The sequence below is a fragment of the Loxodonta africana genome, chromosome 7 (assembly GCF_030014295.1).
Source record: "Loxodonta africana isolate mLoxAfr1 chromosome 7, mLoxAfr1.hap2, whole genome shotgun sequence".
NCBI lineage: Eukaryota > Metazoa > Chordata > Mammalia > Proboscidea > Elephantidae > Loxodonta > Loxodonta africana.
Window position 1 is genome coordinate 108,070,984 of NC_087348.1, and position 72,089 is coordinate 108,143,072.

At 40.5% G+C, this 72,089-nt stretch overlaps 3 protein-coding genes and 1 pseudogene across 3 annotated transcripts; 2 read left to right on the top strand and 2 right to left on the bottom strand.

The window, feature by feature from the left end:
• Window positions 1-11,085: 11,085 nt before the first annotated feature.
• On the bottom strand, window positions 11,086-22,282 carry LOC135232186 (tripartite motif-containing protein 43-like). Its single transcript, XM_064289521.1, has 5 exons — window positions 21,884-22,282; window positions 19,909-20,139; window positions 19,034-19,056; window positions 15,968-16,065; window positions 11,086-14,642 (listed from the first exon to the last, which is right to left on the bottom strand). The coding sequence occupies exons 1-5, from the start codon at window positions 22,280-22,282 to the stop codon at window positions 14,149-14,151; spliced, it is 1,245 nt and encodes a 414-aa protein (XP_064145591.1). The 3' UTR covers window positions 11,086-14,148.
• A 1,253-nt stretch (window positions 22,283-23,535) lies between these two features.
• Window positions 23,536-35,042, top strand: UBTFL1 (upstream binding transcription factor like 1). The gene is made up of 2 exons (XM_064289522.1): window positions 23,536-23,592; window positions 33,813-35,042. Exons 1-2 carry the CDS (start codon window positions 23,536-23,538, stop codon window positions 35,040-35,042), a joined length of 1,287 nt encoding a protein of 428 aa, XP_064145592.1.
• A 4,347-nt stretch (window positions 35,043-39,389) lies between these two features.
• LOC100667286 (G-patch domain and KOW motifs-containing protein-like) lies at window positions 39,390-44,255 on the bottom strand (annotated as a pseudogene).
• A 1,511-nt stretch (window positions 44,256-45,766) lies between these two features.
• LOC100667569 (tripartite motif-containing protein 43-like) lies at window positions 45,767-52,895 on the top strand. The gene is made up of 6 exons (XM_064288817.1): window positions 45,767-46,171; window positions 46,837-46,932; window positions 48,299-48,529; window positions 49,210-49,232; window positions 49,781-49,878; window positions 52,285-52,895. The coding sequence occupies exons 1-6, from the start codon at window positions 45,767-45,769 to the stop codon at window positions 52,776-52,778; spliced, it is 1,347 nt and encodes a 448-aa protein (XP_064144887.1). The 3' UTR covers window positions 52,779-52,895.
• The last annotated feature ends 19,194 nt before the right edge of the window (window positions 52,896-72,089 follow it).

A 72,089-nucleotide genomic window follows, 5' to 3' on the forward strand; every position in this document is an offset into this window, starting at 1 on the left:
TGTAAATTCAATATCTATCCCCTCTAGGAAATACTTAATCATTATGTATTGGCTCTTGAACTTTTTCACAGTGGAGAGATACTGCAGAGTTTCTCTTCCTAAAAGAAACAATCTGTACCAATTTCTTGCTTCCTGGCCTCTTCATGTCTCAGACTCCCCGTTTTTCCTCGTCTGGTAATTTCTTTTCTTCTCATTTTATTTTTAAATTTTATACTTTTGAACCAGCCCATGTAATCTCCTCCTCACATTCCTCCCTAAAAAACCAAACCCATTGCCTTCAGTCCATTCCCACTCATAGTGACCACTATAGGACAGAGTAGAACTGCCCCACAGGGTTTCCAAGGTTGTAATCTTTATGGGAGCAGATTGCCACATCTTTCCAACCCACACCTTTTGGTTGGCAGCCGAGTACTGCTAACAGTGGTTGCACTGTGGCACTAGGGTTTCTTTTCCACCCTATAAAGCTCTGAATTTTGTGGGAAACAGAAACTGGCACAAAGACTGGAAGGGAAGGACCTTATCACTGAAGACCCCTGCTGCACACTGTGCTGTGTCCTTAGCTCACACTGCCTGTATGCCCTCACCACCCCTGCAGGATGGCTTTTACTGTCTTGTTTTTCTTCGAGCAATTTAAGGATGGGGGGAAGTCTTTCTATCAGGACCCCCTCCCCTCAACCATAGTAAAATGCAGAAACTTGAATCTACTCCATATCATCCTGACTCTCTAACTTGTTTCTATAAAGATACCCATTGTCTCCATTTATTGTCTTAGCTGGAACCACTGAAACCCTACTCCTGACCTGCTCTGTTTATACTCAGCCAGTATTGACTCATCCTCTACAGTTGGCTTCTCTCATTGCTGAATTGAATGACCACTTTTTGGACAAATTCTGTCGGTCCGGTAATGTGTTTGTGGAGGCTATACAAAGAATCAGACATGCTGCAGGCCACAAAGCATCTAACAAGTGCCTGAATTGTTACAAATCAGTTGGATGGGGACTAGAATATTGTATCGCCAAAGTTATGTGAACCCAGAGAAGGTCTGGCAACACACCTCTCCACATTCAAAGCTCTCCACCCCTCTTCTACCCTACTCAGGCTTAGCTTCTCCTCCTCACACAGTTGCTCTCTGAATCCCAGCTTGTTTCCAATGAGTGTTTCCTCCTAACACAGAGGGCTGAAGAAAAGATTGCAGTAGGGAGACAGTGTCCCTTCGTTTCTGGGGACAGCCATACCTGGCAGCTGGGGAGAAGGATAAGTGTCTGACAGCCCAGGCTCCTCACTCTCTGGGGTCCCTATTTTGGCAAAGTCCCTGGATAATAGCACTAATTCTAGACTCCTGCAAGGAATGTTTTCTTAAATTCTTACTTATTCTTAAAAAGTGCATTAATACAAGTAGGTATTTCTAGGACATCCACAATATAGTCTCCCTCCCTCCCTCCCATTTTTCCATGCTCTTTCCCTCACAGTCACTGTTTAAAACCTTTCTCCAGTACATTCTGCTTCCTGGAGCCTCCAGAGTGTCCGCGAGATAATTCCTGCAAAACCTAGAAATTCTGACTGATTAAAATAACTCAACCAGATGAGTGTACAGACCCTGCTAACTGACCACTACACAGTGCCCACGCTCTTCCCATGCAACAGAATTAAAGCCAACCCCCAGCACCTCAGTTTCACAGGCATTTCTGACTATTGGCTGCAGGGCTCCAATATGCGAATAATTAATTCGACGTATGTTTTGGGGCCCTTTTCACCTCCAATTTTTGGTCTCTTCTCTCTAGGAAGGATCAGCCCTGCAGAAAGACTACCAGAAACCAGGGTGCCACCTTTTTCACCCCCTGGGATTCTCATTCCCACCTTTCCTGCCCCAGCTGCTCCAGCGTGCTTTAGAAGAGCAGGTGCAGGCGCCCAGTCTCTCGGGGAAAGGGGAGCCACGACACCGCCCCTTTGCCGCCGCACTTACCACCCAGCACCTTTTGACCGCGCCTGGTCTCCCTCCGCGCGTTCCCCGCGGGAGGCGCTGGGTGAAGCAGCCCACCTGGGCCTCAGGGTCGTAGGAGCGAGCTCTGGAGGTGGGCACGGGGGACTGTTAAGGTTTAGGCTCCAGGGCAGCCACGGGCCTGAGCAGGGAGCGCCTGGATCTCGGCCACAAAACTCCGCCGGGTCCCCGTCTGACCCAGGGTCCCCGCAGGTTTCCCGCATCTGAGTCCAGACACAGACGCCGCCGGCAGGTCACGTACCTGTGCGAACACCCGGACCACCACCTTCCAGCACCACTATTTCCTTCAAGAGCCTCCAGGCCCCCTTGGCACCGCCAGTCGCTCCGGACAGGGCTGTAAATTCCTAGAGAACCGCTCATTTCACGCCCTAAAGTCTCCCCGGGAGACCTTCCTGGCCGAGGGACGCTAAGGCCTTTCCTTGGACCCTCCTGAGATCAAGTCCTTGAGAGTGAGGAGCCCGCACCGAACCCCACGTTCCTGAGAGCCTGAGTCTGAAGCGTCGCCGTCCTGGAGAACCCCTTCATTGTCCCCAGGCTGGGACCACAGATAATGCCTTCCCACTGCTGCCCTGCTGCCTAGATGAAAACGCGCGATTTCTCCAGAGGCGGAGCTTGGTTCAAGCTGGCGAGAAGGTCTTCTGTACCTACCTAGCCTGGGAGCTCGTTTTGTTGGTGCTGGAGCCATCTAGGGTAGCTGGATGCTGGGGCCAGGGGCTGAACCTAACCTCCTTGAACTTGGCTGCCCTCTGCCCTGGACAAGGAAGGCGGGATCTCTGAGTCAGAGTCCAGCGGTGAGTGTTCACTGCCTGATCTGAGGACCAGCTTTACCCTTCCATACTCTCTTTTTCCATAGCTCAACTTAAACTTTTACTAATTTGTTTAATTTTTGGTAAAATAACTTCATAAAGATAAACGATAATCAATATGATTTACATTTTCAAAAGATAACAAAAATAGTTAAAAAGTGCAATTTATCTATATTTAAAAAAATAAAAACATATAAATTGCAAACAATAAATAAATTTTTGACATTGATTACAGGAGTAAAAATTCCTGAAAGAGGAGACTAGAATTGTTTTGAGACAGAAGAACTTTATTTCTGTTCTTTTCCTTCTCTTTTTGAGAAAACATGATATGCAGAAATAAGCTTGTGTACGTCCAGCGTCAGTGCTCTCAGTGGCAAAGTCGAATTCCTTTTTCTGGTCAAGGTTTTGATGCCTAAGAAAAACTACCTAAAGTATTTTCAGGTTCATTGCTTTTGTTATTGTGTGCCCTTGAGTCCATTATGACCCTGATTAAATATCCTCAAAAAAAGAGGTAACTTCGTGCACAAGAACTAAATACTATTGCTAATAACTGAATCGAGGCAAATCCATGTCATTTTTAACTGAGAGATGACTTCTATACTATCTGCAAACAGTACACATAGCCTTCAAAACTCTCACCATCAATGGACACCTAAAACTTACAGCCTTTCCGTAACCTCAAGTGTTCTATCTTAGGCGAGAGTGGCAAAACCAAAAAACCAAACCCACTGCTGTCAAGTCAATTCCGACTCATAGTGACCCTGTAGGGCAGAGTAGAGCTGCCGGCTAGAGCTTCCAAGGAGCGCCTGGCAGATTCCAGCTGCCGACCTCTTGGTTAGCAGCCATAACGCTTAACCACTAGCCACCAGGGTTTCCAGGAGACACTGGCAGGAGCCCTGAATACTGCACTGTAGCAGGTGACACTATTGATAATGGGCCATAGACCCCTGTCAGTCCTCTGGGGATTTGATGTGGCTGCTTTGGGGCTGGAGCCCTGGTGGAGAAGTGGTTAAGAGCTAAAGCTGCTAAGCAAAAGGTGGACAGTTGGAATCTACCAGCCTTTCCTTGGGAACTCTATGCGGCAGTTCTTCTCTGCCCTATAGGGTTGCTATGAGTAGGAATCCACTCGACAGCAATGGGGTTTGTTTTTTGTCCTTGTTTATTTATTTATTTGCTTTGAGCCAAAATAAAAGTTCTAGTTTTTTTTTTCTGGGAACACAATCTGTGGGCGGTGAGCTAAGGTGCCAGGTCTCTCACTCTTGGCTCTTGCCTTCTGCAGCAATCAGGAAAGGAACATGAACTGCCAGCTACAGAGAGCTGCCCTGTGTATGTGCAGAGGGGCACACTGGGAAACACTTGGGTGGGGGTTGCTTCCTGCCGCCAACACACGCACATGCAGGGATCTGGTTTCTTTTCTAAGGGCTTCTCCACTGTTCCCTATTCAGTCCTGCTTCCTGTCTCCTCTGGCATTGCTGAATGAGGCCATGCTGTATCCTCCTGCTGGATGCTAGTGGATATAGCAACATTCTCCAGGTCCCCATTTTGTAAGGACATTGTTCTCATAATTTTCCAGGAACATTTATAAGAGATGCAGATACCCTGTAGGTGGTGCCACACTGGTTCCCGGTGGTGAGGGCTCCAGGAGTCCTGGAACCCAGCATTGCCCCTGAGTCTGAGTCATATTCATCCCACTAGGCTCCTCATCCAGGGGATGATTTAGGACCCAGGATTAGGTGAGTCATCAACCACTCCAGCTAGCGCAAGACTACACTGTATCACCACAGTCCAGAGGAACCCATCAAAATTTTATACCCACATACCCTTTAATGCAGCGTATCATCTAGTTCAGTGTCCATTAAAGATGAGACTTGTAGGTTATAAAGGAAGGATGATTAAAAAAGAAAAATAAAATCTTTTTAGAAAGCTCAAGGATGGAAGCCAGTCTGTGGTGGGCAGAAGGGAGTGGCGGGAATTGCAACCCCTTTTGCCCATCCAGGCAGGGGCCTATTTATAGAAAATAGCACCCATGGCAGTTTGAAATTGCTGAGTGATCTTTCACAGCTGGGGCTGGAAACGGCAATGGCCAATAGGAGCTGCTCATTAGTGCCCCTCCTCAAGCAGCACCCAGGTCATGTGCTCTTCCTATCATACCTTAGTTACCCCTCAGCATCCAGGTGTAGTGCTCGGTTGCAGGATGAGGTGGTGGCTATTGTGCACCCAACCTCACACCCCCATGGTTTTCAAGACCCAAGCACTAAAGGAATGTTTGGGGGCCCAGGGAGCCTCACCTTGTGCCATCCCCTTCACCATCCCTGAGTAGATCAGGGAATGAGTCTTCATGATAGGCATTCTCCAAGTGAGGTCCTAAGATCCCCGGAAGTACATACAATCAGAATTATTTTTATCCTAATACTTGGGCATTATTTGCCTTTTTGACTTTTATTCCCTCGTGAAAGTAGGGTAAACATATACAGGGTTACATGACATAAGATGTCATAAAAGACTGGATAGACAAACAGATACGAGAATCTGGAGGTATTGTATTAAGCCTGACATTAAAGGGATTTGTTAAAAAGTTAAAAAATAAAAAAAAGCTGCTCATCTGATTAATATATTTATTGTTATGGTTTTAAAATATATGCTTATTTAAAAAAAATATTGTTACATATTGTAGTTTTACAAACGTTATTCTCAATGATTTAATAAAAAGTGTTTCATTTTTTCAGTTTTTGTTTCTAATACGGCAAACATTGACATTAAAAACCCTTTGGCTTAAAAGTTCCTTGGGTTCTCAATAATTTTTTATCAGCTTAATTGAGGTAAAATGTACATACCATGAAATTCACCAACTCAGTTTCTACAGTTTGATTATTTTTAATAAGTTCCTGTTAAATGTATTTGTACAGCCATCACAACATCTGTTTTTATAACACTTCCTTCCCTCCCTTCCTGCCCTTCTGCAGTCTATCCCTACTCTTACCCCCAGGAAACCACTGATCTTTCTCAGTAGTTTTGTCCTTTTTTAGAAACATCATAAACGTGTAATTATAGAATATATAACCCTTTTGTGTCTGGTTACTTTCATTTAACGTAATATTTTTGAGGCTCAGCCGTTTTTTTCGTGCATATCAGTAGTTTGCTCCTTTGTATTGTTAACTGGTATTTCACAGTATGAATGTATCCCATTTTGTTATCCGTTCACTAACTGATTGATACTGGATTGTTTCCAGTTTGGGGCCTTTATGAATAATGATGTTATGAACATTTTCATGCAAGTTTTTGTGCGGACATATGTTTTCATTTCTCTTGGGTGGATACTTACGGGTAAAAGTTCTGGGTTATTTGGTATATACATTTTTAATTTCTTAGGAACCTACCAAACTGCTTTTTTCTAAGTGGCTGTACCACTTTGTTTTGTTACTAGGAATCTATGAGTGTTCCAGTTCCTCCACATTCTCGTGAAAGCTTGGTATTGTCGGCCATTTTTATGTAAGCCGTCCCATTCTTTAACGTGTAGTGGTATCTCACTGTGGTTTTAATTTGTATATATGTTACTAATGAAGAATGATGTTGAGCATCTTTTATTCCTTGGTTCTTCTCCCTCTAACTACATTTACTTTCAATATTCGATTTAATTTAATATTCAGTATATGTCCTGATTTTCGTCCTTGGATCTTAGTACTCTGAAAAAAAAAAATTGAAATCTAGATCATCAAAAATGATAAAAGGGAATGAATTTAATAAAATACCCAGAAGTTTTGTGAAAATGTGATATTCCTGGCATAGGAAAGCCAGAGAGTTTGCCTAAACTCCAGTCGTACTGACAATACAGCATAACCTAGTTGGTTTATTTCTGGATTATGATGAGGTTTTGATATTAGGTAATTCACTAAAACAATTCCCAATGTTAATATGTTGTTGTTGTTATTAGGTGCCACTGAACTGGTTCTGACTCACAGCAATCCTATGCACAACAGAATGAAACACTGCCCGCACCCGTGCCATCCTCACCATCGTTGTTATGCCTGAGGTCATGGTTGCAGCCACTGTGTCAATTCATTGGTTGAGGGTCTTCCTCTTTTTCACTGACCCTCTACTTTACCAAGCATGATGTCCTTCTTCAGGGACTGGTCTCTCCTGATAACATGTCCACAGTATGCCTGGCTGTACTTCTTCCAAGACAAATTTCTTCATTCTTCTGGTAGTACATGGCATATTCAATATTCTTCACCAGCACCATAATTCAAAGGTGTCAATTCTTCTTTGGTCTTCCTTATTCATTTTCCACATTTCACATGCATATGAGGTGATTCAAAATACCATGGCTTAGGTCAGCTGTACCTTAGTCCTCAAAATGATATCTTTGCTTTTTAAACTTTAAAGAGGCCTTTTGCAGCAGATTTGGCCAATGAAATAAATATATCATTTGATTCCTTCATTGCTGCTTCCGTGGGTGTTGATTGTAGATCCAAGTAGATTGAAGTCCTTGCCAGCTTCAATATTTTCTCCATTTATCATGATGTTGCTTATTAGTCCAGTTGTCAGGATTTTTGTTTTCTTTATGTTGAGATCCAATTCTTACTGAAGACAGAAAGAAGTCTTTGATCTGCATCAGCAAATGCTTCAAGTCCAATTCACTATCAGAAAGCAAGGGGGTATCATCTGCATATTGTAGATTGTTAATGAGTCTTCCTCCAATTCTGATCCTGCATTCTTCTTCATATAGTCCAGTTTCTCAGATTATTTTCTCAGAGTGCAGATTGAATAAGTATGGTGAAAGGATACATCCCTGATGCACAACTTTCCTAACTTTAAACCACGCAGTATCCCCGTGTTCTGTGAGAAAGACTGTCTCTTGGTCTATGTACAGGTTCCTTATGAGCACAATTAAGTGTTCTGGAATTCCCGTTCTTCACAATGTTATCCATAATTTGTTATGATCCACAGAGTCCAATGCCTTTGTATAGTCAATAAAACACAGTTAAACATCTTTCTGGTATTCTACCATTGGTTTATGTAATATTCTCATTTCTCATCTGCATTTCTACAACGGGAGACTAAATAGCCTTTCTTACCTTCAGAACGGACTCTTTCCAATATGACTTCTAGTTGAATATGTTTGAAATACAAAGCTGAACATTATTACCCAGTTACTGTGACTTTTCTCCATCACCGTAGAAATAAAACTCGAATTATTCAATGTGACGTAGAAGTCCCTTTAAGGAGGCATTGATTCTCATTCTAAATGGTCTCTAGCACACTCATTCCCTGTGATCCACTATTACCCTATTGCTTGTAGTTTACCACTTCATGTTTTCTCCGGCCTCATTATTGTACTTGTGAGCCTCTGTCTGGTAAGTCTAGCCCTTCTGGGATAAATGTAGGTGTGCTTTAAAGCTGAGGAACAGCACTATCTCCACTGGGGCCCAAGGACGTGTCAACAGCCCTTTCTTTCTGGGTTTCCCTAGTCCCTGTGAGTTAGCTTTGGATGATATTATTACAGTGTGAACTAGATGCTGCCTTACATGGCTGTTATTGATACTACAGCAGTCATTTCAAAGAACCTATCTTGGTTATCTGTTGTCACTAGGTGTGCCTATCCAGGCTGGGAAATGACAAGTGCAGAGCTCTAGATGACAGTGATACCCAAACTTGTCTACACATTGCAATCATATGGAGAATTTCAAAATGTGCAGATGCCTATGCCCCATCCCTAGGGATCGTACATTAATTGATTTAGGGCGTGGCACTGGCTTTGTAGTGTTTAAAACATTTCAGGGTAATTGCAACATGCAGACGTGGTTCCTGGAAGTCCTGGGCATGTGCTAGGGAGCCATGATTTTTAAGCTAGTTCTGAAAAAGTTCATTTGACACATAGTCATGATACTAAACTGTGGCCCTCTTTTTAGTTTATGAGTGAAAAATAAGGGTCTGAGAGTTGCAGATAAGAAGTAGGGAATTTGTGAGAGAACATTCAACAGCTTGGAAAAACAGGCAGCTGAACATCCATAACCCAGGAGCATCCCTGAGTTGTTTAACTCTATCTGCATATGATAGAATGATTGTCATCCTTCATGTAACAGAGCAGAGAGGCTTCCCCAGGATCACCTGTCTTACCATTTCTCCTTGTCTGGACTTACTAACAAACTACAACAACCCAATGCCAACAGTCTCACATATGCTCTTCCCATAATGTCTGCTACTACAGTTAAGACCTGAGCTCCCCAGCAATATAATCACGGAATCCCGGGGAACTGATATGACACATGGTTTTATGGCTCTTATAAGCCTCGTATTTCTCAAAACCTCAGGTAATATTATGTAAATAAAGCCTCACTATTCACAGATTTGGTGTTGTGAATTCGCTTACTTGCTTAAATTTTCTTGTAACTCCCAAACTCACCGCTCCTTCTAGGTCATTCCCAGACAAACTGTAAGAGCAAATACAAATTAGAAGTAGGAAAGAAAGAGAGCGAGGCTTAATTCACCCTGCTGAGAAAGGGAAAAGACTCCCCGCTCCCTTTTCTTAGAGCATTTACTTTAGAGAGCTTGTAATCAATCAGGATTTTTTTATTTGGAAACTCTGTGGGGCAGTTCTACTCTGTCCTATTGGGTCGCTACGAGTCAGAATCGACTAGACTGCACTGGGTTTGGTTTTGGTTTATTTGAAAAGTAGGTAAAATCTTTTAAAGTCTAAGTAAGCCTCTTGCCAGTTTTACAATCCATGAAGTTCCTAGAGGACCTGGCAGCCATCTCTTGACGCTAGATGTAAAAGAACTTTTCCATATATTTCCAAAATCCATAGGAAAAAAGTGTTAGCTCAGTCCAGACTGGAAATCTTGGTTCTGTAGGACCCCAAGCGTTGCCATCACTTTAAAAACAAATGAAATCTGTAGCTTTCAAAACTCTGAGGCAGTAGCAGCCACTTTACACCTCAGCTGCCACTATTAGATGTTCCTTTCCTATCTGTGATGGACAGTGAGTCTCAAGGGCCGTGGTCCTGTGTGTGTCTGGGAGGAGATGCTGTATTTGGAGCCCCTAAACCAGGAAGAGCTTTTTTTTTTTAATGGAAAATGAGAAGGTGAAAAGTGGGAAGCTAATTCCTCCTGTCTCCCCACCACAGGTTCAGAGGTGGTGGTTAAGGGGCAGTAGAGCTGCCAGGAGCCAGAGCCCAAGTGCTGCTGGGCTACAGCACCCTTATATTGACTCAGCTCAAACTCCCAGCCTCCACTTCTGCTCAGCCAAGGAGGGAGACCGCTCTACTCATGTCAATAGAGCCCAGGAGCAGAGAGGGAATATCAGAGTGGCTGGGCCTCTGCTACGGGTCTGTTTGGTTTATTATGGTTATATTCATTTACAATGTTGCCGAACATTATTAAATCATTAATATATAAAAAAATCTATGGGATGTGTAAATATGTAAACAATGACAACTGTTCTGAAGTTTTTGTATCACACTATTGCTTACCTTTTAAATTTACCACCTATATTTATAACCCTCAATAATACACAGTTTTGTAGATTTTGAACTTTTTAGAAATAACTATTGTGTGTATTCTGCAATTTTCTTTTTTACCTTAACATTGTGTTCCTGAGATGTATCCAGATTGTTCCATGTAGCTGTAGTTTATACATTTTCAGTATACTTGATACTCTTTCAGAGACCTTGGGTGCTGAGGAGGGTTAAGTACTCAAATACTAGCCGAAAGGTTGTCACTTCAAACCCACACGGAGGTGCCTTGGAAGACAAACTTGGGGATCTGCTTCTAAAATGTCACAGCCTTGAAAACCCTACGGAGTAGTTACACTCTGCACACATGTGGCCACCATGCGTGGAAATCAACTTCATAGCAGCTAACAATGACACGTACTCTTTCATAGCTATATACTTGAATATATTTATTTGTTCCACTACTTACGGAGTTGAGATTGATTTCAGGTGTTTCTTTATCATAATTATTTTCGTGATTGTAAACAGGGGGGTTAAAGCCACTTTCGAACCTGACACACACAAGACTTGCTTTAATCTAGACTATTTACCCAGGAATTGCACACAACTTCAGCTTTACTAGAGATTGGTTTCCAACAGTTGTACCACTTTATACTCCCGCAGCACGAGATAATACTTGAGGTTGCTCTATATCATCACCGAAACTTCATATTTTTTAAAAGTATCCATCTGATGGTAGTGATTATAACTTTCATTTTTATTTCTCTCATTACTAAATATTTTTTACATGTGTTTCTGTTCTTCTCTCCTATGAAGCAATTGTCCTGACTTTTCGTTCTTTGGATGGGTGGGAGGTTCAACAAATTTTTCTTGTATATTTGAAAACATTTGTTATATATTCTGGATGCTTATTCTTTGGTGGTTATATGTGTTACAGTATTTTACTCCCAGCTTTTCACTTCCATTATTTTGTCTTTTGATGACTGAAATCCTTAATTTTTGTAGTTAAATTGATCATTATTTCATGTATTTTTGCTTTTTTGTTTCCTCTTTAAGAAATCACACCCTAACATGTGTCTAAAAGTATTCATATATTCAACTTCTTTTAAACGATGAATTTGCCTGTCACATGGAATTTAAACCTTAATGTACTTGAAATTGATTTTTTTTAATATGAGGGAAATATCCCAGCATATGCATAGGGAAGTATATCTCTTTTACATCCATTTGAAATGCCTTTCTGCTCAGTCATAAAGCACGTATCCACACAGCAAGTGAGTCTTACAATTTCTCTTTGAATTTTGTGGTTTTATTCTCCATCCCTGCACCACTGGCTCATAGCTTAATGGCTACACTGTCTCTAGACCATTGGCTCTTCCACTAATTTCTGGAATATATATTTGATATTTTGACCCACAAAGGAAGCTCTATGGGGCAGTTCTACTCTGTCCTATAGGGTCGCTATGAGTCGGAATCGACTCGATGGCAGTGGGTTTGGTTTTGGTATTTGGGTGCTCTAATATTGCTTACATTACATTCCTATCGAGTAGAAAAATTTATATGTATAAAGCCACACCGTGGGATCTTCTCCTCATACGATGGTATTCCCAGAGTTTTAAATACATCCAACAATAATATACCTGCAAAACTGATAGCAGTGTCCTTTCCTACTAATTCTCAAGAAAGCATGCTCATTAATTATTTGAGCTATGTACCTGTGGAAAGTTGTCTTGACTATTGTCTGTTCCCTGTATTTTGCAAGCTAAAGAAAAGATTTTTCTCTCTTGATGTAATTGAATGGTTCCAGATTTATGAGTTGATGTAGCTTTCATAACAATAACCTATAATACAAAATTTTTTATTTGTTTTCTGAGTCCCTAATAGTCTGCTTAAGATCTTACTTTTCCTGTTATTCTTTGTTCACTAAAAGCAACATACTTAAACAACCATATTGAACAAATTGTTTCTAGCTCTTGTTTGGTTCCGAAATGTAGGAAATTTACTGAGCCTTTGTATCTATAAATCAGATTCATTCCATGTTTCTTATTTACAGCTTTCATCAGAATTGCTAATGCACAGATTACAGGCCCTTCCCCATTGTATAATTTTCTTCATGAGTGGGAATGGATTCGATGGCAATAAGTTTGGTAAGTTTTGGTTCTGACCCAAGAACTTGCCTTGCTAACAATGTTCAGCGATACTAATGTTGCTGGAAACTGCACCAGATAGAATCACTGGTCTGTGTCACTGTTTTATGCCATGTTGATCTCAGCGCTCCCTATCTCATTGGTTTAACCTTTATTTTATGTTTTTTTTAATGGTCTATGGCATTTACTTTCATGAATATTCTCAATTATTAATCAGAAAACTTTGAAACCGTGTGTTGTAGAACAACCTTTCTATCAGAAATGAAATTCGGTGAAAATACTGCATAGTGTGAATCACCAGAGCAAAGATATGGAGCAGCACCCACTGTCAACCCTATTGCAGACAAGGCAAGTATCTCATTCACTTATTGTTCATTCAGATATTTGTTAAGAGCCTGTTATGTCTTAGGCATTGTGTTACCTGTAGGAAATAGCAGTGAATACAAGAGACACTTCCTTTATCTCATAATTCATACGGTTAAAAGGGAAAGGACAATATAAAGGACTTATATAAAGACAGGCCTGTCCTGGTCCTGAGGATCCAGGAATATTTCCCTGTAAAGAGTTTTTCCCTAAGGATGAATTGAGAAGGATTTTAAGAGATCAAGATGAGGGAGAAGAATATTCAAGACTGACACATATATTGTACATAACTGGGTTTCTTTATGATGCAAACACTCTGTGTTCCTCTATTACACCTTTAAGATGGAATCACACTCATACAGTAAAACCTGTGAAAGCTGGAACCTGTATAAAGTGGAAACCTCTCAGGAGGAAAAATCAAATATTTTTGCTGTGTGATTAATTATTTTTGTGTATGGCCTTTCTAGCCATGATCTGGGAACTCACACTCAGTTGATTGTGTGATAGGCTAATTGTGGCCTACCAAGGGGATTGGTCAGTTATGCCTTAAGAGGGAGCCAGAGCAGAGAGGAACCCACCACCACCAAGGAAGGAGAGACAAACAGGGGAGACCCAGCAGCAGAGACCTAGCAGCAGGAGAGGGTACAGTAGCTTCCCAATCCACAGAAGACAAAGTTGAGTGCCTTTGGGCAGAGACTGAGGGCCAAGGAGAATCAAACTTGTGAGCACGGCTGGGAAGAGGCTATCCTGATGGAAGACTCTTATCTTGAATGTTCCAGGGCCTGAATTGTAATTGTTACTTCCCTTATAAGAAACCCTATAATCCTGAGTATAGCCTGAGTTCTGTGTGGCCATTGCAAAGAATTATTGCATCCAGCAGAGAAGTAGAGAGTGCTGTGTGAGGGGTGGTTTGTTTCAGAATTAGTAAAGATGGTAGAGAGAGGAGACTTGTCTGGCCTCTGCCTCCTGGGAGTCAACTTTGCGCTGTTGATCTTGGTTTCCCTAGGGGCGGGAGGAGGTCAGACACCACCCCCAAGAAGTTTTTAACAATTTTCCACTTAACAAAGATCGAAATACAAGGCAGTCCCCTCAAGTTCCAGCTTTCAAAGTTTTTGTTATATATGCTTCTAACTCCAGCAGGCTCATAAAACACGTGAATAATCACAGTATATATTAAATGTAATGTGCCAAAAGAGATGATTTTAATTAAAAAAAATTGAACTAGCGAAAGTTTTCATTTCCAACTTTTTTTTCATAGTTAATAACAACAAAATGTTACTTTAAAGAAGAACAAAATAAAAGACAATAAAATATTATTGATCAGCTTCAACTGAGAAAGACTCCCTCCGATATGAAGTTTCCAGGTTCTTGAATTCACCACTATCATGTGTGGCCAGTACAAAAGAAAGGCCTGAGAGGGTAATTGAAGGAGCAGGCTGGGTATCTCCATATGAGGGAACTTTTGGCAACATTAACAAAACTCATACTTCTACTGTCAAAATCTATATACACACCAACTCGCCCCAGAGGTTTCTCTATATACTGAGGAAACACTGGGGAAGTGGTCAAGAGATTGTAACGATTAATATCCTTCACACATAAAAGAAGAAATACGTTCTTAGATTCAACCAGTGAGCCATTCTTCCTTAACCAGGTATCCTTACAGACTCCTACAGCCCAGTCCCAAGCGTCGTCCACATCTATCTCCCAGTAGTGTTTTCCAGAGGTGAAGGCCTGGTCCCCCCATGCAGCAAAGTACTGAGATCTTCTAGAAGGAAAAGGCACCTCTTGAAGGTCACGTCTAAGCCTCAGACTTCTCACGTCATCAAACACCATGATATTCTGACTGCTTATTTCATAACGGAAGGAAATTTCCACTGTGGAAAAAGAGAATATTTCAGTTCAAATCAGTTTTTCAATTTCTATGGGATGAGGGGGTCACTGGGTCTAGAGTATCACTGGAAAAACAGGCCACCACTACAAGGGAAGTTATGGATAGAAAATATCAGATTGAGGGCTATCAGCGGATGTGCAGAAAAAACGATACCTAAATACACTGGAAAAAAACTCCTAAAATCCCAGAGAATGTAGAGGAGGGAGATCATGTAAACTTCTGGTTCATTGCTTTTCACAGCACATTAAAAATCAGGAACCTGCACTGATACCAAGTCCACAGCAACATGACTTATCTCCACTGTCTCTTCTCAGGGCAAAAAATCCCAACATTTTATACCTGAATAAGTGGTGATCACATTTCCAAGTATATTATAAGATAAACCAGCAGGCTTAAATTCAAGAATAAAATCCAGGTATGCCTTCTTAGAAGAAGACCTGGTGGGGCAGTGGTTAAAGCACTCAGCTGCTAACTTAAAGGTCAGTGGTGGGAAACCACCAGCTGCTCCTAGGGAGGAAGATGTGGCAGTCTGCTTCCATAAAGATCGAAAGCCTTGGAAACCCTATGAGGCCGTTCTACTCTGTCCTGTAGGATAGCTGTGAGTTGAAATCCACTTGGCGGTAATGTCTTCAGTTTTGGGGCTTGGCTTATATCTTCTTAGAAGGGGTCTCCTACTCAGAATGTCCTGGCTTTTAAACCTGGTTCCATCTCAGGCTTAGTCATTCTCTGCCTGCCGGGCTAACCCAGCTGGATTAGGTCTACCATGGAGCTCTGTGTACTGCCTCAACCACCCACTTGTTTTATTGTTGCTCATAAATTCTGGTTTTCTGTATATCACTTTTTTATGTTTATTTATGTATTTCTCAGAACGTATTAATTAAAATGCACATTATTACAAATTCAATTACTATGAAACTTTAAATGCAAAATATTTAAAAGTAAAATACCAGGGACCCTATCACCATAAGCAACTGCACTTAATTTGAAATTGAAATGTTCTGAAATAATATTTCCTTCTGTATGACTCACTGAATGACTGACATTGTATCTGGGAATGGTTCTAGGTCTCAAGGAGCCCTTTTTCAGATCATTTCCTTTTTCTCATTAACTATTTAATACCGGCCAGAATAACATATCTCTTTTCCCACCGTTTATGTAGAAATTTTTCATATTATCATAGGGCAAATATGATTATTCATAGGCTGCTCTCCTCCCAAAATCAAGAATCAATAAAGAGGGAATGATTGCCCATAGAAAACCATTATTGGAAGACGTTGTATGTGGTCCCACCACTGGGCTGACACTCACCTCGGAACTGGCGGAACCTGTCTATCAGGCCAGTGATGGGCCTAGCACTGAGCGCTGGGTTCACAGGCTGGGGCATGTCCAGCTGCACGGACTCGCTCCTGCAAGGGGGAGAATCAGTTAATCTTTCAGGTGCCAAAGGGGCCATCACAGTATGTAAAAAAGACATCAGCTAACTCATCAGACATGGAAGGGACTGAACAATGGGTTGGAGAGAGATGCTGATGAAGAGTGAGCTACTTGTATCAGGGGGACACTTGAGACTGTGTTGGCATCTCCGGTCTGGAGGGGAGATAGGAGGGTAGAGAGGGTTAGAAACTGGCAAAATTGTCATGAAAGGAGAGACTGAAAGGAGGGAGGGGGTGACTCATTAGGGGGAGAGTAAGTGGGAGTATGGAGTAAGGTGTATACAAGCTTATATGTGACAGACTGACTTGATTTGTAAACTTTCCCTTAAAGTACAATACAAATTATTAAAAAAAAAAAAAAAAAAGACGTCAGCATTAACTGAAAATGTTTCATCAGAACCCGTTACCAATATTGTGGTGTATCTGCAGTATCCTGGGATGGAATTATGCAACTCTTAGGGAATCATTCTTTCTTCTCTGCCTGCTTCCTTCTCCTGCCCCTCAGAGGTACATGCCTCTCTCACCTACCACCTGGCACAAACTAGGCCATTCACTTCACTAAGTTTATGTGTTTGAAACCTAAAATCAAAGATAGCTGTCTTCTAGACACTTATGCACTGAGCCCTGCAAAACATACCTCCCTGATTCACAAGAAAGAAACAACGCTAATTTGTGAGTTGTGGAATGACATCAAGGACATCATACGTGAAGAAAGCAAGACAAGAGAGAAAGCAAACACCTAAATGGGTGTCAGAAGAGACTCTGAAACTTGCTCTTGAATGTTGAGTAGCTAAAGCAAAAGGAAAAAATGATGAAGTAAAAAAGAAGAACAGAAGATTTCAAAGGGTAGCTCAAGAAGACAAAGTAAAGTATTATGGTGACATGTGCAAAGGCCTGCAGATAGAAAACAAAAAGGGAAGAACACTCTCAACATTTCATAAGCTGAAAGAACTGAAGAAAAAAATTCAAGCCTTGAGTTGCAATACTGAAGGACTCTATGGGGAAAATACTAAGCAACACAGGAAGCATCAAAAGAAGATGGAAGGAATACACAGAGTCATTGTACCCAGAACTGGTTGATCTTCAGCCATTTCAGGAGGTAGAATATGATTAGGAACCCATGGTACTGAAGGAAGAGTTCCAGGCTGCGCTGAAGGCATTAGTGAAAAACAAGGCCACAGGAATTGATGGAATATCAATTGAGATGTTTCAATAATCGGAAGCAGCACTAGAATTGCTCACTCTTATGCCAAGAAATCTGGAAGACAGCTTCCTGTCTACCTGACTGGAAGAGATCCATATTTATGTCTACTCCCAAGAAAGGTGATCCAAGTGAATGCAGAACTTATCCAACAATATCCTTAATATCACGTGCAAGTAAAATTTTGCTGAAGATCATTCAAAAGCAGCTGTAGCAGTACATTGACAGGGACCTGCCAGAAAGTCTGTCCAGGTTCAGAAGAAGATGTGGAACCAGGGATATTATAGCTGATGTCAAATGGATCCTGGCTGAAAGCAGAGAATACCAGAAAGATGTTTACCTGTGTTTTCATTCACTATACTAAGGCATTCGACTGTGTGGGTCACAACAAATTATGGACAGCACTGCAAAGAATAGGAATTCTGAAATACTTAATTGTGCTCATGAGGAACCTGTACATAGATCAAGAGACAGTCATTTGAACAGAACAAGGGGATACTGCATGGTTTAAAATCAGGAAAAGTGTGCATAAAGATTTTATCTTTTCACCATACCTATTGGATCTGTATGTTGAGCAAATAATCCGAGAAGCTGGACTATATGAACAAGAATGGGGCAACAGCATTGGAGGAACACTCACTAACAATCTGTGTTATGCAGATGACACAACCTTGCTTGTTGAAAGTGAAGAGGACTTGAAGCACTTACTAATGAAGACCAAAGACCACAGCCTTCAGTATGGATTGCATCTTAACAGTAAGAAAACAAAAATCCTCACAACTGGAAGACTCATTAACAACATGCATTATGCAGTGGACACAACCCTGCTTGCTGAAAGTGCAGAGAACTTGAAGCATTTACTGATGAAGATCAAAGCCCACAGCCTTCAGTATGGATTATAATATACCTCAACCTAAAAACCTCAGCATAAAGAAAGCAAAAATCCTCACAACTGGGCCAATAAGCAACATCTTGACAAAAGTAAAAAAGTTTGACTTTGTCAAGGATTTCATTTGACTTGCATCCACAATCAACACCCATGGAAGCAGCAGTCAAGAAATCAAAGGATGCACTGGGCTGGGCAAAAAAAACAAAGCTGTCACCTTGAGGACTAAGGTGAGCCTGACCCAAGCCATGGTGTTTTTAATCACCTTATATACATGTGAAAGCTGGAGGATGAATAGGGAAGACCAAAGAAGAATTTACATCTTTTGAATTGTGGTGTTCACGAAGAATATCGAATGAACTGCCAAAAGAATGAGCAAATCTGTCTTGGAAGAAGTACAACCAGAATGCTCCTCAGAAGCAAAGATGGCGAGACTACGCCTCACATACTTTGGACATGTTATCTGGAGGAACCAGTCCCTGGACGAGGACATCATACTTGGTAAAGTAGAGGTTCAGTGAAAAAGAGGAAGACCCTCAACAAGATGGAGTGACACAGTGGCTTTGACAATGAGCTCAAGCGTAGCAACAATTGTGAGGATGGCACAGGACCGGGCAGTGTTTTGTTTGGATGTGCATAGGGTCGCTGTGAGTCAGAACTGACTTGACAGCACCTAACAACAACAAAATTTGTGATAGAGGGAACAGGAAAACATATTCAGCAAAACATACACAGCATGCATACACAGAAAATATCTAGTATCTCCATAAGTTACGTTCGCACTTTGTTAGAAACACTGTGGTCTCTTTCACAGGCCGCATGGTGCTCTACTTTGCAGGGAAGGCCAAACTTACCTGGTCAATATGTCTCCCAAATCCTGTGAAGAGAGGAAAAAGTTTAGAATTCTAACAAGTTGGTGAGTCTGCCCATTCAATCTTTAGGTTTGGGCATATTCGGAAAAGTACCAACCAACCAGCACCACACTTTTTTGGTAAATCCATTTTTTTTTTTTTAAGTAGGATCCCACTACAACATGTGAATAGAACCTGAATTCTCGATGAATTCAGAAACCCGAGGGTGAGTGAATAAAGAGAAGGATGTGAGTATAGATGGTAGCCATGCAACCGTCAGCTGTCTGCAAAGTGGTCTTTCCCATGGCTTGTCTCCAAAGGGTAGTGTGCCCCAGAACAGAGGCAACTCAAATCAGGGACTTTAAAACAGAAGGAGGAAGTAAAAGTTATCTCTTCCCAAATTTCTCCATATTGCCTGCCTGGAGACAAAAGTGGAATGCTCATGGGTAAGACGTTTCTTTCTTGATTTTAGAGAAGCAAGGTAGAGAAGAAGACTTTTAGAAGGGAGTACTGTATTTTCCACAAATACTTTGTGCCTTCTATGTTGGTTTGCCATGTTGCTGTAAAAAAAATTAACTTTGCACACTTATGAACATATCTGGGGTGGGGGGAGGGCAGGACATGGATGGCAAACAAAAGTAGAAGGCATTCATTTGTCAAAAAATACAGTATTCCCTGGGAAATCTACTCTCCTAATTACATAAAGCTTTGTTGTTCATGGCTGAGATAGGAGTCACAGTTTATGTCTATTATTCTCAGTTGGGAAATGACCACCAAAGGAAAAAAATTTGTGCCTTTGGTACCAAATATCTAATGGAGGTCCAGGATGTGAACTTTAGCTAATACAAATGAGTTCCAGGCGCGTCCTCGGTTCTTACCTGGAGCAACTCCACATCTGATTTATGGCACATATTCCTCAGCTCCTCATACATTTCTCTCAGGTGCCTCCCCTTTTGAACCATTGTGGCTTCACTTTTCTTCAGTTGCTGAAATATCTTCTTGCCTTCATTTTTCAGTCCCTCTAAATGTTGTTTTTCTTCCTCAAGGAGATTTGGATGCAATTTCTGATACTCAGACCTGATAATCTCTGACAGTAGAAACACATAATACTGCAAAGACATGGATTTCTTAGATCATATGTGCAATGCAAGTTAACCCCCTTCCCCTTAAACCTCACCTGTTTCTCTCCGACTCACATCCTCTACCAATCAACTGCACTCAACCTAAATCCACGTCTTCCTACTTGTCAGGAACCACAGAATGACCCTTCAGTTTCATTCCTTCATTTGCTTTCCATTCAAAAGTCAAACCCGTGCTCCCTTCAAAACACCTTCATTCACTTCAAAAGCTCCTGAAATGTCTGGAGAAGTGCCACATGCTTATTTTCTGAGTTGCTGATATACCGGGGTTTACAAATCTGAACAAGTGTCATACAGCCTTACACTGAAAAGGCAGGTTATCTTTCCTTTTGATAAACCACTCACAGAAGCTCACGGCCCACCATGATTTCAGCTCAAATTCTTCATGGACAAATCTCCAGCAAGTCTGTCACAAGCTGGTTCCAAAGAAAACAGCCTCATACTTACTACCCACAGCTTGATAATTAGGCTCTCCTCATTCAGATTTCTCCAATTTTTTTGAATATTTTCCCATAAAGATCTCATTTGCTTTAGGAGCTTCTCCTACAAAGGAATCATGAATATGAGTACCAGAGAAACAAATCCTATGCATTTCATACCAGAATAAATGGATATAGTCAAGAGATACTAGATCAATGTACTTTAGGGCGAGTGGAAGGATGATAATATTCCCTTGTTTACCTTCCATAATTACCAATTCTGGGAAATTTCAGGCAGTAGAAACACAAAATTTAGTGGAATCTTTTGCCTAAAGAAACTGAGGAATGAGGATTTTATGTAACATTGCTAATTTTCAGATAAACAACTTGTTCCAGAATTCGGATGTACTGATGCTGTTGTTATTGAGTTGATTTCAACTCATAGGGGCCTTACAAGACAGGGTCGAACTGCCCCATAGGGTTTCCTAGGCTGTAATCTTAGCAGAGCAGATTGCCAGGTCTTGTCTCCTGTGGAGCTACTGGAGGGCTTGAACCACCTACCTTTTCCTTAGCAGTCTGGAGGTTAATCTTTAAGTTACCACGGCTCCGTTACTGATGTTAGGCCCTGCTATTTTCCAGCATGCTTGAAACTCTGGTGGCATAGTGGTTAAGAGTTCGGCTGCTAAGCAAAAGTTTGGCAGTTCAAATCCACCAGGCCTCCTAGGATACCATATTAAAAAAAAAAAAAAACCAAAACGCAAACCCATTGCCATCTAGTCAATCCGACTCATAGTGACCCTGTAGGACACAGTAAAGTTGCTCCATACCATTTTCAAGGAGCATCTGGTGGATTTAAACTGCCAACCTTTTGCTTAGCAGCTGAACTCTTAACCACTATGCTATGAGTCGGAATCTACTCAGCAGCAACGGGCTTGGTTTTTGGTTATTTGACCTGTATTACTAAACATGCTTCCAGTAGGAGAACCTCTTTGCTCATATATTTTTGCTATCTGAAAATGAGGACTTCACAGCACCTTGAGCATTATATTGCATATTCAAAAGAATAATCCTTAACTTAATCATATCTCATCTCCTTGCTGGAATACAAACTGTGAAGGCAGATATGTTTATGTATTTTATTTACACTGTTCTCCTTCCTGCCTAGGACACAAGCTAGCACATACTAGACTCTCAGCGATGAGTGGATTACTCATCATCATGGTGCTCAACTTCCTTGTACTCTATCAGCTCTACTATCCTGCAGCTTTCAAAGTGCTTTCAGATGTATCACTCACCCGGTATTCCTCAACAGCGCATTCTATGGAACAGTGTCTGTGAGCCTCGTGCTCCTGAGAGTTAGAGCAGAGAAAACAGAGCAGGTTCTTGCCCTCTTCACAGAACATCTTCTTTGTCTCTTTGTGAGTCCCACACATCTGTTCCTCAGAGCTCAGGAATTGCCAGAGGCTGGCTTGTCTGGCAAGGGACACCAGATTCTTCACAAGAATATTGGTTTTGAATGCTGTCTGCTCTGATGTTTGCCTGCACAATGGGCAACAGGCAGGCGTTTCAGCTTTTTCCCAGGAAAGGCAGAGACAGGGCCTACAGAAGTTGTGCCCACAGCCTATGGTGACAGGGTCTGTAAGGTAGTTCAAGCAGATGAAGCAGGTGAGTTCTTTCTGGAAGGCTGGATCCATCTTCCTGAAGGAAGAAAATCTGAAAAGTTTATTATTCTGCCCTGGACAGACAAAGGCCTAAGTAAAATTTTACCCTGATTGTGACCTAAAAATACACTTGTGTGAAATTCAAATTCCTAAAAAACGCAAGACTTACTAGACCAATAGAGACTAGAGAAACCCCCAAACTACTGCCCTAAGGTACCCTTGGAACTTGGAAATGAAGCCACTCTTGGAGGCCTTCTTTTAGCCCCATAATAGATTGACTTATAAAATAAACAATGTAACTCTTAATTAATGTAATCCCTTAAACAATCCACTATATGTGAGCAAAAGGTCAATATTTACCCAAAAGCAAAGATGAAAGAGTGGGCAGGAAAGTTAGATCAATGTAAACAGAACAAACAGAATGGAAATAATGAGAATGCTGACACATTGTGAATATCGTAACCAATGTCTTGGAACAATTTGTATAAAAATTGTTAAATGGAAACTTAATGTGCTATGTAAGCTTTCACCTAAAACATAATAAAAAATTTAAAAAACAACATAGAGAAGAATATTAATAATATAGAAAGATGTTTAATGTTCATTGTTAATATGGAGAATGTGAGGAAAAAAAAAAAAACCCGTTGCCATCAAGTTGATTTCAACTCATAGCGATCCTAAAGGACAGAGTAGAACTGCCCTATAGGGTTTCTAAGGAGTGGCTGGTGGATTTGAACCGCTGACGTTTTGGCTAGCAGACGTAGCTCTTAACCACTATGCCTCATGTGAAGATGTTATCAGATGGCATGTACTTCAACCCCACTTTTTACCAAAAACAAAGACAGTATTTTACCAAAAAAAAAATGAGGTGTTTGAAACCTTAGTGAGCAACTGGTCAGTTTTGTCTTCCTAACCAAAAAAACCAAACCTGTTGCCGTAGAGTTGATTATGACTCATAGCAACTCTACAGGACAAAGTAGAACTGCCCGATAGAGTTTCCAAGGAGTGCCTGGGAGATTCCAACTGCCAAACTTTTGGTTAGCAGACTTAACTCTTAACCTCTATACCACCAGGATTTCCCTTGTCTTCCTACTGGGCTTAAAATGAGCCATCCCAGAGGCAGAAGGCGGGGACCTCACTACCACCAAGAAAAAAGAGCTGGGAGGTGGAGCACATCCCATGGATCCAGGGTCCTTGTGCTGTGAACCTCCTAGACCAGGAGACAGACAGAGAGAGAGAGAGCTGTAACAGAGAAAAAATCAGCAGAACCAGGGGACCGATACAAGATGGTGCAGTGGGATTCACAGCCTGTGAAGCAACACAGCTACAGTTGGTTTGGTACAGTGGGTGTGCCACCCACAGTGCAAGAGAAATGAGAGCCTTGAGGCAGGAGGCTTCTCAAGGGACTGGGTTGCCACCAGGCCCTTGTCAAAGAAGCTAAGCTTGTGAACCATGGAGCAAGAGAGCTGAGTACCTTCAGGCCGAGGCTTCTGGTGGAGTGGGGTGCCTTTGGGCACTTACTTGAGGAGCTAAAGAACTTTGTGACACTTGCCTGAGCAGGGCAGAGGCTGGGTGGAGGGGCCAAGAGAGAGAGGCCTGCCTGCAGGACAGCCAAGAAGCTTTTGTGACTTAAGAACTATATCCTGAGTCGTTCCTGATCCTGAATTATAACCTATTACATCCCTAATAAACTCCATAATTGTAAGTAAGGTCTATGAGTTCTGTGTGGCGATTGCAATGAATTACTGAACACAGCAGAAAAGTAGAGAGTCCCATGGGAGGGATGGCTGGTGTCAGAATTGGCAAAACGATTTAAAAGAGGAGGTATTTCTGACCACTACCTCACAGGGATCAGCTTTGGGCTGATGGTGATTCTCCCCTCTCGTGTAGTTAGATGAGAAGGTCAGACCATGGAATGCTGCCATCTCATAAAAGGTTAATATAACAATATCTTTATAAGGGAGGTAATAAAGATTAAGAAAAATAAGTCATTGATTTAAGATGCAGAAATGTACAGAATGCCATCAGTCTGTACTTGTCTTCTATCCCTCACCCATGATCCAGAAAATGCCTCTCTGAACAGCCGTGGATAAAAATGTATGAGAAACACTTATATACAAGATATACCCACAAAACCAAATTTTCTATTTTATCTATTTTCTTTTATCTTAAACAAAATACACTACTCTAAAGAGCTTCTAGGAGCCCTGATGGCACAGTGTTTTAAGTGCTTGGTTGCTAATCAAAAGATTGGTGGTTTGAAACTACCACAGAATCAAGATGTGACAGTCTTGGAAGCCCTATGGGGCAACTCTGCTCTGTCCTTGTCCTATACGGTTGCTATGAGTAGGAATCGACTCGATGGCAATGTGTTCGGTTTTTGGTTAAAACAACTTCTAGATACATAAGGATTAACAAGGATTAATTTAATAACAAAAATTGGATCAGACTTCATCCAGAATCTTCTTATGTGAATAAACTTGCTGCTAAATTTGCCCTATCTTTATAGTTTATACCACGGTGTTCAAACAAGTTTAAAAGCAAAGATGTCACTTTGAGTACTAAAGTCAGCCTGGCCCAAGCCATGCTTTTTTCAGTTGCATCATATGCATGTGAAAGCTAGACAATGAGTAAGGAAGAACAAAGAATTGATGCCTTTGAATGATGGTTTTGGCAACGAATATTCAATATACCAGGGATTGCCCAAAGAACAAATATGTCTTGGAAGAAGTACAGCCAGAATGCTCCTTAGATGCAAGGATGACGAGACTTTGTACATGTTATCAGGAGGGACTAGTCCCTAGTGAAGGACATCATGCTTAGTCAATTAGAGGGCCAGCTAAAAAGAGGAAGATCCTCATGAGATGGATTGGCACAGTGGCTGCAAAAACGGGCTCAAAATGCAATTGTGAGGATGGTGCATAACCAAGCAATGTTTCATTCTGTTGTACGTAGGGTCACTATGACTCAGAACCTACTCCAAGGCATCTAACCACAACATTCAAACAAACAAGAAATAAAGAGAGGCGAATAGCAATATCTTCCAAATTCATTCACACTATTATAAAGTACCTCTTTACATTGTGAAAAAATATAATTCTCATGCAAGAATGATCAGCACCAGAAAACAAATAATGCTTATAAAAATTGACTTTGCTAGCTCACAAGGTAATTATGAGCCCAAGAGACAGAAAAGGCTACATGAACTAGAGGCTACATCATCCTGAGACCAGATGAACTAGATGGTGCCGGGCCACAACCGATGACTGCCCTGACAGGGAACACAACAGAGAACCCCTGAGGGAGCAGGAGAACCATGGGATGCAGACCCCAAATTCTCATAAAAAGACCAGACTTAACGGTCTGAATGAGACTAGAAGGACCCCAGTGGTCAGGGTCCCAAACCTTCTGTTGGCCCAGGACAGGAACCATTCCCAAAGCCAACTCATCAGACATGGATTGGACTGGACAATGGGTTGGAGAGAGATGCTGATGAGGAGTGAACTACTTGGTTCAGTTGGACACTTGAGACACGGTCTGGAGGGGAGATGGGAGAGTAGAGGGGGTTAGAAACTGGCAAAATGGTCATGAAAGGAGAGACTGGAAGGAGGGAGCGGGCTAACTCATTAGAGGGAGAGTAAATAGGAATATGTAGTAAGGTAAGTTTACATGTGAGAGGCTGACTTGATTGTAAACGTTCACTTAAAGCACAATAAAAACTATTTTAAAAAATTGACTTTGCTAAATAGTTCTCACTTCTGTACTCTCTGAGTGCAGATGACACTCTCATTTCTGTTATTTCGGCATGGTCATCAGTGTTACTTTTCTAGAGGCCCGATCATTTCTTGGCTTCTTTAAAATTTAAGTCAAAGTATTGTTATTTCTGAACAGACAACATTTACCACAGTCAAAAACAATATTTTCCCTAAATCATACAATGTATTACTTATATTTTATAGAACAATCTGTCTCTTATGTATACATTTATATACCACTTGTAGAGTAATACACTTAGGCACGACATAAAAAAAACAACCAAACCCATTTTTAGCATCTACACCTGGGTTGGACACCAAGTACAAAATTACAAGATATCTGGCAGCTACATTCTGATTCCTTATAACACGTAAGAACCAAGAATCACTTAAATTAATAAAAATAACATCAATCATCAAATTAACCCCCAAAATATAAAGAAAAGATGATGTCAGTTTCCTAAGTAGGCAAACAATATAATTTCCAAGAAACCACCTCAGTTTGCCAATGAATCAAATAAAATTATGATTTTTTGTTTGTTTATGGTTTGGGGAAAGTAGCAGGAATTCCTCTTCTGTAAATTCTGTACTCACCTAAGAAATATGTGAAGGGTTTCGCCAATGCTTGCTGTACAAGTAGTGTTATGGAAATTAGTTCAGGGTTCAAGTCCCCACGCTGTGGTTACAGTAGGTTTCAGAAGACTCCGCAGGCAGGAGAGTTGCAAAGGCAGTCTCTCCAGAAGTCTCTTCTGGAGAAGAGGGAGTGAGCCTGGTTCGCTGGGTCCCTTTTATTGGACCACACCCATTTCTTCCCAGTGATTGCATTTCACAGGTCTTCAAATAGGAATGATTAGCCTATGTCAATGAGAAGATGGGGTTAAGTAACACCTTTGCTAATCTTCATAAACTAATCTCTGCAAACATCAAATCATCAAAATGGTTCTTGTGAAAACGAACCTACAAGGCTCAGTTTCGCTGTAAATTAGTATTGAAGCAAGACTTTTATTTTTTAACTTATAAAAACTTAGAAAAGACAGGGAGCACAATAGAGAACCCCTGAGGGACCGGAAGATCAGTGGGATGCAGACCCCAAATTCTCATAAAAAGACCATACTTAATGGTCTGACTGTGACTAGAGGAAGCCCGGCGGGCATGGTCCCCAAACCTTCTGTTGGCACAGGACAGGAACCATTCCCGAAGACAACTCATCAGACATGAAAGGGACTGGACAGTGGGTAGGAGAGAGATGCTGAAGAAGAGTGAGCTAATGGTATCAGGTGGACACTTGAGACTGTGTTGGCATCTCCTGTCTGGAGGGGGGATGGGAGGATAGAGAGAGTTGGAAGTGGGCAAAATTGTCACGAAAGGAGAGACTGGAAGGGCTGACTCATTAGGGGGAGAGCAAGTGGGAGCAAGGAGTAAGATGTATATAAACTTATATGTGACAGACTGACTTGATTTGTAAACGTTCACCTGAAGCTCAATAAAAGTTAATTAAAAAAAAAAAAACTTAGAAAAGAAAATGTCATTAGTTAATGATTTTAAGGTAGGTCTGGTGAGATTGGGTAGAAGGCCGGCTGGGACAAGAGGATAAGTGCGGATGTAGCATCTGAAAACTAAATGTAAATTTCAATTAAGAGGTTGGGCAAGTTTTTATTTATACTGTTAAGGTTAAACTAAATCACACAAGGAATACATCTCAAGTAAGATGTTTTTCTCATTCATTCCAGGAAGAGAGTAATTTTTCTTTTCTTTCTCTTCAGAATCATAGTATCACACACAGTGTAGGACCTCAAGAAATAATTCACTCCCTGAATCTTGAGAGTGAAGAAGTTTGAGCTCCTGTTGAGGTTTCTGGACAGCTAGGGCCATAAATGTAGCCCAAAGACTTAAAAATGTCATTGCCTAAGGCCAAGACCACTGTGTAACCAGACTTCCAGGTTTGCTCAGCCAGGCTAGGAAGGCACACAGAGCAGATGAAAGCAAAAGAAGCAGCTTTATTTAGTTGGGCAAGTAAAGGGGCACATCAGGACCCCGGTTGCCGAGGTATCTCCCAGAACAATAGCCCAAGGAGTTTTTATGGGTAAAGTAAGTCGGGTCTGGGGTCCCCAGGAACACCCCACGGTGGGGCAAGCTTACTGATTGATTTGACTGAGAGGGAGATCTTGGGGCGGTCCGGTCTTCAGCACCTGTTTGTCTAGAGTTAGGATTATTTCTTGATGAGATTATGTTTGTTGAGTCGGTTTGTGGAGATTACCAAGGTGTTAAATCAATCATTTCTTTTGAAGAAACCTAATCATTCTATTAACTCTAATTGAAAGACACATGAAATATAATCAAAGGGAAAAATCAGGTGTGGTCTTCAGGGTTCAATAAAAGGCATCCAAGGAAACAAGCTCACTCTTCTCCAGAAGAGACAAGAGTGCCTGTGGAACTCTCCTGCCTGCGGAGTCTTCTGAAAACACCGGGAGGATCTGGATCCCCGAACTCACTCCGGTAACACTACTTCGACGGCAAGCATTGGCGAAACGCTTCGCATATTCCTTAGGTGAGTTACGGGAGTACACAACTTACAGAAGAAGACTTCTTGCTACTTTCTGAAACCAAAACAAACTAAAAATAATTTGGTTTATCAATCAGGAATTGGGGTATTTTTCTATGAAATGATATCATTTGTTTATAAAAATTAGTCCTTTTCTTAACCTGTGTAGGAATTTGAAACCCTGGTGGCGTAGTGGTTAAGAGCTGCGGCTGCTAAAGAAAAGGTCGGCAGTTCCAAACCACCAGGCGCTCCTTGGAAACTCTTTGGGGCAGTTCTACTCCGGTCGTATATGAATTAATCTATTATGTCAATATTTCTATATATTGGAATTAATAGGGTGGTTAAATTTTGTCTTATTTTTATGTATGCCTTGGATTTTTTTTTTTTTTTTTTGGATTGTTCATATGGATTATAAGGACTCAGAAAGTAGTTGCCAGATATCTTGTAATTTTGTACTTGGTATGGTTCCTAAAAAAATGAACAGAATTTTATGGTTCCTAAAAAATGAACAGAATTATCTTACTTTATACGAAGTTCATAAATGTACGACTCTAAAAGTAGTGCATGCTTGTATATGTAAGAGGAATATTCTACTATAAATATGTAATACAATGATTGGTTTTGGAGAAGAAAAAAGGTTTTAATCCTGGTAAATGTCTCTTTAAAAAATTCTGTTTACTGACTTTAAGAAGCCAGGAAATTCTTGGGTACAAAATTTTACTGCTGACCATGCAGGGATGTTAGAAATGAGAAGGCTGTCTGTATTCATTTAATGGAAAAGTGAGGACCCAATTTTTTATCAAAATTCATTTTAAAAAGCACAGTTTATTGTTTGGTGCTGATTTTCACTGTTTCATGATACTTTCATCTTTCACAGTGTGCAAGGGTGCTTGCTAATAGAAAGGGCATGGAGAGTTTAGTCTCTAATTTTTGGTTTGTTTTAATGCCCAGTGTCGATAATAACATATTTTAAAAGCTTGTTGTTGGGAGCTGTTGAATTGATTCTGATTCATAGTAACTCAGCATAACAGTGTAGAAGTGTCCCATTGGGTTTACTTGGCAAATTTCCTGGTCTTTCTCCTGAGGAGCGTCTGGGTGGATTGGAACCACCAACCTTTCTGTTACAGCTGGGTGCTTAACCCTTTGCACCACCAGGGCTCCTTCATATATGTTCATATATAAAAGTTCTGATTGAAATCTGATTCAGTTTTACAAAGCTTAGTTTAATTCTTATTAACACTTTTCTATTCAGACATTGAATTTTTTGTTGCATTCTGTCTGAATTAACAAAATTTCAAAAGGGAAAGTTTGGTATTGCGAATATGTTTTGCATGTACATATTTCTAATGCATTTTTTATGATAAGTTTCAAGAAGGACATTTTCTATATTATAGGAGAGTGACAGAAGACAAATGTGCATAATTATTATTATACCAATTATTTTCCCTACGTAAATTGAAAATTATAGATGAGACGGGCTATACTGTGGTTATATTTCTTTTTCTTAGAATATCTTTGTTTTCCCTGCAGTTTATAAGTTTCAGTTCTCTGACTTTTTTTCGTCAGTTTGGCCAATGATTTATTGATTTTGTTGATCTTTTCTAGGAACCAGCTTTTGGTCTTGTTAACTCTTTCAATTGTTTTTCTACTCTCTTTCATTTATTTTTGCTTGAATTTTTATTATTTCCTTTCTTCTGGTGCCCTTGGGCTTCTTTTGCTACCTGCTTTCTATTTGTTCGAGTTGTAGGGTTATTGTTTTGATTTTGGCCCTTTCTTCTTTTTGGATGTGTGCGTTTATTATTATAAATTGACCTTTGAACACTGTTTTTGCTGTGTCCCAAAAGTTCTGGTAGGATATGTTTCCAGTCTCTCTCTTTTTTTTTTTTAAATTTTTTATTGTGCTTTAAGTGAAAGTTTACAAATCAAGTCAGGTTCTCATACAAAAATTTATATACACCTTGCTATGTACTTCTAGTTACTCTCCCCCTCGTGAGACAACACACTTCACTCTCTATTTTCCCGTCAATTGGGCCAGCTTCTGACCCCCTCTGCTCTCTCATCTCCCCTCCAGACAGGAGCTGCCCACATAGCCTTATGTGTCTACTTGATCAAAGAAGCGCACTCTTCACCAGTATCATTTTCTATCCCATAGTCCAGTCCAATCCCTGTCTGAAGAGTTGGCTTTGGGAATGGTTACTGTCTTGGGCTAATCCATTCTCTTTTGATTCTGTGAATTTTTTATTCCATCCTTAATTTCTTCTACAACAGAGTAGTTTTTGAGCACAGTGTTGTTCAGTTTCCATGTATTCGATTTTTTCCCCTTGCTTTTTCTATTATTGATTTCTACTTCTATGGCTTTATGGTCAGAAAAGAGGTGTTGTAATAGTTCAATGTTTTGGATTCTTTTAAGGTTTGCTTTGTGGCCTAATATTTGGTCTATTCTGAAGAATGTTCCATGTGTGTTGGAAAAGAAAATGTACTTGGCTGCTGTTGGGTGGAGTGTTCTGTGTACATCTGTGAGATCAAGTTGGTTGATTGTAGCATTTAGATTTGTTCCTTTATTGAGCTTTCTGGATGTTCTGTCATTCAGAGAAAGTGGTGTGTTGAAGTTTCCTACTACTATTGTGGAGCTGTCTATTTCTCTTTTCAATCCTGTTCGAGTTTGTTTTACATATTTTGGAGTCCTGTCATTGGGTGCATAAATATTTATTATGGTTATGTCCTCCTGGTGTACTGATACTTTTATTATTATATAGTGTCCTCCCTTTTCCTTTGTGGTAGATTTTGCTTTAAAGTCTATTTTGTCAGAGATTCATGTTGCCGCTCCTACTCTTTTTTGATAGTTGTTTGCTTGATATATTTTTTCCATCCTTTGAGTTTTAGTTTGTGTCTTTGAGTCTAACATGTGACTCTTGTAGGCAGCCTATAGACAGATCTTGTTTTTTAATCCCTTCTGCCACCCTGTATCTCTTTATTGCTGCATTTAGTTCATTAACATTCAGCGTAATTATGGATAGGTATGAGTTTAGTGCTGTCATTTTGATGTATTTTTTTTTTTGTATGTGTTGTTGACAGTTTCTTTGTCCCACTTAATTTTCTGTGCTGAGTCATATTTCTTTATGTGTTTTCTTTCATCTTTTTTCATTGTTGATGATTTGTATTTGCTAAGTCCTTATGTTTTTCTTGTTTTTTATCTTGATGTGTAGGACAGTTAGTTTGCTTTGTGGTTACCTTAATATTTGCCACTATTTTTCTAAGTTTAAACCCATCTTTTATTTCTTGATACCACCTTGACTTCTTCTCCATATGAAAGTTCTATGAGTCCATTATTTAGTCCCTCTTTTTTGTTTTAATGTTGTCATCATTTATATTTTAACTTCTCTGTTTCTCTATTTTCAGTGTTTAGCTTTGATTTATTTTTGTGACTTCCCTATCTGGGTTGATATCTGGTTGTTCTGACCTGTGTTCCAGTCTTGAGTTGTTATCTGATGTTATTGATTTTCTAACACTAGGACCCCCTTTAGTATTTCTTATAATTTTGATTTGGTTTTACAAATTGCCTAAACTTCTATTTATCTGGAAATGCACTAATTTTGCCCTCGTATTTTATATGAGAGACAATTTTGCTGAAAATTATATTTTTTTCCTTCAAGGCTTTATATATGACATCCCATTTCCTTATTGCCTGCATAGTTTCTGCTGAGTAGTCAGAGTTTAGTCTTATTGACTTTCCTTCATAGATCATTTTTCACTTTTCCCTAGCTGCTCTTAAAATTCTCTTTATTTTTGGTTTTGGCAACTTTGATTATAGTATGGCTTGGTGACTTTCTTTTGGCATCTACCCTGTGTGCGGTTTCATGACTTTCTTGGATCTTATCATCTTTTACAATATCAGGGAAGTTTTCTGCCAACAAATCTTCAACAATTCTCTCTGTATTTTGTTATCCTCCCTGTTCTGGCACTCCAGTCACTCGTAGGCTCCTCCTCTTGATAGAGTCCCACATAATTCTTTGGGTTCTTTCATTTTTTTTTTAATTCTTTTATCTGATTTTTCCTCAAATAAGTTCGTGTCAAGTGCTTTCTCTTCAATCTCAGTGATTCTGAGTAGTTCTCTGCCTTTCACTAAACCCTCACAAACTCATTCTCAAGCTCTGACCTGAAAGCCTTTTCTCGGGATTTAAAAGCACACTGGCTAATCCCTCAATTTCACCTGGAGTTGTTTTGCCACCTTCAGGTTTAAGGGTGGCATAGCTTCCTACTATTGCTAGATTTTGGGGGCTTCATCCCCTTATTGGTTCCCTTCACCTTTCATGCAACATTGTGAGGAGCCCCTTCATGAAATCCCCTGAAACCCTCTGTATTAGAGTGTGTTTCCTACTTTCCTGACTGATAACATCTCCCTTTACAACCTTTTAATTGTTTTTTTACTATGTCAATTTTATTGTGGTAATTGGTTGGATGGATTGAAATGAGGAAAAATCAGATCTGATGTTTGTTTACTTTCCAGTAAGTGTCAGGTATTTTGAAGGGATTTTCTAAAGGTTGTAAAACTTTGAGGCTTAAAGATGAGTAACAACCAAATATTTTTAATGTTATATAATTCTCATTGAATCCTTTCTGTTTGAAAGAAAAATCAGTATGGTTCATCAGAAAGCATTCATTCTCAAGCAAGAGTGCAAAAGAACCCATAAATTAGTCATTTAATTCATGTTCAAGTTTTGATATGGAACTCTTGTAAAAAATTCCACAAGTATGCATTTTTTGTGAGAAGACGGAGGGCTACCTGACTCCATGGAGAAAGTGGCCACTCTCAGGCACTATGGAGTGAAAGTCACTTCTGTTTTAGTCATTTCTCTTTTTATTTTAACCCTTTTCCCTGGAACTTTCCCTCATCCCAAGCCTCTTGAGTTAGTGGCCGATCATTCTCCTTGACTTCTATTTAATCTAGGTCTGGTGAGAATGGGTGGAAGACAAGCTGGGGCAAGAGAATATGTGCAAATGTATCATCTGAAAACGTAAGTGTAATTTAAACTCAGAGTTTGATGGAGTTTTTGTTTATATTATTAAATCACAGAAGGAATATATCTCAAGTATTGTGTGTTTTTCTGATTCATTCCAGGAAGAGAGTAATTTTTCTTCTCCTTCTCTTTAGATCCATCGTGTCACAAACACTACAGGATCTCAAGAAATACCTTATTTGCTGAATCTTGAGAGTGAAAAACCTTGAGCTCCTGTTGAAGTTTCTGGACAGCTAGGGCCATAAAAGTGGCTCAAAGACCTAAAAATGTCATTGCCTAAAGCTCAAGACCACTGGTCTGAAGAGGACATACTGATGTTACTGGAAAGCATGGAGAATAACCTCTCACCCAGTGACAAGCAAAAGTTCAAAACAACCCAGTCACGTATGAACTGGGAAAAGGTAGCTTTTAGAGGTTTTACTGGAGAAATGTGCAAAAACAAATGGTTAGAGATTCCTTATACTTTGAGGAAATCTTGCACTTTGAAAGAATTAGTCCTGGAAGCTCAGGAACATGTTAAAAAACTCTCCAAAAACAAAAAATTCAAGACACATCCAGACTTCCCCAAGAAGCCCTTGACTACTTATTTCCGCTTCTTCAAGGAGAAGTGTTCCCAGTACTCCCAAGTGTACCCTGAGCTGAGCAACCAGGAGCTGACCAAGGTTCTAGCCAAGAAATATAAAGAGCTCCCAGAGAAGATGAAACTAAAATATATTCATGATTTCCAGAAGGAGAGACAGGAATTTGAAGAAAAACTAGCTCAATTCAAGAAAGACCACCCTGATCTCATCCAGAGCAGCAAGAGATCTATTGTCCCCAAGAGGCACCGAACTGAAACCCAAAAGAGTTCTCTGGGAAATAGGAACAAAATGGGGTCTTCTCTGGAGAATGGTGACTTTTCCAAGCAGATGAAATTCCATGGAGAGCCCGAGAAGCCCCCCATGAATGGATACCACAAGTTCCACCAGGATATGTGGTTAAGGAGGGAGCTGCAATATGTGCCCATGAGAGAGCGCAGGGTGGAGATTAGCAGACACTGGCAGCACATCCCACAGAGCCTGAAGGACCATTATAAGAACCTGGCTGAGGAGCTGCAGAAACAGTACAAGGTGGACCTGGATCTCTGGCTCAGGAGCCTGTCTCCTGAAGAATATGCAGCATACAGAAATGTAACCTATTCTATGGGCAAGAATATGAGCAAACTCAGAGAGGTGTCTCTGCAGTGCCCATCAGTGAAGTGTTTGCAAGAAGGGCCTAGAGAGGAATGGGAGCTACAGGTTCCAGGCACAGATTCACCAGAAACTATTCAAGTCAGTCATCATCCTCCATGGGGGTCAGCACAAAATAAGAAGGAAGATGGGCAAGTGGTGGAAGGCAGTGACTCCTCAGACTCTAGCAGTGAGGATGAGGATAGAGATGAGGGGTCTGAAGACAGCGACTCCAGCTCATCTTCCTCAGAAGATTCAGACTCCAACTGAGCCAGACCCTAATGAAAATGAATCTCTCATATTTCCCTCCTATTTTTCTTCTTTCCTTTCCCTTCTTCCACCTCAGTACAAAGTAGGAAAAGTTGGCAGAAAGGGAACTTGAAGTTGGGGGTCAGGGGTATCCTTTTGGGAAAATAACTATAAGACTTAGCCAGTATTAGGCTCCATACATCTCGATATCATCCCTCTCCCAAGAAATTCCATGTAATTGGGGCTCTTGGAATACACAATGAGATGGCTAGGGAGTGGGAACTCTCTAGATTAGACAGTATTTCTGAAATGTGAAGCTTTGTTCTCATCATCTGCCTGCTAGAGTTGGTAAGAGGACACTCATAAATCTTTGCCCTCTACCTTCCCTGTTGATCTCTGAATTCCTGCACTGGAATTGGGTTGAGAAATATTTGATGGGAGGTAGGATAGGTGCCTTTAAGAAAATTGTCGAACTCCTGGGATCTCTCTCATCCACTGCCTGCGGGAAGGAGTTGGGCATTTCCAATACTACAGTTGGCAGAGTAATGTGGGCAGTAGTGATTATGTCTATATATTTAACTGGTAGCTGTCAATGTATTTTTATTTCTGAATTAAAAAAATAACATTAAAAATAAGAACTTCACTGTTCCATTTGAATGAGCGTCTCCATACAATCAGTGCCCTTTCATTTTCGGCACTAGTTTCCAGGAAACGTCTGTGTTTACCCTGGGCAGAAATCACATGTTTTCTGCTGCTACAGGTAGAAGTGAATCTCAACGTTAGCATTACATATATATATATATATATATATATATATATATATATATATATATATATATGAATTTCCCCTGCTAGTCTCCTGTCAGGCTCCTGGTTCTGCTGCCTCTACTGCTAACGTTTCCCTGCTCCTGCTTGCCATCTTGCCACCTTCAGGGTTAGAGCTCTCTCTCTGTCTTCTGGGTCTGGGAGGTTCTCAGCCCAGGGATCCCAGTTCCAAAGGACTTGCTCCATCCTGGCTACTCTTTCGTGGTTGTTTTGAGATCTATCTTCCACCTCTGGGATGGCTCACTTTAAGCCTAGCCGGATATCAAAATGGACCAATCCCCTTGGTAGACGCAGTTACCTTATTACACAGTCCAACCCAATTACCTAGGTGGCAGTTACAGGACCATGGCAAGAAAGGCCATACAAAAGCAATCCATTGCACAGCAAACAACAACAACAAATAAATTGAGATTGACTAATTCTTGACAGTGAGTCTCAGAGAGGTATGGTAGGGTAGGATCAAGCCTCCTTGGCCCCCACAGTCTGAGGCTTAAGTTGCTCCAATGGATCTTTTGAAGAAAGGACTCCTAATCTGGTGAAAACCCTTTAATATAAATATAAAAGAAAATAAGGTAAATAATGTGGACATTGATAATGTTTAAAATAAGAAAAATACTGTCTTAATAAAGTTGTCAGAAATTGGGTGGATCCCCATCATAAAGAACCATAAACAAGTTTTCTGTATTTTATAAGAATTTGAAAAAGTCTAAAGATAAGCGCACTCAATGAGACACTTGGCACAGCGGCTACAACAGTGGGTGCGAACATATCAATGATTGTGAGGATGGTGCAGGAACAGACACTGTTTTGTTCAGTTGTATATCGTGTCGCTATGAGTTGGAACCAACTCTATGGCAACTAACAGCAACAACAAAAGATGTGGATCACAATGAGACATACCTGGTCACCCAAGAGCTCTGATAGAGATGTACAGGGAGATTAATATTGTTTTCATGCCTGCTAATACAACATCCATTCTTCAATCCATGGATCAAGGTATAATTTCAATTTTCAAGTCTTATTAAGAAACACATTTTGTAAGGTTGTAGCTGCCATAGACGGTGATTCTTCTGATGAATCTGGGCAAAGTAATTTGAAAACATTCTGAAAATGATTCACCATTCTAGATGCCATTATGAACATTTGTGATTTCTGGGAGGAGGTCAAAATATCAACATTAACAGGAATTTGGAAGAAGTTGATTCCAGCTCTCATGGATGACTTGGAGGGGTCCAGAGTTTTGGTGGAGAAAGTAACTGCAGTTGTGGAAATAGCATGACAACTAGAATCAGAAGCGGGGCCTGAAGATGTGACTGGATTGCTGCAATCTCATGACAAAGTTTGAACGGACAAGGAGTTGCTTCTTACGGATGAGCAAAGAAAGTGGCTTTTTGAGATGGAGTCTGCTCCTGGTGAAGATGCTGTGAACACTGTTGAAAGAGCAAGAAAGGATTTAGAATATTACATAAACTTATTTGATAAAGCAGCTACAGGTTCGAGAGGATTCGCTCCAATTTTGAAAGAAGTTCTCCTGTGGGTAAAATGCTATTAAACAGCACCACATGCTGCTGAGAAATCTTTTGTGAAAGGAGGAGTCAACCGCTGCAGCAAACTTCCTTGTAATTTTACCTTAAGAAATTGCCACAGACACCCAAACCTTCAGCAGCCGCCACTTGGATCAATCAGCAGCCATCAACATAGGGGCAAGACCCTCCACCAGCAAGAAGATTAAGACTCGTGAAGGCTCAGATGATGGTTAACATTTTTTAGCAATAAACTATTTTTTAGTTAAGGTATGTACTCTTTTTTTTTAGACATAATGTTATTGCATACTTAATAGACTATAGTATAGGGTAGGCACAACTTTTATATGCACTGGGAAACAAAAATTCGTGTGCCTCTCTTGTGATATTCACTTCATGGCAATGGTCTGGAACTGAAACCGCAGTATCTCTGAGGTATGCCTGTGTACTCCTGGTGGAAATGCCTACACATACTCAGTCAAAGTTATGCAAAATGTTGTCTTTTCATCACTCCTCAGAATAGCCCCAAATTGGAAACCAGTATCAATCAACAGTAGTATGCTTGAGCCCTGCAACAATGGGCTCAAACAGCAGCAATTGGGAGGATGGCACAGGACGGAGCAGTGTTTCATTCTGTTGTGAATGGAGTCACTGTGAGTCACAACAATTCAAAAGCACCTAACAACAACAACACTTAAAAGCAGTTTCTGTTGGGAGACCAGAAAAAGTATGGAAGGAAGACTTAAGTGGGGAGCAGTCATTGAGGAAAACCTGGCTGGAGAACCATCCAACCCTAGGAGAATATAAAACATTTGGTGCACCTGAAGTGACTATCCCAAACCTATTGCCTACAGATTCCGACTCATAGTGACCCTATAGGACATAATAGAACTGGTCCATAGGGTTTCCAAGGCTGTAAATCGTTATGGAAGCAGACTGCCACATCTTTCTCGAGGGTTTGAACTGTCCAACTTTCGGTCATTAGCTGAGTGCTTTAACCACTGCACCAACAAGGATCCTTGAAAGTAACTATAGGATCAACAAATCCATAAACAAACTCATTCCTGGCTAGATTAAGTCATACCCCTCCCATTCCACATGCACAAGGCCTACTTAAGTGAAAACAAGCCTGCTTTTGGGCATAAAACACCATCTCAATCTCTCATGTTTTACCCAAGATTACTGGCCTTCTGAAAAAGTTACAAGATGTTCAAGAAACAAAAATAAGAAAGGAAGGAAGGGAGGGAGGGAGGGAGGGAGGGAGGGAGGGAGGGAGGGAGGGAGGGAGGAAGGGAGGGAGGGAGGAAGGAAGGAAGGAAGGAAGGAAGGAAGGAAGGAAAGAAGAATGAGTGAATCTGTTAACAGACAAAGCGTTCAACAGATTTCTGTGACCCTTTGTCTTCATACATCCCTCTCTCCACAACTCAGCTCTACCAGTTCTGGTCACCTAGGCTTTTCTGAGCTCTGAGCTGTGTATCCTTACCTCAGCAAGGTGGCCAGAATGAGGATCAGCCATTGCCTTTTCCTTCAAACAAAGAGTACGCCCAAGACATTTACATTTTATATTCTGCATGCATAAGTATCACATGCTACTCACCAACATTTTAGAAAATACAGAAAAAAATGAAATCAATTTAATCTTATCATTCCTATAGAATATCAATATTTTGGAATAAAATATATTTTATTAATAATTTTATAATTAGTATATATACAGAAATGATTATATAATAACAATAAATATTAATGCATATAATTATGCATTAATATTTATTGTTATTATGTAATGGTGAGTAGCATGTATATAATTATACATTAATATTTATTGTTATCATATAATCATTTCTGTAGTTTTGTCCAGTTATTGAAAATGTCTAACTCTTGTTAACAAACTGTCAATAAATATCTCATCCTTCCATTCTGAGAAATATTATATACTTTCATAATGACATGGAAGGCTGAGTTGGAAATTAGACCTTGGTCTGGAGTGCTGTTGGGATGGTCTGACCTGGGGAAAACAGATCTGAGAGAAAAGCCAGTATAGCCCTTGATTTAGGCAGGAAATTCTGGGGTATGGATACCAGAAAGGATTATAAAACCAAAAACCCCGTTGCCATTGAGTCAGTTTAGTAGAACTGCTCCACAGAGTTTCCAAGGAGCAGCTGGTGGATTCAAACTGCCAACCTTTTAGTTAGCAACCATAGCTCAATGTAACTCTTAACCACTGTGTCACCAGGACTCCAATAAAGCAGGAAATCCAGCAGACCTCTCTCTGCCTGTGGTGTTGGGCTGGGAGCCACCAGAGGAGGGCAGAGAGATGAGTTCTACTGCCTTGGCCTCAGAGCAAGGGCAACCTCCCCTCCTGCTGGAGCCATTGCTTGTTCCTGGAACAAAGAGGCAGGTTTCTTCCAACCAGCAGTCTTGAGAAAATAGCCTCCCCCCTCCCCTTGTAATTTTTACTCTGTCATTTCCCTCCATCCAGACTTCCCTCAGATCAACCCTCCCCCATCTGGCTGGCTCCATCCACTGGTGCTGGAGAATCAGGAGATCACCGGGGTTGCTAGTTGTTATGGATTGAATTGTGTCCCCGCCAAAATGTGTGCAATATGGCTAAGCCGTGGTTCCCAGTATTGTGTGATGGTCCACCCTTTTGTCATCCGATGAGATTTTTCTACGTGTTGTACATCCTACGTCTATGATATTAATCAGGCAGGATTAGAGGCAGTTATGTTAATGAGGAATGACTCACTCTACAAGAATAGGTTTTGTCTTAAGTCAATCACTTTTGAGACACAAAGGAAATAAGCCAGCAGAGAGACAGGGGGACCACATGCCACCAAGAAAGTTGTGACCCAGGTTCCTGTGAGAGAAGCTCCTAGAACAGGGGAATATTGATGACAAGGACCTTCCTCCACAGCAGACAGAGGGAGAAGGTCTGCCCCTTGAGCCGGCACCCTGAAATTGGACTTCTAGCCTCCCAGACTGTGAGAGAATAAACTTGTTTCTAAGAGCCATCCACTTTTATTTCTGTTGTAGCAGCACTAGACAACTAAGACACAGGACCCAACATGTCACTTCCCTCTCTACTCCCTCTACCCCCTATGCAGCCAGACATGTGCTTAGCTGGTCCCCTTAATGCAGATACACTGTTGCTGCTGAATCTCTGGTCTCTTCTCCCAGATCTGGACCTCACCTCTTGCCCTATCCCTGGAAGGCTCAATTCGGGGAAACCCAAGATTTCAGAAGGCTCAAGCAAAACTTTGGTGGCCTTTTGGGTGCTCACTGAGCTTCCTGCACACACAATGGGGGCATCCTGGAAACTGGGGCTCCCACGTTCCCTCTCTCTTCCTGACAGTGACCCCTGCTCCTCAGAGCCTTTCTCCATGTCTCAGCTGGCTCAGGCTGTTGTGGGCCCCAGGATCTCTGTGCCCACAAGGAGGTGCTTTAAACACTCTTGTGCAGAGATCTGAGCTGCTTCTCCAGATCCACAGCTTGGCTTTCCCAGACCCCAGGAAGAATATCTGGTGACAATTATAATAGAAGGAGGGTTTCTCAAGGGTCCAGGGTAGCATCTCAATTTATCCCATCAGTAGTGGGCTAAATGAATTGGGGACATAAACCTGTCATTATTACTTTCCCAAGTAGAAATAAAATCCAATTTACCTGAACCCGATTCCTCTTTCTCATCCCTGTTCATGGGTCCCTGAGCTGGGGCTTCCTAGCCGTTCTTTCCTGTTCCCTGAGTTGGGATGGGAAGTGCCAGACAGAGAGTCCTGGTCCTCCTGCTGTTCTTGAGCCTTTAGAGGCTTGATCTGGAATGTGCAGGGTGGGGGAAACCTCCATTCTGGAGTGGAGGCCAAAGCTGGCCTTACATTAAATTCTTGCATTAAAATACAAAAATCAATCAGTAAATAAAATACGAACTGTTCCTACCTGAAGGCTATAATTAAAGCAACCTCAGGCAAACCATTTCCAAATATCCAAAACAGTTGCTAAAATCATAAACTGATGACATCCTCTTTCCTACTTTTTTATACAATTCAAAATAAAAGTTAAGAAAAACTATGTATAAATTTAGGATGTGGGGTTTCATAGCTGAAAAAATATTTCATTTTTATTTGAAATGATTTTTTTTTATACACTAAATTCTGGTGAATATTGGGTTTGTCTCTAACATCGCTTCTGGTCGATTCATCTTTGTCCTTGTTCCTGTACCAGTACTGCACTTGCAAGTGTGGATGCAAAAAATTATATTCCAATCTTACTAAAAGCAAGTTTTTTATACTGTACAGAACTGGGAAGAGTCTAGGGGACTGGAGTGGGTCACATGGGTCAGTCTCCATCTGAATCACTGGGGCCCATGTACCAGCAGACAGCATCAGAGAGAAGCTCGACCAACTGATTTCTCTGTCCACGGCTGTTACTAAAGCCCGGCTCTGCTGTGTGTCCTGGCCGAGCAGACGCCCCACCCTTCTAGCCTATGGTCCCAGCACCACCATCACACAGTTTCCCTTGACCTTGGAAATCAGGGTCTGACACACACAAGTATCTGGGCTCAGGACGTCTTCAATTGTCATCTTGATGTTGTAATATTTGCTCCCCTTGTGCAGCTTGTCCACAACCCACACACCCAGGTCTCTACGAAAACAGTATGGCTCCCGGGGGCTGCCTTCTCCTTCTTGTCAGTCCAGAGGGTGTTTCTGCTTTCTTTCTGAGTCCTCCTGCTGAACATGTAGGTCTTTATCCCTGAAGGCCTTCCATAACAAGGCAGTTCTTTTCAGTTGTTCTGAGGAAGCTTTGCTCACTTGGCTGAGATCCAAGAAGTTCTTGCCAAACCTATGCAAGGAGACAGGCCACAGGCAGTACTAACAAACAGTCACAACTTGGCTCTCCACTGCCAGAACCATGGCCCAAACATTGTCAGGACTGAGGCATTTCACCTTCCAATGGAAGCCTCAGTGGAGGCCAAACAGGACCAGTATAGTTCCTCAAGGCGCCAGTTCGTGAGGTTGTTCTTCCTTCTCCTCTTGTACCTCATCTGGCTTTGGCAGTCGGGGGGGCTGGTGGGGGCCTTGGCATGGGTCAGGCTGGCACCTACCCCTAACCCCTTGGGCCTCTGTGAATTGACATGGGGCTTTAACACTTGATTGAAAGTACGGCTGATGTTCTTGCCAGGTTTCCAGCCCATGACCTGCAGTATGGACAGCTCATAGGCCTCCGCAGGGATGGCCTCATAATCTGCCTCCCCTGGCACTAAGCCTGGAGTTCGGTGTCTGCCCCTTCGCCTTTGGGGATGCATTCTTTCTGGATCATGGGGATAGCGATCCTGGAATCGACACCCTCATTGTCTCTGTGTTCCAGAGACTACTTGAATTCCTCAATGAGCTCCTTCACAGCCTAGCATATCAGCACCCCATCCACCAAGGCCTCAGCATCTCTGGATGTTCAGGGGCCTGGGTCAGTAGCTGCCTGCAGTATTCATTCCAGATCAAAGGGATGACAAACTCCTTGGGAGTTTCTGAGGGCTTCACACTCTGCAGCTCTCTCCCTTCCACGGTTTTTAAGAAATCCTTCTCCTTCAGGGCAGCCCTCACACTGTCTCACAGGTCCACCCCCTGCCTCTGGGTGGACATGCAACTGAAGGGGAAAAAAACTGGGGTGGTAGACACTGCTGCACGCCGGGAACATTTTCTTCAGTGTCAGCATCTGCCAACTTGTCCCTCTTTGCAGGCGTGTGCTGTGTTTGCCAAAAGTTAATACATATTTCTTGATGAGATGATGTTTGTGGAAGTTTGTTTACTTATGGAGGGTATTAAGGTGTTAAATCAATCATTTCTTTTGTTTTGAAGAAACCTAATAATTCTCAGTAACACCTATTAGAAGACCCACGAAATACAATCACTGGGAAGAGCTGGGCGTGGTCTTCTGGGCTCAATAAAAGGCACCCAAGAAACCACGCTCACTCTTCTCCAGAAGAGACAGAGTGCCTTTGGATCTCTCCTGCCTGCGGAGTCTTCTGAAAGCTCCTGTGACCACATCGGAAGGAGTTGAACCCAGAACTGACTTCCATAACACTACTTCTACAGCAAGCGTTGGTGAAATCCTTCACATATTCCTTAGGCGACTTAGGTGAGTGTACAATATACAGAAATGGAGTTCCCGCTACTTTCCCAAACCAAAACAAACCAAAAATAATTTTAGTTTATCACTCAGGAAATTGAGGTGTTTTTCTATGAAATGATTTCATTTGTCTACAAAAATTAGTCCTTTCCTTAACCTACATATGAATTAATGCATTTTGTCAATATTATTATTAGATTTAATAGGGTGATTGCATTTTGTCTTATTTTTATGTATGCCTTGAATGTTCATATGGATTATAAGCACTAAGAAAGTAGTTGCCAGATATCTTGTAATTTTGTACTTTGTGTGGCTCCTGAAAAAGGAATAAAAAACCAAACCCATTGCCGATGAGTCAATTCTGATTCATAGCAACCCTATAGGACAGACTAGAACTGCCCCGTAGGGTTTCCAAGGAGCGCCTGGTGGATTTGGACTGCTTACCTTTTGATTAGGAGCCACACTCTGCCACTACACCACCAGAGTTTCAGAAAAAGGAATAGAAGTACTTTATTCTATAAGAAGTTGATAAATGTAGTAGTCTAAAAGTAGTGCATAAGTCAATGGGTAAGAAGACTATTATACTATAAGTATATAAGGCAATGAATGGTTTGGACAAAAAAAAAAAACTTTTTGATACTGATGTCTCTTTAGAAAATTCTGTTTACTGATGTAAATTTTTAAGAAGCCAGGAAATGTTTGGGCACAAAATTGTTACTGATTACCATGCAGGAATATCAGAAATGTGACTCCCGTCTATATTCATTGAGTATAAAGATGAGAACCCAATGTTTTAGCTAAATCAATTTTAAAAAGCACACGTTGTTATTTTGTGCTGATTTTCACTATTACATGATACTTTCATCTTTTCACAGTGTGAAGGGGTGCTTGCTGATAGTTTGAAAGGGTGCGGAAGATATTGCTACTCTTTAATTTTTGATTTCTTTAGATGCCTAGTGTAGATAAAAAGATGTTTTTAAAACCTTGTTGTTGGGAGCTGATGAGTAGCTTCTCTCTTGTAGTAACTCCACATGACTTAGTAGGACTGCCCCATAGGATTTTCCTGGCAGATTACTGGGTCTTTCTCCTAAGGAGCCACTGGATGCGTTGGAACCACCAACATTGCTTAACCGTTTGCACCACCAGGGCTTCTTCATATATATTCATATATAAAGATTCCGACTGAAATCTGATCCAATTTTACGACCAAAGAAAACAAAAGGCCTGTTGCCGTTGAGTTGATTTCGACCCATAGTGAACCTACAGGACAGGGGAGAACTGCCCAACAGAGTTTCCAAGGAGTGTCTGGTGGACTTGAACTGTGGACCTTTTGGTTAGCAGCCAAAGCTATTAACCACTATACCAGCAGACTTTCCCAATTTTACAAAGCTTTGTTAAATTCTTACTAACACTTTTGTATTCCGAAATTGAATTTTTGTTACATTCTGTTTGAATTAACAGAGTTTCAAAGAAGAAATTTTGATTTTGTGAATATGTTTTTCATGTACATATTTCTAATGCATTTTTTACAGTGAGTTTCAAGAAAGACACTTTCTATATTACAGGTGAGGGGCAGGAGACAAATGTGCATTCTGCCCATTACCGTGTTTTGTTATTTTCAACTTTTATTGTCTCTTTAAGGATTTTGTATTAGAATTATAACCCTACTTCATAGACAGTCTTGGCGAGGAAAAATACCAGGACTGTTCGCTTAAATTAAAATAGTTGATAAGAACCTGGCTGGTTGATTCTGTCTGTATGGTATCTTGGAGAGTAACGGTTAGCAGAGTTTACTTTTAGTCAAAGGTATGAGTTTTGGCTCCAACATTAACTGTCAGTATGATTTTGGATTAGTCATCCTTATAGGATGGTTTTGTCAATTAAATGAAATAGTAAAGGTAAAAAGTTTAGTCGCATGAACTTTGCTAAGCCAATCAGTCACTAGGAACATTATGATTGGCTTTTACACCAATCAGAATACTAGAGATTGAGTCAAACTATTGAAGCACAAGCCCAAGAAGGAAAGGACACAAACAGGTTCTTTTATGGAGGAGAAATGGAGTTGATGGTGTAGATCATGTTAATCAGGAAGCCAACCAAGTTTACAACAGAGCTCTAGAGCTGTCTTTGTGTCAGTTTCCAGTTTTTGTCATTAGTAAAAGACAAAAGGCCTAGACGTAAGTATAGTATTGAATCACAATTGGAGTAAAAGTTTGCTTAGTCTTTTGTCTCTCTGGGGCAAATGACAAACTCTCCTGATTTTCTTCCCTCAGGAAAATGGACAACATCTCCCAAGCCTTGCGAAAGGAACTCACCTGCTGTATCTGCTTGAACTACCTTATAGACCCTGTCACCATAGGCTGTGGGCACAGCTTCTGTAGGCCCTGTCTATACATTTCCTGGGAAGAAGCCAAAACTACCCGTTGTCCTCTATGTGGGGAAACATCAAAGAAGACAGACATTAAATCCAATATTCTTGTGAAGAATCTGGTGTCCCTTGCTAGACAAGCCAGTCTCTGCCAGTTCCTGAGCTCTGAGGATCAGATGTGTGGGACACACAAGGAGACAAAGAAGATGTTCTGTGAAGAGAGCAAGAACCTACTCTGTTTGCTCTGTTCTTCCTCTCAGGAGCACGAGGCTCACAGACACTGTTCCATTGAATACGCTGTTGAGAAGTACCAGGTAAGTGATGCTTCTGGAAGCCTTTGAAAGCTGGAGAATAATAGAGCTAAGAGAGTATAAGGAAGATGACTACCGTGATTATGATTAATTCAGTCATCACTGGGAGTCTTATATGTGCTGGCTACTGTTCTAGGTGGGAAGGGTAAAGCTGTGAATAAAATAGGGAAGGAAATCTGCTTTCACAGAGGCTGTATTCGAGTGACAGGGCAATTCGCTTAATGATTATTAATTTGATTATGCAAAGTGAAGCACAGGACACCATAACACTCACATTTTTAGAAATAGCTCCTGGCCACAAAAATTACATGTTTAACAAGTGCTTTTTTTTTTTTTTTTTTTTTTTACTGGAAGCATGTTTAGTAATACTGGACAAACATGTAGGATAATAGTATAGAGAATTAGCAAGATATTTATAGGAAATTTAATTACATTACATAAAGCCTTTCTTTGACAGTTTTCTCAGGAAAATTGTTTCATTACTTTATGTGGCTCTATAGCCTGAAACTCCCAGAAGGGATGACTATCGGGTAGCCAGTGAAACATGACCCTTCCACTTTCCTGAAAGTATGTTCATCTAACATCCCTGGTCTTTAGCTGTCAGTAAGGGTCTGAAATCTATAATATTTGTTCTGTTGGTGCTTAATTCAGTATTTTTGTTTTTACAGGAGAAGCTTTTAAAACAAATGAGGTCTCTATGGGAAAAGATCCAAGAAAATCAGAGAAATCTAAACGAGGAGTGCAGAATAATCAACCTGTGGATGGTAAGCATGAGACCACGTTTTCCTCATAACCAGCTTGGTACAGACATGCTGGGACCTTATTTATTAAGAACTTGAGCTTTAATCAAGGGAGAAAAAGGCCATCAGAACAAAGTGCAAAAAGTGCTGAAATGGAGGCACATGCAAGGATTTGGAGAAGTTCAAAAACCGTTGGTCAGGAGTTGAGAAAAAGTTTCGGAGAGAGGTTCACAATCGATTTGAGTTTTAAAGGACAAGTGTAAAAAATCCATGGACATTTCAAGCAGAGATTTCTGACTGAGGTGAAATCGAGAAATTAAACAGTACATAATGGGGAACTACAGGTATGTCATACTGATTAGTACAAAGACGGCCATGGGGAGAAAAAGGTTTAAATAGCAATTTAGGAAGTGTACCTGTGATAGTGAAAAGCGATAATGTAGTAGCTAGAGAATGATATAGGATCAATTGGGAGAAATTTTAACATGTTGAAAAACTGGGGGAAAAGAGAAAGAAAAGGACTCGGTGAGGAGAGAATGAATACATGGGTATTGGCAGGGGTCATGCGATGGAGTAAGGTTTAATGTTCCCATAATGTTAGGACAAAATGAGACCCTGAAGCCTTAAGTACTCATTACCAGGAAGGAATCCCATCCATGGCAACAAGGGATAGTGATGGGAGAAATCAGATTGAGGGTATGGGATTAGGAATTTTAGGGAGGTTTTGTCTGATGATTTCTCATCCTCAGACTAGTAGGCAACATTTCTGCTAAGAGTGAATGATCAGGCTAGGATTGAGGAAATTTATGATCAGAGGCTAAATTAGTAACAGATCAGAATATTAAATAATCAAGCATAAATTTATCTTTTTACATGTAATCTTTCATGTTTTAGAGAACATATATTGGTAAAGCAGAGGGTCAGGAAAAAGAAGAAGACCCTCAATGAGATGGACTTACACAGTGACTGCAACAATAAGTTTAAACATAAAAAACATCGTTAGGGTAGGATGGCGCGGGACCAGGTGGTTTTTCATTCTGTTGTACATAGTGTCCTTATGAGTTGGAACCGACTCAGTAGTACCTAACAACAACAACGTATTTTAAAAATTAACTCTGAAAAAAATTTCTACAGGAATTTCGGGAACTTTAGAAGTGAATTATAGTGTTTTGAGGAAAGGATGGGTTTCTGTAGTTAACAAAGAATGAAAAATAAAGTAAGGAAAGAGGGATGAGCATGGTTTCTGGTGAGTGGAAAGACATGAATTTAACATGTATGTAGGTGATTGGTGGATTACACAATCATGAATCAAAGAGAAATGAGTGAGGTTTAAGTGGTGAAGGGTAAAGGCAGCCTGGGTGTGTGATCTAGGAAATCCATGTCCCTGCAGGATTATATATGCCTACGGAGAGACATGATCAGAGATCACTATCGGAAGTTGCATCCAGTTCTCCACAGGGAAGAAAAACAACATTTAGAGGGACTGAAAAGTGAACGCAAAAAGATTTTACAGCAACTCAAGAAAAGTCAAACCACAATGGTTCAAAAACAAAAACATCTAAGAGAAATGTTTGAGGAGCTGCTGAATTTGTGCCATAAACCAGACGTGGAGCTGCTCCAGGTAAGAAATGAGGATATTAGTTCAAGTTCACATCTTTGACTTCCATTACATATTTCAAACCAAAATCTTATTTCTGCATCTTCTGCTCCTGTCCAGACTATTATTGTCCAAGTGAATATGATATAAACTTCAACTCTTATCCTAACCAGGAACAACAAAATTTTGGGGAATTGTGAGAGTAGTTTCCCTTCTCAATTCTCTTTATTTAATTTACTTTTCTGTCCAACAGAAAGGAACAACTTCTTTGTAGACCTTTTTGTCTCCAGGTGGGCAATATGAGGAAGAGGAAAAGCTAGCATTCATGTCCTCCTTCTGTTTGGAAGTCCTAGGCTTGAGTTGTGCTCGTTTTGAGGCACATTACCCTTTGGAAACAAGCCCTGTGAAAAGACCACCTTGTAGACAACTGATGGTTGTAGCAATGCCGTCCCTACTCATGTCCTGCTCTGTCTTTGTTCACCCTCAGAGCCCTTAGCCATCGAGAATTTATTTTCAGTCAATGTGTGGTACTGTGATTTTCCTTTAAAGAGGAAAAGTAAAAGACATTTATAAAATCCGGGGCGGGGGCAGGGAGGAAAGGAGGGTTTGATATTTTTTTGAAATTTCCCAAATCCAAAGATTAGGCATAACAAAAAAAGAATTTCTGAAGAATTCTGAGTTTTTCTTTTTATTTCTCTTTACAGAATTTGGAAGACACATTGACAAGGTAAGTTTGGCCTTCAATACAAACTAGGGCACCATGAGAGCTAGTAAAGAGATCAAAGTGTTTCTACCAAAATGAAGTTACTGAGATAGTAAATCTTCGTGTGCATGTGTGCTTATGTGACCGCATGTATTTGAGTGTGTTTTACTGAATATAATTTTCTATCCCACTGTATCAGAAGTTAGTTTTGTTTTGTCTTTCTGTGCTCATGGAGGTATACATTGTAGGGTTCAACACAGAAGTCACTAGAAAACAGGTATGCATGACTTTAGTTTTCAAAATCATAAACATATTAAAGTGCATGGACTAGCTTTTCCAGGCATTAGAGGAGAGGCAGGCATCTATGATAAGAAGGGGGTGGAGGCAGGGACAGAAGAAAAGAAAGAATCCCTAAGAATTGCAAAGTCTTCTCCCAGGATCATGGAGGTGCATACAATATCAGAAAGGAGTTCCGATGAAACATATTATTCTGTTGAATGCTGACATCTTTTGCACATACCGTGATGACCCCTTTGACATCTGAAAGATTACCTGAATCTTTCCCCTTGTAGGAGTGAGTCTGTGCAACTGCACATGCTCCAGCCGGTGAACCCAGCGCTCAGTGCCAGGCCCATCACTGGACTGATAGACAGGTTCAACCAATTCCAAGGTGAGTGGCAACCCAATGATGGAACCCCATACATTGTCTTTAATAATGGTTTTCTTTGGATAATATGGAGCCCTGGTGCCAGAGCAATTAAGAGCATGGCTGCTAACAAAAAGGTCTGCAGTTGGAATCCACCAGCTGCTCCTCGGAAACCCTATGGGACAGTTCTATTCTGTCCTGTAGGGTCGCTATGAGTTGGAATCCACTTGACAGTAATGGGTTTGGTTTTTTATGCCCAATGTTTCCCCTTTTTATTAACCCTTGATTTAGGAGAGAACAGCCTCCTAAGAGACATTTATAGTCCTAGTTGCCCTGGGATAACATGAAAAAATCTAAATGAAAGCTGGTGAAGGGATAAATGTGATTCATGCCTGTAATAAATTAGACAATGAGAAACAGGAAACAATCAAAAAGGGCTCCTAGTGCTGTGGGGACCATGGTCTCAGGAAAAATCTAGCTCAATTGGCATAACACAGTTCATAGAGACTATGCTCTGCTTTCAACTTTAATGAGTAGCATCTGGGGTCTTAACGGCCTGTGAGTGGCCACCTAAGATACTCCACTGGTCCCTTCCCTTCGGGAGCAAGGCAGAATGAAGAAAACTAAAGACACAAGGGAAAGATTAGTCCAAAGGCCTAATGGACCACAACTAACATGGCCTCCACCAGACTGAGTCCAGTACAACTGGATGGTACCTGACTACCACCACTGACTGCTCTGACCGGGATCACAATAGAGAGTCTTGGACAGAGCTGGAGAAAAATGTAGAACAAAGTTCTAACTCACAATAAAAGACCAAACTTACTGGTCTGAGAGAGACTGGAAAAAAACCCTGAGAGTATGGCCCCTGGATAGACTTTTAGCTTTGTAATGAAGTCATTCCTGAAGTTTCACCTTTCATCCAAAGGTTAGACAGGCTTATAAAACAAAACGACACTAAAGGGGCATAGGAGCCCAGGGGCAAGGACTAGAAGGCAGGAGGGGACAGGAAGGCTGGTAATGGGGAACCCAAGGTCAAGAAGGGAGAATGTTGACATGTCGTGGGGTTGTTAACCAATTTCATAGAACAATATGTGTACTAACTGTTTAATGAGAAGCTAGCTTCTTCTGTAAACCTTCAGGCAAAGTACAATAAAAAAATGTTCAGTAGAAAAAAAATGAAATATATATTTAAACTCTGAAAAAAAAGGGGGGCTCCTAGAACCATTCTGAGATAAAATACCAGTTATTCATTCATTTAGTCATATAGAACTGCATATTTAGTTAGGGCATTCTAGTTTTAACTAAAGTACAGTTAGTTATGGTGATAGGATTGATGTTTTAATTACCTAGTGCTGCTGTGACAGAAATACCACAAATGAGTGGCTTCAACAAACACAAATTTATTTTGTCACAGTTTAGGAGGCTAGAAGTTGGAACTTAGGGTGCCGGATCTAAGGGAAGGCTTACCCTCTGTTTGCCCTGGGGAAGTTCTTATTCCTTTGCTCCTTGGTGAACTTCATTTGGCATGGTGTCTTTCCTCTCCCACCTCTGCTTGCTGGCTTGCTTTTTAATCTCTTTTATATCTCAAAAAGATTGACTCAAGACATCCTACAGTAATTCTGCCTCATTAGCACAACAGAGATAATCCGTTCCCAAGTGGGATTATAAACACGGACATAGAAGTTAGGATTTGCAACACATATTTTGGTGAGGCACAATTGAACCCATAACAGTTGGCAAATTTTCATTTTTTAAATATTTTTCCTGTAAAGCTTCTTAGTAATTGAATTTGTAATAATGCGCATTGTAGTTGATACAGCTAGAAAATTTTGTCCATAACATAAAATAATGAAAGGCATAAAATAAGAATTTGTGAAGAACAACAGTAAAACAAGTTGGTGGTTGATGAGACAGTATACAGAATTCCATAGTAGATCTAAACCAGGGAGGTTAGACTGGCATGCAGATGAAGACCAAGCCTGAGGTGAAACCAGGAGTAAAATCCAGAAAATTCTTAGTAGAAAACTTCTTCTAAGAAGATGTATTTAGATCTTTTTATTCTTAATTGGAATTTGTTTCCTTAACTGGAATACCATAGTATGCCTGGCAAAGTGATCACCAATTATTTATCTCTAAGGATCTTCTTTCCCCGGAAGAGGGGCACTGAAGTTAATTTCATAGCAATGACTATGCCTTATGGGAAGGTCTTCTGTTTCTAATGGGAAGTGAAATGTAAAAAATCTTTGTGATTTTTTTCCATTGAGATTAGGTGTTTGTTAATTCTGCAGATATACTGGTAGCCCCTGAATCTAATGACATTTTCCAACCAAGCTGCCCTTAAAGTCTTGGTCAGTTTTCCAGTGACACACTAGATCTCATAAGACTTTAAAAACTGATTTTGACTGGAATATTCTCTTCTTTCCGCAGTGAACATTTCCTTGAATTATGAAACAAGCAGTCACGATATCATGCTGTCTGATGACGTGAGAAGTTTGATATTTAGACATGACCTTCAAGAGGTGCCTTTTCCATCTGGAAGATCCAACTACTTTGCTACATGGGGAGCCCAGGCCTTCACCTCTGGAAAACACTACTGGGAGATGCATGTGGACAGCTCTTGGGATTGGGCTATAGGGGTCTGTAAGGATACTTGGCTAAGGAAGAACTGCTCAGTGATTGAATCTGGGGACACATTTCTTCTTTTATGTGTGAAGGGGGATAATGGTTACCATCTCTTCACCACCTCCCCAGTGCTTTCTCAGTACATAGAGAAACCTCTGGGGAAGGTTGGTGTGTTTGTTGATTTTAACAGTGGAAGTGTGAGTTTTGTTAACGTTGCCAAAAATTCCCTCATATGGGAATACCCCGCTTACTCCTTCAATTACTCGCTCCGGCCTTTTTTTTGCACTGGCCACACATGATCATGGAGAAGTGATGCACTTGGGAACTCCATATCTGAAGGAGCCCACACATGATCATGGAGAAGTGAGGAACTTGGGAACTCCATATCTGAAGGAGCCCGTCTCAGTTGAAGCTGATCAATCATACTTTACTCTCCCTTAGGTTGTTCCATTTTAATGTAACTTTGTTTTATCATTGGTAAATATAAAGCTGGCGTGGCAATGCAAAACTGGTTGGCTTAATTTTCTTTCAATTAAAATCAAGTCCTGTGGTCCTTTTCCTGAAACACATACTGTTTTTATTCACCTACTTTGTGAGTTGGCTAGAATTACAAGAGTATATGACTGGGATTCCATCTTAACAGTTTAATGCAGGATCACAGAGTGTTTGCATCATAAAGAGACTTGTTTATCTACAGTGCAAATGTCAGTCTGAAATATTCTACTCCCTCATCATGGTCTAGTAAAATCATACTCAACAATTCACCCTTGTTGGTGTTAGGTGCCAGGAAGTCCACTCTGACTCATAGCAACCCTGTGTACAACAGAAGGAAGCACTGCCCAGTCGTGTGCCACTTCACAGTCTTTGCTGTGCTTGAGCCCATTGTTGCAGCCACAGTGTCAATCCATCTCCTTGAGGGTCATACTTTTTTTCATTGACCTTTCACTTTACCAAGCACGATGTCCCTGTCTAGAGGCTGATTCCTCCTGATAACTTGTCCAAACTGCTTGAGACAAAGCCTCACCATCCTTGCTTCTAGGGAGCATTCTTGTACTTCTTTCAAGACAGATTTGTTCTTTCTTCTGGCAGTCAATGATATGTTCAATATTTTTCTCCAATGACATAATTCAAAGTCGCCAATTCTTATTTGGTATTCCTTACTCATTGTCCAGGTTTCACATGCATATGAGGCACCTGAAAATACTGTGGCTTGTGTCAGGAGCACCTTAATCCTCAAGGTGACATCCTAGTTTTTCATCACTTTCAAGAGGCCTTTTGCCACAGATTTGCCCAACGCAATATGTCATCTGATTTCTTGACTGCTGATTCCTTGGGTATTGATTGTGAACCCAAGTAAATTGAAATCCTTGAAAACTTCAATCCTTTCTCCATTTATCATGTTGTGGCTTAATGGTTCAGTTGTGAGGATTTTTGTTTTCTTAATCTGAGATGCAGTCCATACAGAAGGCTATAGTATTTGATCAGTAAGTGCTTCAAGTAGTCTGCACTTTCAGCAGTCAAGGTTGTGTCATCTATACATGGCAGGTTGTTAATGAGCCTTCCTCCAATCCTGATGCCAGGTTCTGGGATTATTTGCTCAGCACACAAATTGAATAAATATGCTGCACGAATACGACCCTGACCCACACCTTTCCTGACTCTAAACCACACAGTAATCCCTCATTCTGTTCTGTCCAAACAAATGTCTGTTGGTTTATGTACAGATTCCTCATGAGCATGATTAAGTGTTCTGGAATTCCACTTCTTCACAGTGTTATCCATAATTTGTTATGATCTACACAGTCAAATGCCTTTGCATAGTCAATAAAACAAAAGTAAGCATCTTTCTTGTATTCTCTGCTTTCAGCCAAGGTTCATGTGACATCAGCAATGACACCCCTCTTTCCATGTCCTTTTCTGAATCCAGCTTGAATTTCTGCTAGTTCCCGGTGGATGTATTGCTGGAACGGCTTTTGAAGGATCTTCAGCAAAATTTTACTTGTGTGTTGGATCACCTTTCTTTGGAATTGGCACAAATATGGATGTCTTTCATTTGGATGGCCAGGAAACTATTCCAAATTTCACAACATAGACGAGTGAACACTTCCAGCACTGCATCCATTTGTTGAAACATCTCATTTGGTATTTTGTCAGTTCCTAGAGCCTTGTTTTTTGCCGTTTCCTTCAGTGCACCTTGGACTTCTTCCTTCAGTACTATCATCTCTTGATCACAGGCTACCTCCTGAAATAGTTGACTGTAGACCAATTCCTTCAGGTACACTGACTCAGTGTATTCCTCCCATTTTCTTGTAATGCTACCTGAGTGGTTCAATATTTCTCCCATAGAATCCTTCAGTATCACACCTAGAGATTTGAATTCTATCTTCAGTTCTTTCAGCTTGAGAAATGCTGAACATGTTCTTCCTTTTTGATTTTCTAACTTCAGGTCTTTGCATATTTCAATATAATTCTTTACTTTGTCTTCTCAAGACATCCTTTGAAATCTTCTTTTTGTATTTTATTTCTGTCTGTCTTTTTAATGCCCTTTTGCTTTTCTCATGTATAATGTACCTGATGTCATCCCATAACTTCTCTGGTTTTAGTCATTAGTGTTCAATGCACCAAATGTATTCTTGAGATGGTCTCTAAATTCGGGTGGGATTCTGACCATCTTACTTTGCCTCTCATGGACTTGTTTAATTTCTTTCAACTTCACCTTGAGCTTGCACATGTACAGTTCATGGCCTGTTCAGTGGTCTGCCACTGGCCTTGTTCTAAGTGATGATATTGAGCTTCTCCATAGTCTCTCCACAAATGTAGTAGATTTAATTCCTATGTATTCCATCCAGCAACGTCCATGCATATAGTGATGCTTTATGTTGTAAAAAGTTATTTGGAATAAAAAAGCGATGGATGGATTAAAAAAAAAAAAACAGGATCCATCAGTATGCTCTCTATAAGAGACACACCTTAGAAACAAAGATGTACATCTATTAAAAATCAAAGGATAGAAAAAAATATATCAAGCAAATAACTACCAAAAAAGAGCAGGAGTGGCAATACTAATTTCAGATAAGATAAACTTGAAAACAAAATCCACCATAAAAGACAAAGAATATAATTACTAAAGGGATGATCCATCATGAAGACTTAAGCATAATAAACATCTACATACCCAATGATAGGGGTCCAAAATCCATACGACAAACTCTAACAGCACTAAAAACAGAAATTGACAGTGCCACAATAATAGTAGGAGACTTCAACACACCACTGTCAGTAAAGGACAGAACATCTAGTAAGAAAATCAACAAAAATTCAGAAGAGCTGAAGAGCACAATCAGCCAACTTCATCTCAGAGACATATATAGAACACTCCAGCCAACAGCTGCAAAGTACACATTCTTTTCCAACACACATGGAACATTCTCCAGAACAGGCCACATCTTAGGCCACACAGCAACCTTCAACAAAATCCAAAACATTGAGATAATACAAAGTATCTTCTCTGACCACAATGCCATCAAAATATAAATTAACAACAGGAGAAGTAAGGGGAAAAAATCAATTATATGTAAACTGGATAACACCCTGCTGAAAAACCACTGGGTAATAGAAGAAATCAAAGATGGAATCACGAAGTTCCTGGAATCAAAAGAGAATGAAAACATATCATACCAAAACTTTTGCGACACAGTAAAGGCAGTCCTTAGGTGTCAATTTATAGCACTAGATGCACACATCAAAAAGAAGAAAAGGACAAAATCAAAACATTAGTTACACAACTTGAACAAATAGAAAAAGAACAGCAAAAGCAATGCACAGCCACCAGAAGAAAGGAAATAATAAAGACCAGAGCAGAAATAAATAAAACAGAGAATAGAAAAATAATAGAATCAACAAAACAAAAGCTGGTTCCTTGAAAGGATCAACAAAGTTGGCAGACCACTGGCCAAACTTAAAAAAAAAAAAAAAAAAAGGCAGGAGAGAATGCAAATAACCCCATTAAGAAAGGAAATGGAGGCATTACAACAGGCACAACTGAAATAAAATGGATTATAACAGAGTATTATGAAAAACTATACTCTGACAAATTTGAAAACCTAGAGGAAATGGACAAATTTCTAGAGACATACTACCTACCCAAACTGAAACAAAATGTTGAAAATCTGAACATACCTATAACTAGAGAAGAGATTGGAAAAGTAATTTTAAAAAACTCCTAACCAAAAAAAGTCCTGGCCCAGATGGCTTCACTGGAGAATTCTACCAAACATTCAGAGAAGAGCTTACACCAGTTTTACTCAAACTATTACAGATCATAGAGAAGGAAGCAATACTTACAAATTCATTCTATGATGCCAGCATAACTCTGATACCAAAACCAGGCAAAGACACCACAAAAAAAGAAAATTACACACCAATATCTCTCATGAATATAGATGCAAAAAATTCCCCCCAAAATTCTAGCCAATAGAATTCAGCATCGTATCAAAAAAAAAAAAAAATGACTAAGTAAGATTCATACCAGTTATGCAAGAATGGTTCAACATTAGAAAGTCAATCAATGTAATCCACTACATAAATAAAAGGAAAGAAAAGGATCACATGATCATCTCAATCGACGCAGAAAAGGCATTTGACAGTCCAACACCCATTCCTGATAAAAAAAACTGTCAATAAAATAGGCATAGAAGGGAAGATTCTCAACATAATAAAGGGCATCTATGCAAAATGAACAGCCAACATCATTCTCAATGGACAGAGGTTGAAAACATTCTCTTTGAGAACGGGAACAAGACAAGGATGCCCTTTATCACCACTCCTATTTAAAACTGTGTTGGAAGTTCTAACAAGAGCAATAAGGCAAGAAACAGAAATAAAGGGCATCAAGATTGGTAATGAGGAAGTTAAACTGTCCCTATTCGCAGATGATACGACACTATACTTAGGAAATCCAAAAGACTCCATGAGAAAACCACTGGAACTAATAGAAAGATTCAGCAGAGTAGCAGGATAGAAGATCAACACACAAAAATCAGGTGGATTCCTATACAGCAATAAAAAGAATGATGAAAAGGAAATCAGGAAAGCAATAGCAATTATCACACAAAAAAAAATCATACCCCTAAAAAATAAAATACTTGGGAATAAATCTAACCAGGATGTAAGAGACCTATACAAAGAAAACTACAAAACACTACCACAAGAAACCAAAAGAGATCTACATAAATGGAAAAAACATGCTCAGGGGTAGGTAGACTCAACACTGTGAAACTGACAATTCTACCCAAAGTGGTTTTCAAATACAATGCAATATTGACCCAAATACCAACAACACTCTTTAAAGAGATGGAAACATTTATCATTAACTTTATGTGGAAAGGGAAGAGGCCGCAAAGAAGTAAAGCACTATAGAAGAAGAAGAATAAAGTAGGAGGGCTGACACTACCAGACCTCAGAACCTGCTCAAAACAGCCTTGTACTTGTACAATGACAGATAGATTGACCAATGGAACAAAATTAAGAACCCGGATGTAAATCCATCCACCTATGGTCACCTGATCTTTGACAAGGGCCCAAAGTCCACCAAATAGGGAAAAGACAAATGGTGCTGGCAAAACTGGATGTCCCGTCTGAAAAAAAGTGAGACAGGACTCATACCCCACAACATATACAAAAAATTAACTCAAGATGGATCAAAGACCCAAATATAAAGCCAAAAACTGTGAAGTTCATAGAAGAAAAAACAGGGTCAAGACTAGAGGCCCTAATACATGGAATTAACAGGATACAAATCACAATCAACAACACACAAGCTACAGAGGATAAGTCAATAACTGGGATCTTCTAAAAATTAAAGAGTCATGCTCATCAAAAGACTTCACCAAAAGAGTAAAAAGAGAACCTACAGACTGGGAAAAAAAATTTGGCTATTACAAACCAGACAAAGATCTAGTCTCTAAGATCCACAAGAAAATCCAATGCCTCTACAACAAAAAGACAAAAAACCCAACCAAAAAAGTGGGCAAAGGAAATGAACAAACACTTCAGCAAAGACATTTAAGCTGTCAACAGACACATGAGGAAATGCTCACCATCTCTAGCCATCAGAGAAATGCAAATCAAAACCACAATGAGATACCATCTCACCCCAGCATTACTGGCACAAATGAATAAGACAGAAAATAACAAATGTTGGAGAGGCTGCGGGGATATTGGAACTCTCATGCACTGCTGGTGGGAATGCAAAATGATACAACCACTTTGGAAAAATGATATGGCACTTCCTTAGAAAGCTAGAAATAAAAATACTATATGATCCAGCAATCCTACTCCTAGGAATATATCCTAGAGAAATTAAGATTTGTCACACAAATAGACACTTGCACACCCATGTTCATTGCAGCATTGTTCACAATAGCAAAAAGATGGAAACAACCTGGATGCTCATTGACAGACGAATGGATAAACAAACTGAGGTACATACACATGGTGGAGTATTATGCAACACTAAAGAACAACGATGAATCCGTGAAGTATCTCATAACATGGATGCACCTGGAGGACACTATGCTGAGTGAAATAAGTCAATCACGAAAGGACAAATATTGTATGAGACCCCTACTGTAAAAACTCATGCAAAGGTTTATACATAAAAAGAATAATTTTTGATGGAGACAAGGGATGGGAGAGGTAGGGATGGAAAAATGCTTAATAGACGATAGACAAGCAGCAACTTTGGTGAACTTGTGAACAAGACAGTACACAATACTGGGGAAGCCAACACAACCTGTACAAGGCAAGCCCATGGTAGCTCCATAGACACATCCAAACTCCCTGAGTGACCAAATTGCTGTGCTGAGGGATGTGGGGACCATAGTCTCAGGGAACATCTAGCTCAATTAGCATAACGGAGTTTATGAAGAAAATGTTCTACATTCTACTTTGGTGAGTAGCATCTGGGGTCTTAATAGCCTGTGAGTGGCCATCTAGGATACTCCACTGGTCTCACCCCTTGGGGAGCAAAGAAGAATGAAGAAAACTAAAGATACAAGGGAAAAATTACTTCAAAGGACTAATGGACCCCATCTACCACGGCATCCACCGGACTGAGTCTAGTACAACTAGATGGTGCCTACTGGCTGCTCTGATTGGGATCACAATAGAGGGTCCCGGACAGAGCTGAAGAAAAATGTAGAACAAAATTCCAATTGAAAAAGACAGACCAGACTTGCTGGCCTGACAGAGACTGGAGAAACCCTGAAAGTAGGGCCCCCAGACACCTCTTCAGCTCAGTATTGAGGCCACTCCTGAGGTTCACCCTTTAGCCAAAAATTAAACAGATCCATGGAAAAAAACAAGGCTAAAGGGGTGCACCAACCCTGAGGCAGACACTGGGAGGTAGGAGGGAACAGGAAAGCTGGTAATAGGGAACCCAGGGTTGAGAAGGGAGAGTGTTGACATGTCATGGGGTTGTTAACCAATGTCATACAACAATGTATGTCCTGTTTGATGAGAAACTAGGTTGTTCTGTAAACCTTCATCTAAAGTTCGATTAAAAAAAAAAAGAATAACAACAACAAAAAAAGCCGGTGGTCTTTCAAAATTCTATCATGTCATCTCTGGCATCGTTTCTATTACCAAGGCCATATTTTCCAACTACTGATCCTTCTTCTTTGCTTCCAACTTTCCATTTTCAATCAGCAGTAATTATCAATGCATCTGGATAATTTTGATCAATTTCAGACCACAGAAGTTGGTAAAAGTATTCAATTTCCTCATCTTTCCCATTAGTGGTTAACGCATTTCGGGAGAGCTTTTAGACTGAGACAGACTAAGAAGAACCTGGGGGTCTACCTTTGAAAAAACTGGCCAGTGAAAACCTTATGAAGAACAGGAAAACATTGTCTGATATAGTCCCGGAAAATGAGCACCACAGTTTGGAATGCACTCAAAATACGACTGGGGAAGAACTGTGTCCTCAAAGTAGAGTCTGCCTTAATGACACGGATGGAGTCAAGCTCCAGGACCTTTATTTACTGATGTGGCAGGACTCAAAATGGGAAGAAACAACTGCAAACATCCAATAATAATCAGAACACGGAATGTGCAAAATATGAATCTAGGAAAATTGGAAATCATTAAAACTAAAATGGAACTCAGAAAGCTGGATATCCTCGGCATTAGTGAGCTGAAATGGACTGGTATTGGACATTTTGAATCAGGCAATCATATGGTTTACTATGCCAGAAATGACAAATTGAAGAGGAATGGCATCACATTTATTGTCAAAAAGAACATTTCAAGATCTATCCTGAAGTACAACTCTGTCAGGGATAATATCCATAAGCATACAAGGAAGTCTAGTTAATAGGACTATTTACACACCAACCACTAAGGCCAAAGATAAATTGAATATTTTTTACCAACTTCTGCAGTCTGAAATTGATTAAACATGCAATCAAGATGCATTGATAATTACTGGTGATTGAAATGCAAAAGTTGGAAGCAAAGAAGGATTGGTACTTGGAAAATATGGCCTTGGTGATAGCAATGATGCCGGAGATCACATGATCAAATTTTGGTAACCCAATGACTTCTTTATTGTAAATACCTTTTTCAACAACAGAAATGGTGAGTAAACATGTGGACCTCACAGGAATCAAATCAACTACATTTGCGGAAAGAGACAATGGAAAAGTTCAATATTGTCAGTCCGAACAAGACAGAGGTCCACTGAGGAATGGAACATCAATTGCTCATATTCAAGTTCAAGCTGGATAACAGTGCCAAGAATGGGAATCCCTGAAGACTTAGTTATGCCCTTGGGGAAACTGTACTTAGACCAAGAGGCAGGTGTTCCAACAGAACAAGGGGATACTGCACGGTTTAGAGTTAGTGAAGGTGTGCATCAGGGCTGTAACATTTGACCATACTTATTCAATGTGTATGCTGAGCAATTAATCTGAAAAACTGTGTTATGAAGAAGAACAGGGCATCAGGATTGGTGGAAGCCTCATTAACAACCTGACGTATGTAGATGACACAACCTTGCTTGTTGAAAATGAAGAGGATTTGAAGCACTTATTGAAGAAGATAAAAGACCACACCCTTCAGTATGGATTACGCCTCAACATAAAGCAAAAATCCTCACAACTGGATCAATAAGCAACATCAAGATAAATGGAGAAAAGATTGAACTTCTCAAGAATTTATTTGGCTTGGATCTATAATCAACAGCCACAAAAGCAGCAGTCAAGAAATCAGACGACGCATTGCATTGGACAAATCTGCTGTAGGAGATCTCTTTAAAGTTTTAAAAAGCAAAGATTTCACTTTAAGGAATAAGTGAGCCTGACCCAAGCCGTGGTGTTTTCAGTTGCCTCATATGCATGTGAAAGCTGGACAGTGAATAAAGAGGACCAAAGAAGAATAGATGCTTTTGAATTATGGTGTTCAGAAACAATATCCGATATACCATAGACTGCCAGAAGAACGAACAAATCTGTCTTGGAAGAAGTAGAGCCAGAGTGCTCATCAGAAGCAAAGATGACTAGACTTCCCGTCACATAGTTAGGACTTGTTATCAGGAGGGACCAGTCCTAGGAGAAGGACATCATGCTTGGTAAAGTGGAAGGTCAGCAAAACAGAGGAAGAGCCTCCTTGAAAGGGATTAATACAGTGGCTACAACAATGGGCTCAAACATCGCAATGATTGTGAGTATGGCTCAGGAACTGGGAGTGTTTCCTTCTGTTGTATATAGGGTCGCTATGAGTCAGAATAGAATAAATGGCACCACCACCAACAGCAAAGATAGGAGCAATGTAAATACACAAAACCCAATTAGTTTTCCATAAAAAGGATACCACTACTTATGTATTACTAATATTCATAAGAATAAAAAATAGGCAGACAGGAAGTTTCCAAAATTAAAAAAAAAAAAAAAAAAAACGAGAGGGCACTAGATTTGGACAGATTTTCAAACATACCAGTAAACTAAAATAATGAGAGCAGTATGGTACTGGTACATGAATCCACAAACAGACAAACAGATTCAGATTCAGATATACCCATCCATTGCCATCAAGACGATTCTGACTCATAATGACCCTGTAGATATAGATATATACAAATTTACTCTATTCTAACATGAGATCCACTTGCACCTGGAGCAGTAGGAAAGAGCTGAGACTTGTGCCCAGAATAAGTGAAGACATTGCTTAGAAAGCCAGTGCCTAAAGTCAGCGGAGACTGACTGTAAGGAACAGTTCATTCAAATAATACATGTGAATTAAAAAAAAAAAATGAATTTCTAGGTTTTAGACTCAGTAAGAAAAATCTCACTGGCAGCTCAGAGTTTAAATATAGAAATGGAAACACAGGTGAAGCATGAATCTGCCAAATTTCAAGTTTGGGAATGGCCAACTCCTTCCCTCAGGGAGTAGAAAAGAGTCATGAGAAGTGTAGCTCCCCACCCCCCGCCCCCAAGGTGCCTACCTTCCCTCCCACCCCAGTTCAGCACAGGGGTCCAGAGGACAGTTCCCTCTAGAAGGAAGGGGCCATAGTTTCACACATGTCTTCCTGCCAACTCTGGCAGGAAGATGGAACAAAACTGCTCACATCAGAAATATTCAGTCGAAAGTGGTGTATACCCCCTTGCTCAATCATCTCATTCTTTATTCCAAGACCCTTACTTGCACGGAGTTCCTCAAGGGGGTGGTATTGTGCTGAAGGAAATCCCCTACCAGCTCTTTCTAGAATTCTACCCCCAGCATAGTCCCCCAGGGACTGAAATTAAAATGTTCACTGGGAGAGTCAAGAACTTGATAACAACTTTTTTAATGCCAGATTTTAAAAAAAGAATGTGCCAGAAAATAAGAGACGACTTTGTATTGCAGCCTTAAGATGGAATTGCACTCATAAAAAAAAAGCACTCATATATTCCTGTAATTCCAGCAAGCTCATAATACAGGTGAATAACCATATTTATTCCAGGTAATGGGCCACTAGACACGTTTTCATTTAAAAATATTAAATCATCGCAGTTTTGCATTTCAGGCTACATTCCTAATTAATAACAACCAAATGTTACATTAAGTAGAACAACCTAAGAGACAATGAAGTGTTGATTAGCTTTGATGGAGAAAGGCTCCTTCAGATATGGCATTCCCAGGTTCCTGACTTCTCCCTGATCATATGAGGTCAGTGTAAAAGAAAGGCCTGAGCGGGTAATTGAAGGGGATAATACAACTCTCTATGAGTGAACTTTTGGCAACATTAACAAAACTCATACTTCCATTGTCAAAATCAACAAACACACCAATCCGCCCCATGGTTTCTCTACATACTGAGAGAGCATTAGGACTTGGTGAAGAGATGATAACGATTATCCTCTTTCACACATAAAAGAACTATGTCCTCAGACTCGATCACTGAGCAGTTCTTCCTTATCCAAGAATCCTTATTACAAACTCCAACAGCCCAGTCCTAAGAGTCATCCACATCTGTCTCCCAGTAGAATTTTCCAGAGGTGAAAGCCTGGGATCCCCATGCAGCAGAGCAGTTAGATCTTCCAGAAGGAAAAGGTACCTCTTGAAGCTCATGACTAAGCCACTAACTTCTCACTTCATCAAACAGCATGATATTCGGACTGCTTATTTCATAATTGAAAGAAATTTCCACTGTGGAAAGAAGAGCATCTCCCAGTCAAGATCAGTTTTTAAATTCCTATGGAATGAGAAGGTCACTGTATCTAGAGTGTCAATGGAAAAATAGGCCAAGACTATAAGGGAAGTTCTAGCCTGAAAATATCAGACTGAGGAGTATCAGTGGATGTGCAGAAGACAAAAACACCTAACAATGTCAATAGACCAAAAAAAAAAAAAAAGCCCTAAAATATCAGCGCATGTACAAGGGAGGGAGGTCATGCCATCTTCTGGATGGTTGCTTTTCATGACACATTAAAATCCAGAACTGTCCATTGATGGCAGTCCATAGACTATAATTTACCTCCACCATCCCTTTTCTCAGACATAAATAAATGGTGATTACTTTCCAGGCATGTTATAACGTTTGCTTAGCAAACAAATTTAAACTTAAGAATAGTATTTGAGTATGCTTTTTAGAATGGGTCTCCTACTAAGTATTTTCTGGCTTTTAACCCTGGTTCCATCTCAGGCCTAGTCTTTCTCTGCCTGCTAGGCTAAACCCCTGGTTTGGGTCTACCATGGAGCTCTGCATGCTGCCTCATCAAGCACCAACTTTATTGTTGTTCATAGATTCTGGTTTTCTGCCTACTGCTTTTTTATGTTTATTCGTGTATTTTTATGATCATATTAATTAAAATACATTATTACAAATTCAATTACTAAGAAACATTAATGGAAAAATTTTTTTCAAATAACTGCATTTAACCTGAAATTTGAAAGTTCGAAAGTAATATTCAGGTCTGTATGACACACCAAGTAATTGACGTTGTATCTGAGAATGGTTCTAGCTCTCAAGGAGCCCTTTTTCAGATCGTTTCCTCTCACTTTTAAGTAATTTATTACAGATCTGACTCACATTTAGCCTTTCCCTAACTTTCATTTAGATATTTTCCATATTATCATGTGGCAAATACAACTATAAATGTCTTTTCACAGGCTGTTCTCTCCTAAATCAAGAATCAATAAAGAAGGAAAGAATGCCCATAGAAAACCAAAACTGAAGGACACTGTATGAGATCCCACTACTGGGCTGACACTCACCTTGGAACTGGCTGAACCTGTCTATCAGGCCAGTGATGGGTCTGGCACTGAGCGCTGGGTTCTCAGGCTGGGGCATGTGCAGCTGCATGGACTCACCACCCCTGCAAGGGGGAGAATCAGTTAATCTTTCAGGTGCCAAATGCGTCATCACAGTATGTAAAAGAAGATGCCAGCATTAACTGAAAATGTTTCAGCAGAACCCATTGCTTATATTGTGCTGTGTCTCCACAAGCCTGTGATGGGCTTGTACCATTCTTAGAGAATCATTCTTTCTTCTCTGCCTGCTTCCTTCTCCTGCCCCTCAGAGGTACTTGCCTCTCTCACCCACAACCTGGCATAAACTAGTCCATTCACTTCAATAACTTCATGTGTTTGAAACCTAAAACCGTAGGTAGTTGTCTTCTAGCCACTTATGAACTGAGCCTTGCAACACATACTTCCCTGAGTCTCAGGGAAGAAACAATGCTAATTTGTGACAGATGGAGCAGTAAAACATACACAACGTGCCTGCACAGAAAATATCTAAACCTTCTATAAATTAGGTTCTCACATTGTTAGAAACACCATGGTCTCTTTCACAGCCCTCATGGAGCTCTGATTTGTAGTGAAGGCCAAATTTACCCTGTCAATATATCTCCCAAATCCTGTGAAGAGAATAAAAAGAAAAGTTTAGAATTATTTGCAAATTGGTGGTTCTGCCAACCTAGTCTTCAGGTTTGAGCAAGTTCAGAAGGTACCACCCACCCACCACCATGGTTTTTTGGTAAATTGAGTTTTCCTTTCCTCTCTAAGGTTAATCGCAGCACAACATGTGGATAGAATCTGAATTCATCAACAATTCTCAATGGGTTCAGAAACCTGAGGGTGAATGGATAAAGAGAAGGACGTGAGTACAGACTGTAGTGATACAACGGTCAGCTGTCTGCAAAGTGGTCTTTCCCAGGACTTATCTCCAAAGGGTAATGTGCCCCAGAACAAGGGCAATTCAAATCTAGGATTTTCAAATGGAAGGAAGAAGTAAAAGTTAGCTCTTCCTAAATTTCTCCATATTGCCCAGCTGGAGACGGAATGCTTGTGAGGAAGTTGTTCCTTTCTTTACACAAATGTTACATACTTCAGAATTAGAAGCTACGAGATGAGATCTTCCTACAATTCCTAACCAGGCTTTCAAACTGGTATCTGTCCTCTAACCCTTGTTTCTGCCTTTCTTGTCTCTCAATTTGATTTTCTCCTCCTATCTAATGCCACAGGCTTCCATTCTGCCCTGTCATTTTAAGGATATTCATTCTCATTCTTTTGCGCATCTTTTCCCGTATTTATCTATTCATTCTGTCTTCCACCCACTTTCTTTGTTCTTATCTTTAGCTTTTCATCATGTTCGATTTTGTTTTGTTTTGTTTTTGAGAAGTGGCTGATATATTAGGGTTTATTTTTCTTAGCTAAGATTCATGCTACCTCACATTAGAAAGGCAGATTACCGTACTCTTCCATACTGGTAAACCAATCAGAGCATCTCAAGGAACACCACAATTTCAGCTCAAGTTCTTAAGGGACAAAAATCCAGCAAGTGTGTCACAGCTGGTTCTGCAGAAAACAGTCTCATACTTATATTCCACTCTCTGGCTATTTGTCTCTCCTTATTTAGATTTCTCTGATTTTCTTGGCTCTTTTGCCATAAAGACCTCATTTGCTTGAACAGTTTCTCCTGCAAAAGAATCATGAATAGGAGTATCAGAGAAGTCAATTTTATACATTTCATACCTTAACAAATGAATAGAGGCAAAGGTTGATGTACTTTAGGGCGAGTGGAAGGACCGTAATGTTTCCCTGTTTACCCTCCGTAATTATCAAATCTGGGAAATTGCAAGCTGTAGAATCACAAAATTTGGTATCATTATTTGCCTAAGGAAACCGACAAATGAGGATTTTATGTAACATGGCTAATTTTGAGATAAATATCTTTCCACAGAATTTGGGTCTTCTGATGCTGTTTTTGTTGTGTGCCATCAAGTGGATTCTGACTCATACCCATGCTATAGGACAGAGTAGAACTGTCTCTTAAGGTTTCCTAAGCTGTAATCATTAGGGGAACAGACTGGCAGGTCTTTTCTCCCTCGGAGCTGCTGGCGGGCCGAACTGTCAACATTTTGCCTAGCAGCCAAGACCTTAACCACTGTGGAACCAGGGTTCCTCTACTGATACTAAAAAAAAAAAAACTGATACTAGATACCTGCAATAGGTTCTTGAGAAGCAGCTCAGACTCCCTCCCAAGAGTTTCTAGATCAACGCCTTGTGTGCAGAGACACTAGGGCCTGGCATCAGTTTAAGCCAGGTAAAAGATGGAGGGAAGTTCTGAGAAGTAGGAGGAACTGTCAAGAGGAGGCAGCATGTGAGTAGCTGGGTAGGCACCTACGAGGCCACCATCCTTTTGCCTGACTCCTCTGATATCTTGCAGTTTCTCTGGTTTCAGTCTTCCAGGGATAGGACAATAGGTGAGGTCTGGCTCTGGAGTCAGATAGTAGGGATTTAGCAAGGAGAGTGTCCCTATGGGAAAGAGACACAGCTGAGCCTATGCCTGGGTGCACGGGGGACAAACAGGTGAGGAGGGTAGAGTTGGGAGTAGCCTTTGGGACCTGCAAGCCTCAAGGATGTCCAGAGTAAGACATTCCTGCAAAGTGAAGGATTAGATGTTGCAAGGGGCGGGGGGGGGGGTGTAGCTGTTGCAAAGGGGCGGAGGTGGCTTTTCTGTTGTGACCGCTGGACAGAACATGCTCCCCTGTTAGCTTCAGAAACAAGCAATGGCTGTCCAGGGAAGAGTTCCCGTGCTCTGGAAGAAAGGAAGTAGAACTCTTCTCTCTGCCCCTCTGTGGAGCTAAGCCCAACCACACAGACAGAGAGGTCTACAGGGCTTCTTGCATCCTAGAGGGCCTCCTGGTGGCCCAGACCCCAGAATTCCCTCCCTAAATCAGTAGCCACCCAGGATTTGCTCCCTGGTGTGTTTTTTCACAGGGCCAATCGTGCCAACTCTATGCCAATGATATTGCCATTCCCAGGCCAGCATCTTTAAAAATCACTTTTCTCTCTTTTTATCGCTTAGTTTATAACTGTCATCATAACAAAACCAAAATGATGGAAAAAATGACAAAGAAAGAATATTTGAAGAATAAATAACTCATATTCCAATTTTGCTAAAATTTGATAATTAAACCATATGCTTTCCTCTCCTAATGTATGTCTCACCAAAGGTTTTAGTGCTCAGGATGCAGAGATTTTAGAAGGACAAGGAACCACCTGGCCTCTAAACCTTGCATAGGAGCCCTGGTGGGTCAGTGGTTAAGTACTAGGCTCCTAACCAAAAGGCCTTCAGTGTGGACCCACCAGCCATTTGGCCACACCACAGGAGAAGGATGTGCTGATCATTTCCCATAAAGAATACAGCTTAGGAAACAATATGGGGCAATTCTCCTCTGTCCTATAGGGCCACAATGAGTCAGAATCAACTTGATGGCAAACAGGGTTTGATTTTTTGAAAACATCCGTGATACATGTACAGATATTTCGAGTATGATGCTAGTAAGGCTTTGTTGTTATTGTTAGGCTTAAGAAGACAAAGTAAAGAAATATGATGACATGTGCAAAGACCTGGAGATAGAAAACCAAAAGGGAAGAACACACTCAGCATTTCTCAAGCTGAAAAAAATGAAGAAACAATTCAAGCCTCGAGCTGCGATCCTGAAGGATTCTACGGGGAAAATATTAAACAACACAGCAAGTAAGGCTTTACACGTCTGCTTTTAAAAGTGATCTTAGATTCCAAAGCACAACTACTCACTCATCGGGGGCCCACAGTTTTTAAAAACACCCAAAAGGATTTCTTTTTATTTCTTAACCACCTTTCCTAGTACCATGCTTTCTGTTCTGAAGTAAGAGATACGTATTCAATAATAAAATATCCTTGCAAAATATTCATACAGGTTCTTTAGGAAATATGGGATTAAAGTGAGTTCATGTTATTCTTTTGCTTGTCTGTGTTTTACAAAATGTTGGTGATTTACATGTAATGCTTGTGTAAACCAAAAATAAAATTGAAATGTGCTCATGTTGCAAGGCTTCGGGGGCTTTATCCCATCGTTGGTTCCCTTCACCTTTCACACAACGTTGTGTGGACCTCCTTCACTGAAATCTCTTAAACTCTCTTTTTATAGGGTATTTCCCACTTTCCTGACTGATAACATCTATTTTTACAACCTCTTAGTTGTTATTCTACTCTCTCAATTTTATTTTGGTAACTGGTTGGATACACTGAGATGAGGAAAAATAGGAGGAATCAGATCTGACATTTGTTTACTCTCCAGTAACTGTCAGGTATTTTGATGGGGTTTTGTAAAGGATGTAAAACTTTGGCTGAGGCTTAAAGATGAGTAACAGTTAACCAGAGAAAGATTTTAAATGTTACATAATTCTCATTGAATCCTTTGCATTTGAAGGAAGAATCAGTTTGGTTCATCAGAAAGCCTTTATTCCCAAGTGCAGGGTCCAAAAGAATCCATAAATCAGTCATTTAATTCAGGTTCAGGTTTTGATATACAACTCATAAAAAAATTTTACAACAGCATGCATTTTCTGGGAGGAGAGGGAGGGCTACCTGGCTCCAAATAGAAGCTGGCCACCCTCAGGGCACTATGGACTGAAAGTCACTTCCCTTTTAGTTATTTCTCTTATTTTAATGTTTTTATTCCTTCCCCTGAAAATTCACCTTATCCCAAGCCTCTTGAATAAGTGGCCAATCTTTTTTTCTTGCTTCTAATTAAGGTAGTTCTGGTGAGACTGGATAGAAGGTTGGCTGGGATAAGAGGATAAGTGCAGATGTAGCATCTGAAAACTAAGTGTAAATTTAAACTCAGAGATTGGGCAAATTTTTATTTATATTGCTAAGGCTAAATTATCGACTCGACGGCACTCAGTTTTCTCGGTAAGGTTAAATTAAATCACACAAGGAATATATCTCAAGTAGGGTGAGTTTTACTCATTCATTCCAGGAAGAGAGTAATTTTCTTAATCTCTTTTTCTTCAGAACAATAGTATCACAAACACTGTAGGACTTCAATAATTCACTTGCTGAATCTTGAAAGTGAAGAAGGTTGAGCTCCTATTGAGGTTTCTGGATATCTAGGATCATAAAAGTGGCCCAAAGACTTAAAAATGTCATTGCCTGGAGGCCAAGATCACTGGTCTGAAGAAGATGCCCTAATGTTACCAGAAAGTGTGGAGAATAATCTCCCTCCTAAAGATAAGCAGAAGTTCAAAACAACTCAGTCACATATGAACTGGGAAAATGGTAGCTTTCAGAGTTTTTTTCTGGAGAAAGGTATAAAAACACAGGGTCGGAGATTTCTTATAATTTAAGGAAGTCTAATACATTGAAATAATTAGTCCTGGAAGCTGAGGAACATGTTAAAAATCTCTCTAAAATGAAAAAAATATAAGAAACATCCGGATTTCCCCCAAGGAGAAGTGTTCCCAGTACTCCCAATTGCACCCTGAGCTGAGCAACCAGGAGCTGGCCAAGGTTCCATCCCAGGAATTTAAAAAGCTCCCAGAGAAGATGAAACTAAAATATACTCAAGATTTCCAGAAGGAGAGAAAGGAATTTGAAGAAAAACTGGCTCAATATCAGAAAGACTGCCCTGATCTCATCCAGAACTGCAAGAAATCTGATGTCCCCAAGAACTGCCAGACTCAGACCCAAAAATGTTCTCAGAGAAATGTGAACAAAATGAGGTCTTCTCTGGAGACTGGTCACTTCAGAAGGAGTTGAAATTCCACAGAGAGCACAAAAAGCACGCCCCATGGATGGATACCACAAGTTCTACCCAGATTTGTGGTTGAGTAGGGAGCTGCAGCATGTGCCCATGAGAGAGCGCAGGGTGGAGATTGGTAGACGCTGGCAGCACATCCCACAGACCCTGAAGGACCATTATAAGAACCTGGTTGAGGAGGTGCTGAAATAGTCCAAGGTGGACCTTTACCTTCTCTGTTGAGCTCTGTGAATTCCTGCACTGGAATTGGGTTGAGAAATATTTGATAGGTGCCATGAAGGAGACTATCCAACTCCTAGGATCTCTCTTACCCACTCCTTGAGGGAAGGAGTTGGTCATTTCCAATCCTAGTAGTTGTCAGAGTCATGTGGGCTGCAGTATTTATGTCTGTATATTTAACTCATAGCTTTCACAGATATTTTTATTTCTGAATTCAAAAATTAAAAATTAGCACTTACTTATTTCTTTTGCATAATCTTCTCCACACAATCAGTGCCCTCTAATTTGGGGCACTAGTTTTCCAGGCAATGTCTGCATTTATTCTGGGCAGAAATCCCATGTACTTTCTGCTGCTCCAGGTGCAACTGAATCTCACCTTCAGCATAGTTATAGTGTATACACTCTACATATAGTATATATAGATATATATACACGCATAGGTACATATATATGTGTGTATATATATTTTTTTATACATATACTACATGTAGAGTATATTTTTTATACATATACTAGCATTTCCTAGTATATATCATATGTATACGTATATCATATTATATGTATATGAATTTCTCCTGCAGATCTCCTGCCAGTCTCTTGGTTCTGCTGCCTGTACTGCTGATATTTTTCTGTTGCTCCTTCTCGTTGTCTTGCCGTTTCACTGCAAAAGCATTCTCTGTGTCTCCTGGATCTGGGAGGGTCTCAGCACAGAGGTTCCTGGTCCAAAGGACTTGCCCCACTCCTGGCTGTCCTTTCACAGTAGTTCTGAGATCCTCATTTGCACAGTCCCCCCGGATCACTTAGCGGGAGTTACAAAGC

Coding starts and splice junctions, on each gene's coding strand:
- LOC100667569 (XM_064288817.1), top strand. CDS start 45,767: ATGGACAACATCTCCCAAGCCTTGCGAAAGGAACTCACCTGCTGTATC. Junction 48,530..49,209: donor CAGACGTGGAGCTGCTCCAG/GTAAGAAATGAG, acceptor TTCTCTTTACAG/AATTTGGAAGACACATTGAC. Junction 49,233..49,780: donor TTGGAAGACACATTGACAAG/GTAAGTTTGGCC, acceptor TTCCCCTTGTAG/GAGTGAGTCTGTGCAACTGC.
- UBTFL1 (XM_064289522.1), top strand. CDS start 23,536: ATGGTGCAGTGGGATTCACAGCCTGTGAAGCAACACAGCTACAGTTGG. Junction 23,593..33,812: donor GCTACAGTTGGTTTGGTACA/GTGGGTGTGCCA, acceptor GGGCCATAAAAG/TGGCTCAAAGACCTAAAAAT.
- LOC135232186 (XM_064289521.1), bottom strand. CDS start 22,282: ATGGATCCAGCCTTCCAGAAAGAACTCACCTGCTTCATCTGCTTGAAC. Junction 19,057..19,908: donor CAGATGTGGAGTTGCTCCAG/GTAAGAACCGAG, acceptor CTCTCTTCACAG/GATTTGGGAGACATATTGAC. Junction 16,066..19,033: donor TTGGGAGACATATTGACCAG/GTAAGTTTGGCC, acceptor TCCCCCTTGCAG/GAGCGAGTCCGTGCAGCTGG.